At 44.8% G+C, this 51,075-nt stretch overlaps 2 protein-coding genes and 2 pseudogenes across 3 annotated transcripts; 1 reads left to right on the plus strand and 3 right to left on the minus strand.

Annotated features, from left to right (window-relative positions):
- Positions 1-19,678: 19,678 nt before the first annotated feature.
- LOC123429533 (rust resistance kinase Lr10-like) lies at positions 19,679-22,513 on the minus strand. The gene is made up of 3 exons (XM_045113594.1): positions 21,538-22,513; positions 21,035-21,058; positions 19,679-20,914 (listed from the first exon to the last, which is right to left on the minus strand). Exons 1-3 carry the CDS (start codon positions 22,358-22,360, stop codon positions 19,842-19,844), a joined length of 1,920 nt encoding a protein of 639 aa, XP_044969529.1. The 5' UTR covers positions 22,361-22,513; the 3' UTR covers positions 19,679-19,841.
- A 343-nt stretch (positions 22,514-22,856) lies between these two features.
- LOC123429360 (LEAF RUST 10 DISEASE-RESISTANCE LOCUS RECEPTOR-LIKE PROTEIN KINASE-like 2.4) lies at positions 22,857-27,265 on the plus strand. Of its 2 annotated transcripts, XM_045113497.1 has the most exons (4): positions 22,857-23,694; positions 24,083-24,264; positions 24,402-25,529; positions 27,183-27,265. In XM_045113497.1, exons 1-3 carry the CDS (start codon positions 22,937-22,939, stop codon positions 25,526-25,528), a joined length of 2,067 nt encoding a protein of 688 aa, XP_044969432.1. In that variant the 5' UTR covers positions 22,857-22,936; the 3' UTR covers position 25,529; positions 27,183-27,265. The 2 variants fall into 2 exon arrangements, with proteins under 2 accessions (XP_044969432.1, XP_044969370.1); XM_045113435.1 differs by lacking the exon at positions 27,183-27,265 and having other exon boundaries at positions 24,402-25,637.
- On the minus strand, positions 25,817-30,982 carry LOC123429252 (annotated as a pseudogene).
- Positions 30,983-35,532: 4,550 nt separating this feature from the next.
- LOC123403920 lies at positions 35,533-38,211 on the minus strand (annotated as a pseudogene).
- Between the last annotated feature and the right edge of the window lie 12,864 nt (positions 38,212-51,075).

The raw sequence follows: 51,075 nt of genomic DNA on the forward strand, positions 1-51,075 counted from the left end.
GGTATGTGGCTCCTTCGCAACCTCATGCTTGCACGCAATTTGAGACCGGTTATATGGACCGGATGGCTGAACAGGATAGGCCAAAACGTCCCTAGAAGAGGAAGGTCTATCCCGAATCTGCGGTTTGCAGAAGCACAAGACTTAAGACTGCAATTTTTTTATGATGAAAGATCAAAGGAATCTTTTGGAATAGGAGAGGTCTAGGGGACTTGGCTAAAAGAAGATTTCTTGCGGAAGTAACACTTGAGCGAAAGCTTGATTTTATTGCACTTGTGGAAACGGGTAGAGATAATTTCAGGTCATAATTTCTTAGTACTCTCTCCGGTGATACTGATTTTGATTGGCACTGTTTACCACCAAGAGGAAGGTCTGGTGGGATCTTACTTACTGTAAGGTGTGAGACCCTCGAAGTCCGAAACGCAGTGTATGGGTACTTCGACATCAAATTTAGGGTGCGCTCGAAGGAGGGTGGGTTCTAATGGGCGCTCGTCGCAGTGTACGGAGCCGCCCAGCCGGAGCTTAAGATGGACTTCTTGGCTGACGTACTACGGATTTGTAGGGCCGAGCGACTTCCCATCTTAGTTGGGGGAGACTTTAATATCATTAGGCGAAGAGATGAAAAAAGTAATGATAACTTTGACGGCAGATGGTCATTCATGTTTAATACAATTACCGAAAGCCTAGACTTGCGAGAGATTGAGCTCTCGGGCAGAAAATTTACTTGGCCAAACAGCTTGCCCAATCCAACCTTTGGGAAGTTGGACTGCATACTTACTAGTGTGGATTGGGAGCAGAAGTTCCCTCTCGTGACAGTAAGAGCGTTGCCAAGAGCAATTTCTGATCACACCCCACTAATTGTTGACTCGGGGGAAGCAACACACGCGGGTAAGAAAAGCACTTTCTCTCGAGATAGCATGGTTTGAGAGAGAAGGCTTCCTGGACCTCATAGCCAGAGAATGGGCTAGGGCCACAGGGGGAAGATCGAATATCGATAGATGGCAAAATAAAATCAGAAACCTGAGGCAGTTCCTAAGGAGTTGGGCAAAACATGAGAGTGGCAAATATAAGATGGAGAAAGAAAGACTTCTCAATCTTATAAATAACCTAGACTTAAAAGCCGAAGTATCGTTGTTAGATACAATGAGAGGGCATCTAGAGTGGAGGCAGAACAAAATCTCAAGCAGCTCCTGAGAGAGGAGGAGTTGAAATGGGCACTTCGAGCGAAAATGTGACATGTCGTACAAGGTGATGACAGCACGCAGAATTTTCATTTGATTGCGAATGGAAAACACAGAAAGAAAAAAATATTCCAACTTGAGCAAGATGAGGGTACAATTATAGGGCACGAAAACCTAAAGTTGTATATCTCCGAATACTATAAGCAATTTTGTGTCGATGGATGAGCACACGGTCGGTGATATTTCTCAGCTCGGGACATACGATAATGAGATATTAACTACACCATTCATGGAGAAAGAGGTGTTTGAGGCTATATTCACTGTTTTCAGCATCTCAAGTATCTGTTCCTATGACCATGAGATCATGCAACTCCGAGACACCGAAATAATGCCTTGTGTGTATCAAAAGTCACAACGTAACTGGGTGACTATAAAGGTGATCTACAGGTATCTCCGAGGGTGTCTGTTGGGTTGGCGTGAATCGAGACTGGGATTTATCACTCCATACGACGGAGAGGTATCTCTAGGGCCCACTCGGTAATACAACATCACAAGTAGCTTGCAAGCAATGTGACTAAGGAGTTAGTCACGATATATTGTATTACGGAACGAGTAAAGAGACTTGCCGGTAACGAGATTGAACTAGGTATATAGATACCGACGATCGAATCCCGGGCAAGTAACATACCAATAGACAAGGGGAATAATATACGTGATTGATTGAATACTTGACATCGTGGTTCGACTGATAAAGATTTTCGTAGAATATGTAGGAGCCAATATGGACATCCAGGTCCCGCTATTGGTTATTGGCCGAAGAGTGTCTCGGTCATGTCTACATAGTTGTCGAACCCGGAGCGTGTGCAGACTTAAGGTTTGGTGACGATTTGGTATTAATGAGTTATGTGTGGTAGTAACCGAAAGTTGTCCGGAGTCCCGGATGAGATATGAGACGTCACGAGAAGCTCCGGAATGGTCTGGATGTAAAGATTTATATATGGGAAGTCATATTTTGGCTACCGGAAAAGTTTCAGGTTTTTTCGATATTGTACCGGAAGATTTTAGAAGGTTCCGAAAACTTCCAGAGGAGTCCAGAAGTCCACCAAGGGTTCCACCACGTCCCAATGATTTGCTTGGGCTGAGGGGAGATGTCGTGTCCTTATTGGGCCAAGCGCACAAGTCCCTCAAGGTCCATGCAGTTGGGAAAGGTGGAAAGTCGACCTTTGTATGAAAGGGAAGGAAGGGGACTAGGATTCCATCTCCTCCCCCTTGGCTGCGCCCTAGGGCTTGGAGGGGATGTTCCCCATGCCCTTCCACCTATATATAGAGAGCAGGGGTGCCCCAAGAGGACACACGAAGCCCTTGGCGCCCCTCTCCCTCACTAGATCGATTTCTCCTCTAGTTTTTCCGGTAGTGCTAAGGCGAACCCTGCCGGGACAACACCACCACCACCACCGTCATGCCGTCGTGCTGCCGGGGAATTCATCTACCACTCCGTCCTCGCTTGCCGGATCGAGGAGGCGGAGACGTTATCGACCTGTACGTGTGCTGAACGCGGAGGTGTCGTCCGTTCGGCACTTGATCCGGAGTTCGCGGGACGGATCGTGATACGATCATGAAGACGATCGACTACATCAACCGCGTTTCTTAACGATTCCGCTAAGCAATGTACCGGTGTATGTGGATATAATCTCTCCTCTCGTAGATGTGCATCTCCTAGATTGATCTTGATGAGCGTAGTAATTTTTTGGTTTCCCATGTGACCTTCCCCAACAAAGGCGGCGGCCCCAGGCGCGGCGGACTCTAGTGAGGCCCATATCATCCTAGAGAGGTGAAGAGTGTGCTTGAGATTCATCCTAGCGGCTCTTCTGGCATGGTGCAATGTGGTGGCAGCCCTCCCTCCATGCTCCGTGATTGCGCCCTTCGGCAGTGGCCGGAGCATCAGGATACACCGCGATGTTAGTGCGACTGTGGATAATCGCCGGATCTGGACGGCTTGCTCCGGGGCTTTGAAGGTGGTTTTGCAGTGCACACGTTGTCGGTTGGATGTTCTTGGGATGGATCCAGGTGAAAACCTAGTCTTCGATCGGTGGATGGAGCCGGTATGGGGATGCCCTTGGTGTCCTTTCCTTCATGAAGGCATCATTGAGGTGAAGCTCCCAACTCCTCCCACTACCTTCGGGGGAAACCCTTGATCTTTTGATCGGATGATGACGGCGCTCTTCTGGCGTTCTCTCCTTGGGGGCGTCATTCATGGAAGTGTGTATTGCCCCGAGGGACCAGTCGACAGTTTTAGCGGTGGAGCGGCGTTTCATGTCATGCATCAATAATGTGGAGTCTCGGCGGCGTGCCGCATCAAGGTCTCGGCGACATGGTCGATGCGTGAGTACCTGCTCCGAATATGGATCAGTGGAAGACGATGGCGGCGGCCTCTAAGAGTGCGTCAGACCGGCGTGTGACCCAGACCCGACAAGAGGCTTGGTTGGGGCTCCGGCTTTAGATGTTAGGCTTTGGTACAAGATCTGTTTGGTATTCGGCTCGTACAATCGGCACCCCTTCATCAAGTAGATAGGAGTAGCGACAAATGTTGTCAAGATGGTGACTTTGGATTTATTGATGTACTTCCTCCGTTTCAGTTTATAAGTCCGGCACGTGTATCTAGGTCGTCAATTTGACTAACTTAATGAGAGGCATATATTACAAAAAATATATCATTAGAAACTTTTAGATGTTCTATTTTCTAATGATATAATTTTAATGCTAATCAATATATTTTATATAAGTCAAATTGACGACCTAGGTACACGTGCATGTCTTATAAACTATGACGGAGGGAGTAATACTTTGTAAGGTCTTTATGAATAATTAATAAAATGGTTGTATGCATTACCCAGATGTAGAGGCCAGGGGTAAAAAATCTTACATATTTTAATAATATGACTGATGTGTGCATGCGCAGATGCTGTATAACTTTCTTTTTGAAAAAAAATAGCTTCAAAGCAAGAGCATATGCACAGTAAGATTGCAAATATTTTTGCACTGTATATCCCATTATCCAAGTGAGAAGTGACGAGCACTGTTTAACACCTAAGCCACAAACTGACTCCAGATACTTTTTTATGTATAGGAAAACGGCAACTGAAACCTGAACATATATTACCTGTTCACAGCCGTGACGATTGAATTCGGAATTTCATAGACTTGTCCCTTCTCCTAAAGAACTTATTGGGTGTGCTCTTGGTTGGTACTACCTAGAAGAATCAATAATACACTGATTCATTAATCATGTACTCATTAGATAGTTTGAATCAATAATCCGTAATACTCATTTTGAGTACTTTCTCCGTGTCAGTTTATAAATCATCTTAGATTGTGTACCACTATCAAGACTGGAAGGAAAACGAAAGAAATTAATGTTAATTTGCTGATTAATATCATTGCATGTAATGAATTGATAACTTCATGTTGTGATAGTTAGTCTCAAGTCATTAAAAACATACACGTCTCACGTCTTTTATTGGTTGATTCCTTTATTCATGTCAAAAAAATAAGAAACGAGGTAAAAATTAATGCATCGTCCCTAAGTGTTTTGAGATTATTTGATTTTCGTAAGATGACTTATAAACCGAGACGGAGCGAGTAGTATTTTTTAATCAAAGGAGAATGTCTGAATACAACCTTCGATAGCACAAGAGAAGTGGCTATCTAAGTGCAGAAAACCAAATTAATGACAACATACTTGCCTTGGAACAGGTAACGTTAGATGAACTTATGTGTTTCTTGTTAAGGTTAAGGGTGGCGAACAGTTGTTTTCTTGTTGTCGAAACCAGAAAAAATAAAGAAGCTGCAGCAAGGTTGCAAACAAGTCAATGAAGCTCAATCCCTAGATAGTTGACCGTGCTTAACTTGACAACCACAGCCAAATGAAACAGGAAAAGGTCTGAGAATATTTGCATACATGCTTGCTAATGACTCTAGATTTGACCTTTAACCCGTGGTTTCTTTCATATCCCTTTGAATCCCAGTAGACTCTCAGTCTCGTTTGCTTGATAATTGGTGAAATACAGTAGATCGCTGTCTAGAGATCCAACGAAATTAACCACATCAGAGATAAAAAAAAGAAGAGAGAGGAAATTCAAATGGACTGGTGCAGAAGGGGAAATTCGGGACAGCTTAAACTAGAATGCCATCTTTCATACGGTTTTGCTACTAGCGGTGTCAGTTTATCAGAGAAATACAAGTGCACTATGAACGACTGATATAGCTACATACCCAGTTCAATTTCATGAGTATGATTCTAGCGTAAATGGTTATTTTAGGCAAAAATAATTGTGTGCTTTCGGATTAACTAATTTGGATTTGCATAAAGAAGCCTACGCTCATAACTCAGCACTTTGAAGGGTTTACCATGCGCCTTCTATCTTGCTGATGCAAAAGATACATTGAATTCATAATTTCAGTACAGCTATCGATGCGTGTGTACGTACCTTCTATTGATGGTACAGCAGATCTCGAAGCTGTTGCAATCCCCATGCGATAATGAGAAATTGTTCAATCCTTTCAGAGTTTAGACTCCAAGGTCCAAGCTCTGAACTTGAGGCTTGCATACATGGTGGTCAAGCCATGTGTAGTTCAGATGTGCTGGTTATGTCAAAGTAGCATTAATTGCTGCTTCCCCTAACAACTTATACAAACTCGTTAGTTTGAAGTTTGAACCAACATGGTGTAGATTCTAGCAAGTTGGTGTTAAAAACAAAGGCCATTTTTTAAGTCAAACAAGCTAGGTAATGGGATGCATGTTGGCGCCCTCAAACTATTGTTAAGACGTTAATAATTCTTTTTTGGCATTAAATTGATGGAGTAAAGAATTTATTACGATTGTGCATGCTTAGAAATAATTGGTCCCTGGCTACGGAATCAACATGGTGTAGACATGGTATGAGTGATCAAGGCCTATATGATTTAAATAACGCGTACCTCACCGGCGACACCAAGCTTAATGATCTGATAAATTATGTTGGTCAATGGTGCTAGCTCCTGCCTATAGAGGTGGCCTGCACGAACGAAACCAACGACTCAACATGGTCATGCGCTGCAAGAGGCTCGAGAAGGAATCTAGATTTGATGATGTTGATTTACACAAACGTATCTTCTCTTCTGTAATGGTGAACTCACTTAAAAGGGGAACTGGCTAATTTCTTACCTAATCTACTGTGCGCCGGCCACCGCGGACAAGCGTGCCAGAGAAAACCAGTGGGCTCCAGAGTCCAGCCGCCGTGTCGCCGTGGCCGACACATCCCTTTACAGCGAGAGAGTGGCATCAAATGGTCTGGCCACCCTCAGGGCCTTGCTTCACGGGCTTCAGTGTAGTGGCCACTCGTGATTAGCATATACACAGGGACATTCAAAGGACTGACACAGGCGAGCAGCCATGAATATTAGTCGTGGTTGCCGATGTAGAGATCGTCCACGGGTCCACTCGAGGGTGTTGTGCCTCGTCGTTGCATGTGTGTCATGATCGTCATCATCAAGGTGCTCTCGTAGTTCCCAAGATCTACGGCGCTGAGCAGGACTAGTTGGTCGAAGCAATGACGTCGAGAGTGTTGAAGATTCATATCAAAGCTGCGGGAATGGCCTACGCCGAGAGTGTTGAATATATAGTCATATATTCATATGGGAAAGAAGTAGGCTTGTTTGGTTCACTCCAACATCTCATCGCATTTGAATGTAGCTAATCTCTTCTAGCATCTATTATATAGTCCGGGGGTACATGCAAGGTTCTATTTGATCCTATAGTTAGATAGCTCACAATAACTATTGCTATTTGTTGCAGGAGGGAGGATAGAAGACACTTTGCCATGGACTATATATAGACTAGCCAAATGCATGCCTAGCTAGATCATCCGATAGCCATGTATTTGCATGCAGTCATGAGTATATCGCTGCCAGAAGGAAGACATGAGCGAGAGGACGCCTTGTTTGGGTGGAGACTACTTAATTATCTCCTGGTTTAGAATGCATGGCTATAGTGTTGGCCATTCTAGTAGCAGGACAAAAGGTTTGTTACAAAGCGAGAAATAAACTATGAAAATATCAGTGCATCATCTAGAAATCTAGTGTCATTACTTGCAGCATGCCTATAAGCCCTAGATACCGAGTATAACACTCTTCACAGAAGTTTTTCTTTTTTTTTATTCCTTGATTTAATTTTTTTTTCGAAAAGGAGGCATCGCCCCGGCCTCTGCATCGAGTTATGCATGCAGTCATTTATTAAGTATTGTAACAGTTTAACAGAAAGTACAAAGTAGATCGAAAAATTGCGAAAATAAATTACATGGCGATCAACGCCAAAATCGATGGTAAAAATAGGCGTAGTTGACTAAATCCCTATTCTATCAGCATGACGCCATCCAAATCGGTTGAAGATAGCCTGAGCTACCATCTTTCATCAGGCACACCCAGTAACCAAAGGCTCCCTGGTTATCACAGGAGTGAATAAGGACCACATGCGGATCAAGGCGGTAGCCCTGAAGGTGACCTGCAAAAAGTTGATACATTGTTGTTTGTTAAAAACTAGGTCATTTCTGCAATTCCATATAGCCCATAAAAGTGCAGAGGTTCCAACTCGAATTAGTTTGGCAAAAGAAACATTAACCCCGTCCAGCCATGTCCCAAATAACATGTTAATGCTAGTAGGCGGGGAAATGTTAAAAGTGATATGTATTGAGCGCCATAAGATTTTAGCCATAGGGCAGTCCAGAAAGAGGTGCTTAATTGATTCAAGCGTCCGACAGAAGCTACATCATCGATTTTCTTTCCAATTTCGCTTGGCCAAGTTATCCTTAGTTAAAACAACTCCTTTGTGAAGAAACCACAAAAAGATTTTTATCTTAAGGGGAACTTTGACCTTCCAAATATGCCTTGATTTTGGGATAAGTGAATTATCAATAAAATGGTCATACATTGATTTGACCGAGAATGTACCATTGGAGGTCAGCCTCCAAGTAATACTATCAGGATCATCAGAAAGACTAACATCCGTTAGCCTTCTGACTAGATGTAGTCTCATGTAACCCATCTATTGCCAATTAGGGATCTGCGAAACTGAATGTTGAGAGGAGTCTCACGTAACACTGCCGCAATGGACGTCTGTCTGCGCTGGGCAATATTATACAGCTGCGGATACTGAAGAGCCAGTGGTTCGTCACCTAGCCAAGTATCCTTCCAGAATCTAGTAGATTCACCATTGCCTATGATGAATTTAGTCCTGTTAAAAAAAGGTCGTTTTTGTCCTCATTAGGCCTTTCCAAAAAGGTGAATCTCCAGGTCTCACGGTGGCCTGGGCTAAGGTTTTTTTGCTGTAGATACTTGTTCTTAAGTACTTGTATCCACATACCTTCAGCTTCCACTGAGAGTCTGAATAGCCACTTGCTGAGCAGACACCTGTTCTTGACCTCTAAATTTTCAATCCCCAAACCTCCCTGATCCTTTGGCCTAAAAATAATATCCCATCTAGCCAGCCTATATTTGGTCTTGATCTCATCACACTGCTAGAAAAATCGGGATCGGTAAAAATCCAACCTTTTTCGCACCCCAATTGGTACTTCAAAAAAAGGATAGAAGAAACATTGGAATGCTTGTCAACACTGAGTTTACTAAAACCAATCGTCCTCCATAGGATAGTAGCTTGCCCTTCCAGCAGCTCAATTTTTTCTCAAACCGATCCTCGATACACTTCCATTCCTTGATAGTTAACTTTCGGTAGTGAATAGGTATCCCTAAGTACGTAAATAGTAACGTACCACCCTCACACCCAAATAGCTGGTTATAAGTGAGTTGTTCTGCTTTTGCGTCTCCAAAACAGAAGAGCTCACTTTTATGAAAGTTAATCTTCAGCCCAGATAGCTGTTCGAATAAGCATAATATTAGCTTCATGTTTCTGGCTTTTTTGAGATTGTGTTCCATGAAAAGGATTGTGTCATCCGCATATTGTAGGATGGAGACCCCCCATCAACTAGATGTGGCACTAGCCCCCCTACTAAACCTTTGTCATGAGCCCTCGTGATCATTAGCGCCAACATATCTGCTACAATGTTAAATAAAATAGGTGACATAGGATCTCCTTGCCTTAGTCCCTTAAGTGTCTGAAAGAAATGACATATATCATCATTTACTTTAATACCGACACTGCCCTTTTTTTTATAAAACAATCGATATGTTTTCGCCAAATCTCGCTAAACCCCTTCATACGTAGAGTTTGTTGCAAGAAAGACCACTTGACTTTATCGTAGGCCTTTTCAAAGTCTACCTTAAATAAGACTCCGTTAAGCTTCTTAGAGTGTAATTCGTGAAGGGTTTCATGAAGAACGACCACCCCTTCGAGTATGCTCCGACCAGGCATGAAGGCCATCTGCGAAGATTGCACCACAGAATGTGCCATCTTAGTTAGCCTATCCGTTCCCAACTTTGTGAAGATTTTGAAGCTTACATTGAGCAGACAAATGGGGCGGAATTGTTCAATTCCTGAAGCACCCTCTTTCTTTGGTAGCAACGTTATCGTACCAAAATTTAGATGAAAGAGTTGTAAGTGCCCGGAGAACAGATCGTGAAACATAGACATAAGATCCTTCTTAATAATATGCCAACATTTCTTATAGAACTCAGCTGGGAACCCATCTGGCCCCGACGCTTTACCGTTCTTCATACCCTGAATTGCTTGTAACACCTCTTTCTCTAGGAATGGAGCGGATAAACTCTCATTATCGGCCTGTCCGATCTGAGGAATATCCGCGATCTGATGCTCGTCCATAGACACAAAACTATGATCTGGAGCACCAAACAATCGTTTATAATAATTTGAGATGTACAATTTTAGATTCTCATGTCCTACTATTGTACCCTCATCTTGCTCTAGCTGTATGATCCTCTTTTTCCGATACTTGCCATTTGCAATTAAGTGGAATTTTTTTGTGTTGTCATCCCCTTGGACAATTGCCCTAACTTTGGCTCTGACAGCCCATTTCATTTCCTCTTCTCGAAGAAGGATTCGAACTCTTTGTTCAGCCTAGTTCTTTAACGACCTCTCATGTTCATCTAGCAAGTGGGTCTCTGCCTGTCGATCCAGATTATCTATAAATTGGAGCAATCTGTCTTGCTCATTCTTATAGACCCCAGAGACATTCTTAGCCCAACCTCTCAAGAATTGTCTCAGATGCCGGATCTTATTTTGCCAGATATCAACACTAGACTTCCCACCCGCATCCTTGTTCCACTCCCTAGCAATTATGTCCACAAATCCCTCACGTGTGAACCAACATGGTTCAAAAGAGAAAGCATCTTTTTTCCCTTTGTGAGTAGCCTGGCCAGAATCTACTAGGAGCGGGGTATGGTCAGATATAGCCCTCTGAAGTGCACAAACCGTGACAAGCGGGAATTTCTATTCCCAGTCAACACTAGTAAGTACCCTGTCCAATTTTTCAAAAATTTGATTATGTAGAGAATTGGCCCAAGTATATTTCCTACTCGAGAGATCAATCTCTCGTAGGTTTAGGCTCTCTATAATTGTGTTGAACATAAAAGGCCATCTGCCATCAAAGTTATTATTGTTCTTCTCATCAGCTCTCCTGATGATATTGAAATCACCACCTACCACCAGTGGTAAAGTGTCATCGCAGATTCGAACCAAATCAGCAAGAAAGGCTGGCTTTTTCTCTGTTTGGGTCGCTCCATAAACCGCAACAAGAGCCCATTGAAACCCATCTCCCTTGGTTCTAATACGAAATTTGACCGAGAACTCCCCTAGCACCACTTCTCGTACTTGAAGTGTATGACAACGGACACCAAGTAAGATCCCTCCGGACCTTCCTCTTGGAGGGAGACAATGCCAGTCAAACTCAACGCCTCCCGAAAGAGAGTTTAGAAATTGCGATGTGAAATTATCCCGCCCCGTCTCCATCAGCGCAATGAAGTCAAGACTATGCTGTAACGTTGTTTCTGCAAGGAACCGAATTTTAGCCAAGTCTCTCAGACCTGTGCTATTCCAAAACATTCCTTTCATTTTTCATCGTAGAATTTTTTAGCCGTCTTGAATCTAGCGCTCCTACGTATAGCAGATACTGTATAGACCCTCCGTTTGTAAGTTCGTTTTGGCTTTTCAGAAGCATACTCCTGGTCCATATAACCAGTCGTATCTTTGCCATCATCATTAAGTGTAACATTGGGTTGCTGGTTATGATGCAGAACCATCTGTGGCTCCTCTCTATCCTCAGGTGAGACTAAATTTTCACAAAGTAAATTTAGACCTCCCATATTAGATATTGCGTCATCATTCATTGGTTTAAATTGCAGCTAGGTTGCGAATAATATCCAAAGCCCTATCAACTTCTAAGTCCAATAAGTCATTAATAGATTTGGAAACCTCTTTGCTTGTACTACCCAAGTTGACCCCCACCGAGGTGGCATTATCTATTATATCTTGCGGAGAAAAATGTAGAATGGAATGCTCAGTATTAATAGACATACCTGTCGAGTTCCGAACATCCTTCATTTTAGCAGCCCGCATAGCTCGCCCAATCTGCAAGTCATCCGCATCTGGTTGAGACTGAACCCGTTGACTAGCCCGTCTATCCGAACCCATCGGATCTGAAACTCCTCCAAATGCTATGACTTCATCAACAGAGATCTCAACGGGCTGTGATGTAGGGACTAGCAGTGAGGTAACCTCCGAACTCGTCATAGGCCAATCCGGTTCAGGCATACCTTTGGTGCCCGTACTCGCGTCTCCCAGTTCAGCAGCGTACACAGCGGCGCCCAACTCGACGCCAATATCAGCCGGCCGCCCGCTGGCTGTAGTAGCTTGTGCACCGCCATGCAGAGATTGGTCAGCAGCCACGGTCAAAGGAGTAGCAACAACGTCGGCTGCATGAGAAGTATTTGCGCCCATACTAGACGCAGCTAGCACGCCTGGCTCTCCTCCCATGCATGTGGCGCCTCTCGTAAGTATACCATCATCCTTGGCTGGTTGAGATGCCGCTAGCGGCCCGTCCGATGCCGCCATGGTGCCAACAGAAACCGGTGCAGCAGCTAGAGCCACCATGGTTGATGCCGGATGTACCGCACCTCTCGGCGAGTTTATAGCATGAAGGTTCTCAAGCACAGGAATAGCCTCACTCCCACCAGAAGAGCGAACAGGTTCAGCCTCCAAAGCCGGATGAAAGCACCCAGGTTGGTTACTAACCAATTTTGCTTCCGCCAAATACGTCTCCAAGGAAACTGGTTGCAACTTATTAGTAGACTGCAGAATATCAATGTTGCTCCGAGGATTTTTTTTCACCATACACCTCGGCAGTCTCGCCCGTGAGTAGGTATCCTTGCACGCTGACCGACAAAAATTTGCCGGCGCAGATGCAGGCTCAAAAGAACCAAACCGCAAGGCAAGATCGAAAGGAAAGACCAATTGTTTTGTACCCGTGCCTGAGTATTGCCTAGACTGAGTGGATGGCGATTGTGCATTGTTCTGAGAAGAGAACTTAGGCCCTGAATCATTTGCAGTATCCGCATTATCCTTGGCACCATCCGCATCATCCCATCAGCTATATTGGTATCTTTATCCGTGTCCGGTGCATCAAAAAGAGCAGGGCTCTCAATTTCCAATTGGAGAGTGTAACACATCCCTTCATATGTCCAAATGATGTCATCTGGAATAAGTTGAATATCTAGCACACTCACCAGCATCCTCGCAATGCCTTTGGCTCTAGTGAACACCATATCCACCTCCTCTGTTTTGCCAATAAGCGAACCCAAACTCCATACAACTCTAAAGTCATTCATAGCCCTAGAAGGAGCTCATGCAAAGTGTACCCAAATCTGAGGTAGAGGAACACCCTTGGGCTCCTCACACTTCCAGGCATCAAATTCAAGTACGCAGCTTGTGCTAGCCACTTTGCACATACCGAACTTAAGTAGACGAGCCAAATCCTCCTTAGTAGAAAAAACAACCTTAAAGACATTATCTGATATCAAAACCGGTTCCCACCTGAAAGTCGATGATACAAGCTCCTTGAGCTGTTGCACCACCTGTTCCATAGTCAAGATCCCCCGAGTTACCGTCACCGTGCCCGTGAATCCAGCATCTGGTGTATGAAGTGTCGCCGTCGCCGCCGGCGACTCAAAGAACATCAATTCTTGACTCGAAACACCATAAATGGTCACAACCGGCATAGGTCCAATCGTAAGAGGGCACTTAGCGGAACCATGCGTAGGCTTAAGACAATACACACAGAGCTCAGCCTTGTATTCAGAAACAAAGTGTCCTCCCTCATTGCAACGGTAACACACCATTTTCTCTTTCTTACGTGCCCACTTGGAGGGTCTATCCCCTCCATCTCCTTTTGCCACCGTAAGATTCTGTTCAGCTAGTACAGGATCGGCTGCCTCATTCACTGGCTCTGGCACAGACTCCCTAGCAGCCTTAACAATCTCTGTCGTCGCCTCTTGAGCAGGCATAGGAGGCCTCGGCTTTCTACCTCCCCCTCTGCCCGCCCAATTCTGTCGAAAGCCACCTCTCTTGTGATACGAAGGTCCCGACGTCCCCGGCACAAACTTGCCCGGTGGTGCCGTAAAACCCTGGTTGCCAGCCACATTGTTCATTGGCGCATGACCTCGCCCACCACCATATGCTGACGAGCCACGGAATTGACCATCCCCATACGTGTTACCTCCATCATTGCCCCAGCGTCCTCGATGTTGAGACCTATGATCCGCCTGCTCCCCCACCTGACCGGCTGCCCCGGGCGGTCTCCCCGCCTGTGCAGCAGCATGGGGGTTTCTCACGACCTGCGCAGCAGCTATTGGTTTTGCAATTCTGTCCCATTGTCCCGGCGGTCTAGGCTGCGTTGCCAGCGGCTGCTTGGTAGCCCCCCTACCCGCCATATCCGTACCGCCAGTCGGAAGGGGCGGCACTCGAGCTGCACGACCCGTTCCCAACGGCGGGAAGCCGTGGTTGAGCCGCCGAAGAACCCTAGAGACAAGCGACCTCGTGCATGGGATGTCGTCGAGGGGAGAAGGTGCCGCGATGGGATCTACGCCGCCCAGACTAATCCTCTGCACGGTATAATCTGTCGAAGGAGCTAGGTCCTGGGCCCTATACCCAGTAGTAGCCCTGTCCAACGTAGCCGAGTCGACAACAGGTATTACCGCCTGGGCCATATACCCATCGATAGCCAGGTAATTGGAATCCAACACTGATCCCGCATCAACCGAAGCCACAGCAACCGATCCAGCATGGTTCTCGTGATGTGGTTTATTGCCAAACTTATCTAATTGAGACTCTACCTGGGCCATACACCCAAGTTCTATTGAGCCCATCTCTGGAGTACTGTCATAAGGCCCGCTTTGTCCAAATCAGGTTATTCAAACGAGCGTTACGAATTTCACGGATCGTCAGCACCTCGACGGCGGCCGGCGGCTGCACCGTACCTGCTCTGCCCTTCTTGTTCTTCTTAGGCAAAACGGTAGTCCAGGACTCCGAGGGGATGAAATCTAAAATCCTCAATGGTTCCAGAGATATCTTGGGCAATGGACCTTTCCAAGGCTTAATCATACCTGACTTCTTCTGTTGATCGACCCGTACTCTCATCATAGCAGGTTTGACAGATAGTTTAGGACCTTCATGTGGCAGCCATCGGTCCTGCAAGTCAGTGGTTCCTCATGCGATGATGGCTGCTCTTCCTCCTCGTTGTCGTCCTCTCCTGCAAGTACCCAAAACCTCCCCCAACCCTAGGTGGGTTTTGTCTCGGTTTGTATCTCTCTTCCTCATCCGAGGACACATCAATTGGTTGCAGATCTTCTTGATTTATCGGCACACCCTGCAAGATGCGAGAAACACAAATGACAGAATAAACGTCCACTAGAAAATGTGCACCTTCACTGATCAGATCTCCCTCTTGAAGATGACGGCCAGCGAGAATGTCGTCCTCCTCGTCCCTGAGTGTCATCCATCTTGACTCCGAGTGAAAAACTATCGTACCTTCCTTCAAATCTGTTTTGCCAACCTCTGAAAATGAAGCCTTCCATTTTATGCGGTTGTTGGCCTCCACCGTCGGCGAGATCTGAAACCGCTGCTCTATCCCCGCAGAAGATAGTTCACTCGCAGGGATCCCCAGATCGGACGTTGATCTGGTTCGCCTGCCATCTCCCTCTCCGATGATGTCTCCGGCGTCTCCTGAATCGCCCGGGTCGCCCCGGTCGCTAGGCATCGCCGAGACTTGCGGTAACTAGTTTTACCGGCGCATTAGACTAATCTCTTTGATTTAATATGGTTTGAAAATGTAATAAGCTTGAAATGGATATGGTTCTTCTATCAGACTCTTCCGAGAGAAATATATATTCAGTGGAAGCCGTGCACATTAATGCCTGCGACTAGTCATAATTTGCCATTGCAATGTGTGATATATTTGTCTAATTAAACTACTAGATAGTACTACAAGTTATGTTCATAGAAATAGAGATTGACTTGGTTCCTAGAGATAGATTGAGTTGCGTTAAGTTTCTATCATGTCTTCTGTACCGACCTTGTAATTCTCACGAGTGTTCTCTTGATCATCGATATGAACCTGCTTGCTTTCCTCCGGAGGGCTGAGACGCTTCAATCTATTTTCACATAGACCAAGTCCTATGTTAACTGAAAACTGAATGTGACGGTAGCCCAGGCCATGTATGAGTTTGTTGCACCATTGTCAACGGATGGATTCGATTATTCGAATGGCATGCCATTCTCCCTTCATTGCAGGATCAACTCTTTCACACTGCTCGCATCGGAAAACACCTAGCTTGCTTGTTTCACTTCAATATCTCATTGCAGTTAATTGTACATACGGGTAGTTACCAATCAATCGAGGGATGATTCTGAGACAAGTGATAGCTACTGAAGACATGAAATTGATCATTTTCGTCCGTAAAAACAATGTAAGTAGACACATTAGGTTTAAATTGGACAGCCAATCGTTTCAAAGAACTCATCTAGACTTTGGATGGCAAAAAGGGCACATAACATATTTACCTCAAGAGATATTTATGTTATATAAGTAGCACATAACATAAACCAAGGGTGCAGTGTTCTTGAACATAACATACATGACGAGCTTGAGGAGTGACGGGCACCCGTCGCGGCACCGGGAGCTTGAGACGCCATCGGATGCGCCAGAGGATTGTAGCCACTGGTGCCTACCGGGTGTGCCAGACGCGTGGAACCATATGATGTACGGGCACCTCGTGTCCATGGGATTCGACATGAGGTTGATTAGAAGATAGGTAGAAGCATGTATATATGTGGTTGTGTGTGCATGTATATTGTTTGGAAGGCAAGATCGGACCAGTCCTAGTGCATGTATAATTATGCACATATTAGACGCCCATCAAAATTTAGTGAGTTTGGTTGGATGATGGGTACTGAATTTAGTGACCATATTTGTGTTGGATTGTGTGTAAAGAGAATATCCAACATAAAAGACGGTAGTTCCTACCAGAATTCAACAAGTTTGGGAGCTTAGATGTACTCATATTTTTACAAATTTGACCATGATAACCTTTTATACAGAGAGCCAAAGATGGACTCCAAACGGTATTTGACGCCCACAGAGTGACCAACTTGGACTGAGGCGCATTTTTTGTTCTCCATCCATGTACCTGATTTTCGGTTTCTGTTTGTTTTTTTGTTTAATCCTGCTAGTATTATCGGTGTTTTCTTATTACATTCCCCGGGTTTTTCATTTTCTTTTTTCTTTTCCCTCTTTTCTTCCCTTTTCCATTTTATTTCTCTATATATTTTTTGCATAAAAGAAATATACACATTTATAGAGAAATGCATGAATATTTTTAAAAATACATGAACAAAGATTTAAATTACATGAATGTTTTGAAGGACATGAACACTTTGTAAAATTATAAGAACATCCTTTTCAAACAGGTCAACTTTTGTTATCTACATGCATGACGTGTTAACACATTTTCAAAGTAATTTTTTATTTTCTAGAAAAGGCATGAACAAATTGAAAATTGCATTGATAATTTCTAATGTATATGAACATTGTTTCAATTGCATAAAGTTATATTTAAAAGATGATCTACTCCCTCTATTTTTGTATATAAGGACACAAACCCATGTTACAGATATCAAGACAAAATTTAATGTCTTCTAAGTCAATGTTGCAAGACAGTTTGTCTCCTTGTTTGTCGTGTAAATTAATGTGTATTTTTTTCCTTTCATGCATATCAAGCCAATGATCTCACTTCCGCATGCATGCAAGAAATGATTAATGTCCTCCATTATTAGTACTACGAGGCGAACATCATTAAAATTGTATCGGTTAGTGTTAGAGCAAGTACAATAAGGTACAGTCAACAGGCTGTAAGAATTAAAATACTATATTTTGCTGAGTTGGATGAGAGAGAAGAGGAGAGAGAAGGAAAGTGGACTCTTCGTGAAGAGCCAGCTCTAACACGTGTTCCTAGGTGCTTTGTGAGAATGAAAGATGGGCCATATATGATAAAAGTAATGCTCTTTTATAGCTAACTATTGTACAAGTTAGCTATAAAATGGACTATAAGACAGCTTATAGCTAGCAGTTGGCTATAGTATTAACCATGCTCTTAGTGGTCTTGTATTTCTGCAAATTATAATTTTAAATAGTGGCCTTGTATATAAAATGAAGGGAGTATCTTTTATGTTTCAATAATTTTTATAATAAACGGATATTTTTACTCTTTTTTATAAAAAACGAATGTTTTAACACGATTCCAAGAAAGCAAAAAAGAAATACGTACCTATGTTAATGGGACGCAATGTGTTGTGACAACCCGAGACCGACGTTTCAGAAGATTCCCCTTCTATTCCGTTTCCGTCGTGTGATTATTTTTATTTGTCGTATCATCATCGCATCATGCGCATCATCCGCATTGCATCGGCATCCCGTTGCCGTCAGTTTTCAAACTTGCATCCGTTAGTAGTTACCGGTTCTCGTCGTTGTCCATTCTGAGCCCGATCACACGCGCACGCGCCCGCAGCATCGTCAAAAACCTGTTTTTAAAAGTGTGTGTAAAATATTCTCTGATTGAGTCTAAACTTGGCGTGCGGTCTTAATTAGTTGTAGCTAGGCCGCCTGTCAAATTTCGTCGCAATCGGAGTCCGTCTGGTACCCGAACGATCGACCGTAACGGCACCGTATTCGGTCTATCGTCGGACGTTTTATCGGTGTTTTAACACTCGTTGCCGGGTCGCCCATTTCCCTCTCTTCCCCGGCTAACCTACTCTACATAGTCACTTACCCATCCCCGCATGCGAGAACGTTTGATTCCGATCGCGTGATTGGAACCGAAACGAAAAACTGCTAAACCTAGCCCCCCATTGTTATAAATAGACCCCCAGATCAATTTAGACAGCCTCACTCTCTCTCTCCCTCAAAATCCGCGCCGCCCCCAAACCCTAGCGCAGCCTCCCACCTCCCTGTCTCCCTCCTCCCAGCCGCCAGGCCCGCCCGAGCCCGTGCGTGGCCCGCCAAGCCCATCTGGCGCCGCCGTCGGCCCGCATGAGGCCTCCAACAGCGGCGGGACCTCGCCGCCGCCTCAAGGCCCCATCGACCAGATCCGGTCCGGGCCCTCCTCCCCTCGCCTCCGTCTTGCGCCCTAGGCCGGCCGCCGCCCCTGCTCTGCCGCCCAGGCCCCGCCAGTGCGCCGCCACCATGGCCAGACCTCGTGCCTCGGGCACGGGAGGAGACGAGCAGGAGCGCTCGAACCACCCGTGTTGACCGGCCTCGCCGGGGTAGGGGGGAGGCGTGCGCGCGCCCACGACTATTTGACACAAGAAGCTAAAAAGAAGCATTTTAAGAGAAGTGGGCAAAGTTGTAGCTCGTACGGAAAGCATTGGTCGTGGGCCGGCGAATGTGATGGGCTCTGTCTAGCAGGCCTTGTTGTTATAAGGTGGGCTGCGCACACTGATCCTATCCATTTTCATCCGTCCCAGTCCCAGCCGCCGACGATGATTCCGGCCGCCGCCCACCACTTCCGCTCCCAACGTCAGCAAGCATGTGTCGGTCACCCCAACAAACCAGCAGCAGCAGAAGCAACCGCAGCGGACAGGGAGCTGAACTCCGGCCGTCGCCCTCCACATCGCAGCGGGCAGAGGTACATCACTCCTCTCCCTCCCACAGTCTCTGATTTACTAGTTTGTTATCATACTCAAATAATCGAAGCTCGAATTGATGTGGAATTTCGATTCATTGGTGGCATTTTATCTGTGAATGTGCAGATGAGGCAAGTGAAAATGTGTGAATGTGGATCACGTTCACTTTGTGCTCCGTCAGATATCCTCAGATTCACGAACTGTCGGATGTGGACGGACTGCAATGCAGAGAAAATACGGGAGTGGAGACCCAATATTTAATTAAGGTAATCAACAGAGTATTGGATTTTACATGAGCCATTCACAGCTTATGTAGAGATAAACATGGGAGTAGCTGTTAATAATACACAAGTCCAACTACAAATCGTTTATCTTGCAAATTGTACCGTATTATTATTACATCTCGAGACCTAGTATGGAACACAGTGTTGGTAGAGTATGCCAGTCCATGAATGTTGACAGAGTATTGTAGTCCCTCTTCTGATTTATTACGACACAGGTTCGTTTTCGTATGAGACGAAAGGCTTTGGTGGCATCTGCAGGCTCTGCAGCCTCCCTGTTAGCATGTTAACAACCTTTGTCATCGACGGCCGGTTTCTCGGGTTCCACTGGATGCACCACAGTGCCACCATCGCCAGCTGCCTCACCTTCTCTTTCTCTTCTTGAGTCGCTTCCAGAGTAAGCGCCAACTCCTCCCCGTTGATCACTTTCTCGTAGATCCACTCCGGGAGGTAAACATCGTTCTGGCTCTCAATACTCGGGTCTGAGTTCCTCCTTCCGCTCACCATTTCTAGCACCAGCATTCCGAAACTGTACACGTCTGACTTGTACGATACTCCCCCAAAGTTCCGAGAGTATAGCTCTGGTGCAATGTAGCCCATTGTGCCTCTTGCTGCAGTTAAGGTGACGATGCTTTGGTCCCTTGCGCACAGCTTTGCAAGGCCAAAGTCTGAGATCTTTGGGTTGAAGTTGTAGTCGAGCAGGATATTGTGAGGCTTGATGTCAAAGTGGAGGATGCGCTGGTTGCACCCTTGATGCAAGTACTCCATTCCTCTGGCGATGCCTAAAGCAATATCTACCAGCTTGTCTGGTACTAGAAGGTTCTGAAAAATGTTAGGGTCATCAGAGAATATGTATTTCTCCAGTGACTCGTTAGGCATGAATTCGTAAATAAGAGCCCGTCTCATTCCTTCAGAGCAGAATCCTAGGAGACGGACAATATTGGCATGGTGGATTAGTCCGATGGTTGCAACTTCGTTGATGAATACTTCTCCCTCTCCTCTAGAGTTCTCTAGCATCTTGACTGCCACGGGCACTCCATTTGGCAGCTCGCCTTTGTAGACACTTCCAAATCCTCCCTGCCCTACTTTTTCCTTAAACCGTCTTGCCATCTTCTTAACTTCAAAGAAAGTGTACCTTGTGGGTTTTGATGTTCCATATGTCTTGAGAAACATTTCGACCTTCAAATGTATCTCCGCGTTATATCTTGTTTTGAGTGAAAGATAAAGCACAGTGGCCACCGTTAACAAAAGAACAACAAATGCGGCCACCGATGATGTAGCTGAATAAACAAACAATGTGACATCAGCATATTCCATTAAATTTTGTAATTAGACGTGCAACTATAGGGATTTGCATAATATAAATTTTGTAATGAAAATGACTGCAGTCAGAGTAATACCTGCGATGACTTTGATACGGGAACCTGCAAATACCAAAAAAGAGAATTAGACTCCGATGATGGTTTAGTTAACATAAATGAATTATACTTGTTGATTTGTTTTTGTAGAACTGTCAAATTGCTTTCGGTGTTGTCCACTGGTTCTGCCATACATTTCCGTAGCGCGGATACAATAGAGCTTTTAATGTTTGAGAAACAAATAAGCAGATGAATAAATTTTATAAGGCCAGTGTATATTAGATAAACAAAACATATTTCTTTCCTGTCGACAATTTTTCAGAATTTTTATGAGTTCAGGTGCTTAGGTCAATGTGATTGCTCAAGAAGGCTACTAAAAGCATTTGTGGTGCTATTTTGAAAGAAAAATAATTGAAAGAAAGACTCGTGGAGATTCAAACACCTGAAATTATGAAGTGAAATTTTAATATACTTTAAAACTTCATTACAAATAAAATAGGATGATGCAATTAAACATGGTTCTAGAGAGTTAGAGTTGATCATACCGCCAGGCATACAGAATGCTAGATTCCGTTCTGAGCTGAACGCGCAGCGTCCCCCAATGAGCTCACATTTTCTGCATTCAGAACCAAGCCAACATACTGTGGTCTCAGCAGAACTGAGGAATGTTTCTGCACCCTCCTTGAAGGACCCTGAGCTGTATAGGCTGCAACTCCAATACATAGGTATCAGACTGCCACTGACACCATGTGAGAGTGGGGCGGCCTTGCAGTCCAACGGAAGAATAGACATGTCTGCAAAGCTAGCCACGAAATAGAAGAAGTGGGTTGCGTTGCTAAGGCAGGATACTGGGCCAACAATTCTATCGTCAGCACCAGGTGAGAACTCTCTTGAACAGCGTACTACGGCTGCAGATGAAGGCCAAAAGAAATCTTGGTCAAACTTTGTCTTATAATCGTTGATAACATCAATCTGTAGAGATGATGAGTTTCTGGAGATGATGAGATTCTGGTTTAGCATCAAACAGGGGTCTACAAGCGGGATGACCTTCATGGAAGAATGCCTGTAATCTATGGCGCTGACACTGTATGGGCCAAGAAATGGGTGAACTAGGATGGTGTCTTGACCAGAGCATGCCAACTTCCTGATTGATCTGCCGTCACATCCACATGATGATGATGATGATGACGACGACGATTTATTGCTGGATTCAAGGCAGAAAGGGAACCTGATCTCTGGGCCATGTTGGCTGCACTGGGACGGTGGGCAGTATTTGAAGAAATCTTTATCATCCCATGCTTTCGCCAAGTAGATTCCATGGTTGATAAGATGCAGCAGCAGGAGGCCTATGGCAAGAAATTTACTCATCTTTCTTTACTACTCCACCAAGATGGTGAGCAAGAGGAAGAAGAAGTGGAGTAGCAAGTGCAAAAAAAGCACTTATTCCCTGTTGTCTATAGGTAAGCAGTCACAGTCATGCTATACTGATAGTTAGGCCTGATGATGAGGATAGTGTTTAAATTGATAGTCCATGCCATGCTCTTGTGGACTTTGTATGATTGCAGACTTGGTTCAGCCTACTGTCCAGTCTATTGGCAGCTGTCATAGTGTGGAAAATCTAGTCCACATTATGAAAAATCTCTGGAAAAATTGATAGGACAGAAGACCCAAGGCTTGGGTCGTCTTCTAGTCCTAGCTGTGGAAAATCTCTGGAAAATCCAGTCCACAGTGTGGAAATCTGGAAAAAATCGAGAGAATATCTTCCTCTTTTGTTCGTCGTGTATATACCAGTGAAATCATAATCAATAACCCAACCACACTATTAATTGGTATACACAGCTGGATATCATCAACTAGTTGATGTCGATCCCTTGCCCCCCTCAGTACTCTTAACAGAACTAAACTAGGATATCAAGTCCCTAGTGCATCTGTGAGAAAGCTTTCATGGGGAACCCTGGTGCATTTCATCATTCTATTACCCTGCAATCCTTAACTGTCTTCTCCCTAGTTGCAGTTCTTGCAGCAGATCATGTCCAGGGACGAGACGATGGGTGCGCACCTTTCTCCTGTGGGCATCTGCAAGATATACGGCCTCCTTTCCGTCGGCAAGGTGATCCTCTTGAGTGTGGTGTTGAAGCATACGAGCTGGGTTGTACCAGTAGCAAGGCTACCATTCACATCAGCACAGGAACATACTATGTGACTGCCATCAACTACACTGGTTCCTACTTCTGGGTCATCGACACCAACTTCGATACCATCAGCAGCTGCCCTCTTCCACTGTGGAATCACGTTCCTTACGGTCGATACTTGGACGGAATTAATTCAGTTTCACCACCTGGCTTTCTGTATTTGGTCTCTCAAAGCTACGACATAGCTTGTTTTGCTAATTGTTCGCAAGCAGTGACGGATAGTAGTTCATACAAGCCCGTTTCTTGCCTGAGTGCCAACAATTCACATGTTTATGTCTGGGTGTCTCACTACAGTTGTGTGGTTGAAGATTTTGAACCTTATTGTGGATATCTGGCCAAGATTCCATTTGGTAAGGATTATACTCCTTATTGGCAGAATGCAAGTTATGCAGATATCACACAATTCATAGGTAAGGGGTTTACTGTCCAATTTCCTGTGGACATCATGGGGCCTTCTGCCTCTGTGAAGTTAAGAAAGAACATCAATATATGCCTCAACAATTCAATTAGGTGATACCCTCTGGTTCAGTTTCCTCCCTAATTTAGTTTCTCTGTTCTCTACTTTTCTCAAGAATTAATGTGGGGCTGTTAAGCCCATCTTTACTAGAGCACATCCACACTCGTCATTAATTCATCTTGTACTTACACACTTAATGCTAATTGGTAGCAAAGGTTTGTTAATCAATTGCACTACTCCATCCATGTCGGGCACGGATCAGATTATGTCAAATTTAAAAGCAAGAGTCCAAAATACAACACATAGCGAATTACATGGTGGCGAAGTCAAACACTGTTGTTTTGCGCAAATGGGATTGAATTAGTGTACAAATGGAATTTACCCTGTCTAAGAACCGTGGTCCCTTCTAAATCCATTTCTTTAAAATGGTATGATTTGCAGCTACTTCAAGGAGCAATCATGTGGTGCGAGCATTGTGAATTGGGCTCATGCTTTTTTCTGGAGTGAAGTGCACTTCTTAGAATGCGTGACTCAAAGCTCTGAAGATCACTACTACACAACACAGTTTGTTTTGGTTGTTGTGACCATATTTTCGGCGATTGCCATCCCCAAGTTCTTTTTCGGTACGTGAGAATTATATGCCTTATACTTACGAAATTGAATTTTCATATTTTTAATCATCATGGCCACATTCTTGGACATAAGCATATGCCTACACGGTTATCTAACTTACATCCATATCTGCCGACTTGTTGGGCAGTACTATGCAGGCTGTTGTTGGCACCCCTGGCTGTATGGATATTCCTAGCCTACAAGTACATGAAAACAAGGATCATAATTGATGCAGTTGAGAAGTTCCTCAGGATTCAACAAATGATTGGCCCGATGAGGTACTCGTACACAGATATAGTTGCAGTCACAAGCCATTTCAGAGATAAATTGGGCCAAGGGGGCTACGGCACTGTGTACAAGGGCATCCTACTCCCAGGCGGTGTCCATGTTGCTGTGAAGATGTTGGAGGGCAACTCCAACTGCAATGGAGAAGATTTCATCAGCGAGGTCTCCACCATCGGCAGGATCCACCACGTCAACGTGGTGCGTTTAGTGGGCTTCTGCTCAGAGGAAATGAGAAGGGCCTTAGTCTACGAGTACATGCCCCACGGTTCTCTCGACAAGTACATCTTCTCTGCTGAGAAGAGCTTTTCTTGGGACAAGCTCAACGAGATTGCTTTGGGCATTGCGAGGGGGATCAACTACTTACACCAGGGGTGCGACATGCAGATTTTACACTTTGACATCAAGCCGCACAACATCCTTCTCGATAGCAATTTCGTCCCAAAGGTCGCAGATTTCGGGCTTGCCAAGCTGTACCCAAGGGGCGACAGTTTTGTTCCTTTGAGCGCCATGCGGGGAACCGTCGGCTACATAGCCCCCGAGATGATATCCCGGAGCTTCGGCGTCATATCCAGCAAGTCCGACGTGTACAGCTTCGGGATGTTGCTGCTAGAGATGGCCGGCGGGAGAAGGAACGCTGATCCAAACATGGGGTCCTCAAGCCAGGCATACTACCCTTCATGGGTGTACGACCGGCTGACTCAGGAAGAAGCAGGCGAGATATCTGCTGTTGCTGCTGACATGCATGAGCTGGAGAAGAAGCTATGCGTTGTCGGATTATGGTGCATTCAAATGAGGTCTCGTGATCGGCCAACCATGGGCGAGGTCATTGAGATCCTGCAGTCTGGGGTTGATGGCCTAGAGATGCCTTCGAGGCCGTTTTTCTGTGACGAAGGGCACATCCATGTGGAGGACTCTTACCATTTCACTTCTGAGCTGACGACAGTCTCAGAGGAGGAACTGTCTGCGGTGTCCGAGGAAGACGATATGTGAGGTATTAATTTATTATGTATGTATGTATATGTGTATCATGGGGTGATGCACTTTATATGTAACAGTACCATCCACTATAAATGCCTTCTACAAGCTGTCTTGCTTGCAATGCAGAACAACTTGAAATAAGTATGAAATCTTACATCCATCTATTTGTTTGTTCATTACTCTTGATAAATTCTGATGGGAAATATTACTCTTGAAGAGTAAATTATTGATACAAATAGGTTTGAGAAACATTTTCTGAGAATTTCTTTTATTTCATTGCTTTTTTTTAGAAGGAGGAAACGAGTCCCCGGCCTCTGCATCAATCGATGCATGCAGCCATATTATTAAAAATCCAAAGTAACAACATAGTTCGAGATAAGTCTGAAAGCTGAAAATAAAATGAATCTGAAAATAAACCAACTCTTAAGAACTTGCCACATCCGGCGTAACTAATAGCAGACTACGATGCCTATACACCTAGTCTATTACTAGCATGTCATCCAAACCGGTTGAAGATAACCCGTGCAGCCATCTTCCATCAGTTGCACCCAGTAACCATAAGTTCCCTGTTGTCCGCAGGACTTAGTAATGACCACGTACGGATCCAGGACGTTGCTCGGAATATGACCTGCAAAAAATTGTTGAATTTCTTACCATTAAATATTATGTCGTTCCTGGTATTCCATATAGCCCACAAAACAGCACATATCCCAATTCTAATAAGTTTAGATACTTTAACATCCACTCCATTGAGCCACGTTGTAAAAATTGAATTGATACACATAGGTGGGATCACATTAAAAGCTATATGAATAGTGCACCAAAGTAATTTTGCGAGAGGGCATTCCAAGAACAAGTGTCTAATTGTTTCATGTTGATCACAATAACAACAATTAGATCTACCTCTCCAACTACGCTTAATTAAATTATCTTTGGTTAATACCACACCTTTGTGTAAAAACCACATAATTTTTTTAATCTTTAACGGCACTTTAATATTCCAAATATGCAACGATCTAGCTAAAGGTCCTAAATTAATCATATCTGTGTACATGGACTTTACTGAAAATACCCCATTGACAGTTAAAATCCATCGAACGCTGTCTGAATGATCTGATAGTTGTACCTGCATAAGTCTTCTTACCAGATGCATCCATGGCTCCCAACGTGCTCGCCTGAAGTGCATATTGATAGGTATCGATTGTAAGAGTGTGGAGACATAGTCCTGCTTACGTTGTGTAATATTATAAAGCATGGGATATTGTAAAGCAAGTGGTGTGTCCCCAAGCCAAGTATCTTCCCAAAATCTTGTTGAGGTACCATCCCCTACAATAAATTTCACCCTTTGGAAGAAATTAATCTTTGTCCTCATTAACCCTTTCCAGAAAGGTGAGTCATTGGGTCTAATTGTAGCTTGAGCTAGAGTTCTTGAGTTTAGATACTTATTTCTTAAAATTTGAATCCACATACCCTCTGTCTCTGTGGATATTCTAGCAGTAACATAGATTTTATGGATGAACATTGTCACTGAGAAGCTAGCTTACATACGTTTTTTCTTTTGCATTTGAATTTGTCTCCGATTTCATTGTGACTTTGTTGAAACAAAGTTTTAGTTTACAGTAACATCATTCCAGGTTGAGTTTCTCATATTCCAGCATTGTTGCAGAGTCACTGGATAATTGGCATTGTTGCAGAGTCCCTCATATTCTCCCCTTCAGGATTGCGCACCCCCAAGTGCACAAAGATATACTTCCTCCGTTTTTAAATATAAGACCTTTTAGAGATTCCACTATGAACTACATACGGATGTATATAGACACATTTTAGAGTATAGATTCACTCATTTTGTTCCGTATGTAGTCCATAGTGAAATGTCTAAAAGGTCTTATATTTAGGAACGGAGGGAGTAGATAGGTAGTTCTTTTTCCTCTTTGCCGCTAAAAAATCGTCGTGGTCATGGAATCAAATAATGCATTCAAGAACAGAGCCACTGCTGATCTTCTTACACGTTGTCTTCGATCGTGTGCAGGAAAAATAATAATCCCAACTCTGATTTAACGGAACTCCCTCCCGTGTTGTAGTGGATGCATAGACTTGGCGCAATCCAGTCATGTCAAACGGTACTTGTGTGTGTGTGTGTGTGTCAGTGTGTGCGACAAGGGGTGCCTTCGCAGTGTGGAAATTCTAGTAACAGTGACAGTTGCAATGTCTGAAGAAGATGGGGCAGAAAAAATCTTGTGTTCCAGCTCCAGCAATGCTGAATATGGAATCATCACAGTCATAGAGATACACACCTGCCTTTGATACAAGACAGGAGAAACTCATAGAGCTTACATTGCAGTGCAGAATCTGGTAATAATTGCAAATTGAGTCAGTCTGTCCAGGGAGTGAAGGAATCTCTTTCCGGTCAAATAAAAAAGATGAAGGAACATGTATCTTCTCAAAAGCTAATTAATAGAGTAGTCTACTTGTTTCCATGATCGACCCTATCTGTCCTGTTCTATGGAGTCAGGTGAACATGCAGAAAGATCATGTTAGATTTACTTTGACACAGTCGTAATAAATTCACACTAGTACGAGCTACTACCTCTGTTCCTAAATACTTGTTGTTTAGATTAGTTCTCCCCAACAACAAATATTATGATATAGAGGGAGTACAAAACAGCGAATGCTGACCTTGGGAGTGGTGACGATCACCTAATCCTTTCGACAAGTCCTTTATGGCTCAGTACAACTGTAACATTTCTTATGTGGTTAATCTTCATTACATCTTGGCTGCATTCATCTGAATCTCTCTTCTGCCGGAGCTTCTCTATCAGCTCTTCTGACGTGTCTTGCAGAACTAATTTCTCAAGGGCTGCAAGGTGTTCGATGCCATCAGGAAGAAACTTCAGCTCGGGACAGTCTCTGAACAAGAGCTCGACGAGGTTTTGCATTGCGCCCTCCTCTATTCCAACTTGGTTGAGCTGTGATGCATATCCTATCAGTAGATGCCTAAGTTTCGGAAATGACCCTGCATAAAAATCCAACCTCTTCCCTTCGAAAGCCTTCAGTAGGTACAGAAAGCGTAGACCACGTAACACAAACAGACAGGAAAGGGTTTGCTCATCAATATTGGAGAATTCTAGGTGCAACCGAGTGAGGCTATTAAGGTGTGACCAAGAAGAGAAAAGTTGAGGCATCTTTGTTTTCTCTAGCTGCCCTCCTAAAGTAAGCATAGAAAGGGTTGGAGGTAAATTTAAACCTTCCAGCCGCAACAACTCATCCTCAGCAACAGCAATGCCGAGATGAACAAGATGACTCATTTTGGTGATAGCATTGCTCAAGTCAGCAGAGTGTTCTCTTCTCACGTCGCAAACATCGAATGTCCTTAGCTCTGTCAAAGCTGCAACTTCACGCAGAAACTCTGGAGTGGCTTTAATGGATTGAAGAGCCCGCAATCCTGCCAAGTGCTGCATCCCATTAGGCACCTTGACTCCGCCTATAGTTACAGTTTCTGATGTGGCGGGAGTGCACACATATAGGTACCTCAACTTCCGAAGCTTTACAATACTCTTTGGCAAGTACATCAGTTTAGACTCAAGAGCATCCAAGACTTCCAAATTTTGTAACCTCCCACTGCTTCAGGTAGGATTTCCACCTCGGTATTTCTAAGGCCCAAATAACGCAAATTAAACAAGTTGAATACTTCATTGGGCAGCATTTTGATATTAGTACCTTGCAGATCCAACGTCGACAACAGATTTGAAGATGTTAGGATAGGCTTCAGTAAATCAACATTGATATACCTCTCAAATACATGGAGCGCACGGAGATGTCTTGCACAAGATCGGCTCAGTTGTTCCAGATTTCCGCACTGGACCGATATGCGCCGTGCACCCTCTACAGAAAATGCCCCAGTACCACCGGAGCCATTATAACCTTTACCAAAGCATTCCTCCTTGGCTTTGTTGAGGGCAAGAAGGCGTATGACATCATGCATCTGACGACATTTCAGTCTTCCTGTATGATTCCTCTCCACTACCCGTAACAAGCTTCGGTTCACAAGCTCAACCAAGTATCCCTCCGCCACTTCCTCCAATGTTTTGCTCTCATCTTTTTCTGTGATAAACCCTGCAGTGATCCACTGCCTCATTGTCCTCCTCCTCTTTAATTCATAATCTTCTGGGGACAATGCATAGTGTAGGAAACAATTCTTCAAATCAAACGGAAGGTCCTCCAAGCTGACCTTTAGGATCAAATGAGCATCAGGGATCACATCTTTCGCAAATTGCGAATCCAAACACCTGTATACATCCTCCCATTCAACGGAATTTTGGGGTTTGCAGGAGAGTAGGCGTCCAATACATGCAATAGCAATAGGCAAGCCTTGACATTTTGCTATGAACTTCCAAGCCAATTCCTCCAGGTCCAACGGGCACTTTTTTTCATCAGTAGTCCAAAATGCCCCTTTGCAGAACAACACCCAGGAGTAATGTGCTTGTAGTGGTTCCAAGTGAATTGCATATGAAGACTCCCTAGTTGCTAACACCGTCTGCTTTCTTGATGTGATAATGACTCGGCCGGTAGAGTTAGATGTTGGGAAGACATTTCTTATCTCCGGCCACAAACGCTCAGCCCAAACATCATCCAGGACCATGATGTACTTTTTACCTTGAAGGTAGTTGTGGATGGACTTTGCTAGGCCTCTCATCTCATTGTTGGTGACGTCGACTGCAATGCCGAACTGGGCGGCAATCTTCTTCAGCGGATCTTCAATACAATAACTTTCTGACACAGTTACCCATGCTGCAGCGTCAAAATCCAGTTTCACGGTGTTGTACACATGATCAACAAGAGTGGTTTTACCAACACCAGGCATCCCCCAAACCAGGGTGACTCTGCTACTCTGCTCCACACCATCACCACCGTCAGCCAGCCACCGTATCAACCTCTCCTTGTTCTCCTCGATCCCCACAAGGTCCTCATCCCTGGTGAAGTGCAAAGCCTGACCTTGATTCCTCAGTCTGGCAGGAGAGGCAGACCTGTTGGTGATGGCGTAATCCCTCCTCCTCCTGTTGGCATCCTGCAGCTGGGCTTCAATTTCTTTGAGCTTGGCTGCCAGACGCTGCCAGGTCTTGATATGGTTGAGCCGCTTCTTCATCTTGCCGGCAAACCCTCCGTGCTTGGAGTCCTCCAGCTTGTATGTGAACTCGTCAACGACGTCCTCGATCTGGAAGGCGAGGCCCCTGATCTCGCCGACATAGATGGCGGTGGTCTTGTCGATGTCCTTGAACCGCTCTGCCTCCCGCAGGTAGACTTGCATGCTCTCCAACTCCGCCTTGAAACGGCGGATCTTGCCGAAGAGCCCCCTCTGGGCGGCGGCTTCCTTGCACATCAGCGCCCCACTGTAGGTCGCTGCCTCTTTGGCCAGCGCCCTGCCGAGCGTCACCAGCAGCTGCCCTACAACAGCCTCTGCCATGGTTGTTGATGATGAAGAAAGAAGCTGTAAAATCAGTTGAAACAAACAAGAGCATCAGGGACAACAGCTATGAGCATCGAAACAGGTAGAGCAGCGGCATCGATCTATCCTCGTTATATTTCTCCCTCTCTCTCACTTACACGCATTCCTTACCCTCTAGTCAGCAGCAGCAGCCAAATCTCAACTCACAGCCTCACACTGAAATTTCACATCTCTCCTTGGTAACCCACAACACAAGAAAACAAAGGAGTCTCTCTCAGACTAGCTCTGAGTAACTCAGCAGCTAGCACGAGCGGGCCAGCTAGTCCCCTCGTCTCCTCGGCCACCGGCGGGGCCGGGCTTGCGACTTCCACCCTCTTTCAGATCGGTGCAGGCAGAGAAACGCGACGGCGGCTCATGCTCGCCGTCCCATCTCACGGCGACGACCTGGACCCGGAGCAGCACGGCGACGCGAGCCAGGAAGAAGGGAAGGGGAGAAGAGAACCAACCTTCCGTCGTTCGTCGACCACGTGCTTGGTCTGACCCGGAGCAGCCCCCTCCGATGAACAAAGCGCCGCCGGGGAAGACTAGAATAGTACACGCCAAGGTTTTAAATTGCCGGCTATTGAATTTAGCGCCTGGCATTTTCAATGAGCTATTTGGGGCTATAGTTGGGCAATTTAAGGCTATAGCGGGCTATAGCGGCAAGATTTTGAAGGAAAGCAAAATAGCTGGACACCGCATAAACAACAATAGCGGCAGCTATAGCTGATAATAGCCGGCAATTTAGAACCATGGTACACGCAGCTCCTTCTCACCAGCTCCCGCTCCCGCAGGTCAACTTGAAGCTGCGTGTCTGGAGCCTCTTACATTATCTATTAAGCTATTTATTAAATGTCCATGATTGCCACCAGACAACTACATTATGATAGATATTGTAGGTACTCCCCCTCTGTCCAAAAAATAAACGTCTCGGCTTTTATACTAACATTAGTATGAAGTTATACTAAACTCAAGCTAGTTATTTTGAAACGGAGGGAGTATTCGATAAATTCCATAGTGTATAAAGTAGTTAGTTTAGGCTACCAATTTCAATGCTTCGTTCCGGCGACCATGCCACCAAGAGCCGACGAAGGAGGGCAGGAGCAGCAGCCCGTTTCGAGAGTAGAAGCGCCAACGCCGGTCAAATCAATGTTCAAATATAGGATCAGCGAAAGAAGCACATGCAGGTGGTGAAGTCATTTCTACCGTAGCTAGCGGTGGTCTTTTCATGCTCAAATATATTAAATTGTGGGACCATATACATGTGTATATAACGTATTTAGTGCAAGGCAGTTCTTGTATTCTTTATTTTTAGTCAAATCAATGTTAGCAGAGTATGGTACCTTCATTTTTTTTCTTTGATAAAGGACATTTCATTGAATAGATATATCGAGGTGATACAATCGCATCGAAAAGAAAGCCCGGCCTCTGCATAGCTTGATGCACATAGCCAAAAAGTCCAAACTACCCAAAAATAAAATTTGCTTTACAGCTAGGAAAATAAATCAAGTCCAGCCTAAGGTGTGGCAGATCCTATCCGGAGATCACACCGCCATCCACGAGGGTAGAAAACCTCACTGGCCGTATGCTCCAGCCGTGTAGACGCCATCATAAAAAGGCCCCTGTCCTCCGGCTCTGCAGGATAGACCAAGTACAGAGCCATTGTGTACATACAATAACTTGCATTGGAGATGAGATACATTTATTATTAAAAATTACATCATTCCTGGTAAGCCACAGTGTCCAACATAAGTCAGCCGCCCCCACAAGAATATGTGCAGAAAATTGTTTACCAATACCCCGCAACCAGTTGGCGAACATGTTACGTGCACTACGTGGTGGGTATAAATTTGAAGCTACTTGAACTATGGCCCAAACTGCCCGAGCGAAGTTACACTACAAAAATAAGTGTTTAATAGACTCGTCATGTTGGTAGAAGACACATGTCTTGTTACCATGCCGGTTCCGTCGTGCCAGATTATCTCTAGTTAAGATGACTCCTCTATTTAGAAACCACAGGAATATCTTCACTCTTAGAGGAATTTTGAGCTTCCATAATTTCCTGTTATCTACCGAAACATCACAATGAACCATTGCATCATACATGGATTTGATTGAAAATTTTCCATTCTGATGCAAATTCCATCAAAAAATGTCTGGTTCACCTGACAGCTGAATATCCTCCAGGCAAATGAGTAATTCATTCCATGCTGCCAGGCGAGGACCTAAAAGATCCCTACGGAAAGAAATATCAGGGTTTTCTTGTCCCAAAACTTGTTTGATCGTGACAAATGTATGTCTGACAATCCTATACAAGCTCGGGTATTGCACCATGAGTGGGTTGGTCCCGAGCCAGGTGTCTTCCCAGAATCAAACCTGAGAACCGTCCCTAACCGAGAAGGTTTCAAATTGGAAAAAGAATTCCTTGGCCTTCATCATGCCACACCAAAAATGTGAATCCCCGGGTTTCCAATGAACTTGAGAAATGGATTTGGATCACACATACTTGTTACGAATGATTTCCTGCCACACCCCATTCTCAATGAGTAGTTTGTAAACCCATTTGCTGAGAAGAGCAATGTTTTTTAATCTCAAGGTCTTGAATTCCCAGTCCCCCTTGACTTTTAGGTCTATATAATACACTCCATCTAGCCGGTCGATATTTCTTGGATTCATTCACACTGCCAAAAAAATCTGGATCTAAAATAATCGAGGTGTCGAAGAATCCCTTTCGGGAGGTGGAAGAATGACAACATGTATAAAACCATGTTGCTAAGAACGGAATTGATCAAGATCAATCGCCCCCGTAAGACAATAGTTCGGCCTTCCAGCTGGCTAGTCGTTTCTCAAGTCTCTCTTCCACATGCTTCCACTTAGCGATAGTTAAACGCCGATAGTGTATGGGAATACCCAGATATCGAATCGGGAACTGCCCGAGCTGGCATCCAAAAATCTCAGCATACTCAGGTGCTGATTTTGCAGCATCGCCAAAGCAAAAAAGTTCGCTCTTATGAAAATTAATTTTGAGACCATAAAGTTCCTCAAAAGCACATAAAAGCAACTTGAGATTTCTTGCTTTATCTAGATCATGATCGATGAAAAGTATAGTGTTATCCGCATATTGTAGAATAGTTAGACCATCTTCTACCAAATGTGGAATGCCACCGTTAACTTGACCGGTCAGCTTAGCCCGCTCAACAAGGGCAGCTAGCATGTCGGCCACAATGTTAAACAAAATAGGGGATGCGGGGTCCCCTTGGCGAAGCCCCTTCCTTGTCTGAAAATAGTTGCCAACATCATCGTTAACTTTGATGGCCACACTACCTCCAGAAACAAAGCTCTCGACCCAGTGACACCATTTTGGCGGAAACCCCTTCATGCGTAAAGTTTGCAACAGAAAGGGCCACTTAACTTTATCATAGGCTTTTTCAAAATCTATTTTGAAGATGACTCCATTCAACTTTTTACGGTGAAGCTCATGTACAGTTTCATGCAGCACGACAATTCCATATAATATGTTACGGCCCTGCATAAATGCTGTTTGAGTGGGTTTGTCGACATGGTCAGCCACCCCGTTCAACCGTCAATAAAGAGAGAAGAGAGGCACGGCACGTGTCTTTGACAAAAGTTGTTGTGTGCGTGTTTGTCGTGATTTGATGTGATCGATCTTGTGGACGGAATTCCAACATACACAGCCCTTACCGTCAGCAACAATCTGCTACTTGTAATGATGTATGTAGTGCACAAATTTTAGATGAAAGAGTATAGTACAATATTTGAACTGGAATCCAATATGTGAGTCATGGGCTCATGGCACATATAATCTGGTACGATTTCAACGGTCCCAGATATATACCAACAAAAGACGACAATGAAAATGAATGTGGTCCGAGCATTATGAAATTACAAACCATAGAGGTATGTACGTCATCAAATGTTTTCAATTATTTTACACTCATTACAACTGAAATATATGCGAAAATGTCACATTACGGAGATCCCAAACACACACCAAACAGCAAGAGGGAATTGAACGGAGCAATGCGAAATTAAGGTCTGAGAAATATCAAACCACAACCTAACAGCAGTCTTGATGACAATAAGTGCCATGTTGTTACAAAGCCATATTGTAAAACACACTTCGCAAGCGGTACGCCAGTAGCGCAGTAGTAATACTAGTTCTTAGCTGTAATTTTCCCAACGGAGTAGCAGGACGGTGGAACATGAGATGCAGGTACCAGTAGTCGTCAAATCTTTGACATGAGCTGGTTGCAGGAGTCTTCAAACTTAAGATGAAACATTTTGATTGCTTGCTTCACTCCAGAGGCCTGAATTAAATAGCAAACAACTCAGCGCCAACACATGTTAAGCTAGTAATTAAAATGCACGAGGGAATGAGAGGCACTAGTGCATGCAAATAATCCTTGGCATGTAGGTGAATGACTTACATCACATTTTGTGGATCAGAAAACATCAGTCGAGCTTGCAGAGAATACCGAAACGGGTGGATATCGCCAGTTGTAAGAAATTGCCGCAGTAACTTTAAAAATTCTGCTCTAATTTCCAGAAAGTATAGATGCTGGAGGGTCACAAGGAACTGAATACCAGATGGGACGTGCTTCATGCTGTTGAGGTTGGCTAGGAGTAATTTTTCGAGAGTCACCATAGCACCTTGCTCTATGTCTAGCCGCTTTCGACTAGGAAGGTTTCGTAACTGAAGAGTCTTCAGGTTGGGTAACCAGCCATCGCGAAATACCAGCCGCCCTCCGTTGTATGCATTGGTAAAAAACAATTCCGTCAAATTTGTCAACCGAGAAATGAATGGCAGGGAGTCTTCCATCAACGCCGACCAATTTAGACCCAATACATGCAAGTTTTGACCTCCAGCTTGGAAGAGAGGAGACGCTTTTAAACTCTCTACATCCAATGGACCTCTTAAACAAAGCTTTTGCAGTTTTGCCGGGAGGGCATTCAACATGAGACGCTCATTCTCATCACTTACATTCACATGTAGTGTGGACAAAAATTGCATCTGAGCTAGAGCCTCACAGACACGCCCACAGTAGATTTCCTTCACATTAACTAACCTCAGGCTTCTCAGCTGTGTCAGCTCCCCCAGTTGTTTGACAGACTCATCCTCTAGTACCAACGCTTGTAGTGTCTCCAAGTTTGCTAGTTCACCAAGACCCTTGAGGATGCTTACACCACTTGACCACTGGAAAACTCTACCAGATGGATCATTGAATTTCTGAGCGAATAAGTGCCTGAGCTTCTTCAGTTTCACAACCCCACCAGGCAACTTTTGTATGTCAGAATTATGAAGGTCCAGCGTCATCAAATTTGAAAGCATATCAATAGACTCTGGCAGCATCTTCACTTTTGAATTACGCAAACCCAAATGACAGAGATTGAAAAGATCCCCGATAGCATCTGGAATCTTCTCAATAGGCAGACCACTTAATTCTAGCACTGTCATGTACCTTGACATCTTAGATAGCACAGATAGTAGAGTTAACGAGGGCATACTATTGTCTACTACAGCGATGGATCGAAGGTGGTGTATTCTTGAAATTGCCTGTTCAATATCCTTCTTTAGTTTGTGTACTACCAATCGACGCCCAACCTTCTCAAGATAGCCGCCACATTTGTCTTCGTCATATGCAACACCAAAATACACATTTTGACACAAATCAACTGCCAATTCACGTATAATATCATGCATTCTGAATTTCTTGATCCTGCCAAATGAATTCCTTTCAACAAGCTGTAGCATGTTTCTGTGGACTAACTCCTTCATATATTCTTCTGCCACTTCTTCTAATGTGCTTGCACCTCTCCCCTCGATGAATCCCTCTGCTATCCATAACCGTGCAAGTTGTTTTCTTTGGAAAATATAGTCTTCTGGAAATAAACTGCAATACAAGAAACAACTTTTCAAGTGTGCTGGAAGGTAGATGTAGCTCAGATGCAAAATATTCCTTATATCATGGAGCCTTGGGTTATTAATTAGCTCCCAACTCAATTGATCATTTATTTTTCTCCATTCTTCCACAGATTTCTCACGCACATGCAACAGGCTACCAACAGATACTCTGCAGGACATTTATGATTTGTGTGTCTTGGAAAAGCTTTCTTACAAAAGAGATCCAATGCCTTATCTTCTGGTAATGCCGTCAGTGCTAAGATACGTTTTGGAGAGGCAAGTGCACAAACTTTGCCTTGCCTTGTTGTTATTACCAGTCTACTCTGCATGTTATTATGAACAAGCGCCCCAAACAAGTCGCCAAATGCTTCTGGACTCCAAACATCATCCAATATGATCAAATACTTCTTGTCATTTAGGAAGGCGCTCACTGCATGTTGAAGGTCATTAATGCCCATGTTGCTGGTATGTCTTGTCTGTCTCTGTAAAGTTCAGTAATCAGACATTTAAGTACATCTTTTGTGGAATAAGTTTGAGAGATGGAGACCCAGGCATGACAATCAAATTTTTCTCTCTCCTTCCTGTAGACATTTGCAGCCAGAACTGTTTTACCAAGCCCTCCCATTCCATACAGCACTATCACTACATAGTGTAACAAATCCATAGGCAGCAACCACTGCTCAAGTTGTCCTCGGTTTTCATCAACCCCGACAAGTTCTTCTTCACCGAGGGAGCGAGAAATGCTTGCAAGATGTTGGGACCTCTCAATAATGCCACTTGAGTTACAAGAATTACCACCATCTACAAGTGAAACCCAACGGCTTCTAGCCTGGAACAGGTGCACAAGATTCACCTCTTCTTCCTTAACCATTGAAGCTATCCTGTTCAGAGAAATCGATAAATTTGTTTTCTTGCATCCTTTCCTAAGATAGGCACCCCATCCAATATCATGTTTATGACCAACAATATCATGTTTATGATCAATCCTGTGAGCAAGCATTCTCAACTCCTCAACCCAGATTCCATAGTTTCGATTCTTAAGATTCTGTATGTCCACTTGGCCAAGAAATACATGCATTAGCCTTAGTTCAACTCTGATGCGACCCATCCTGCCTTGAAGATCTGTTAGTTGTGTATTGAAATTCTGGAATCGCAAGCTAGCCTGCTTTAGTGTTTCATTGCCTAGAGCAACCCCAATCTTTATCACAACTGAAAGAATCACTGCCTCAGCCATTTGCATCGGCAGGTATAGGTTGCGCAGTAGGTGGCCTTCAGAGATTCTGTATAGCCTAGTCTACAAACGAAGGTACACTGCAGTAAGAAAATTACGAAATATTAAAAACAAAATCCCAAAACTGTACAATGTACGCTATAGGTTATTGACCCTTAGGGTAAAATTTTGAAATATATTCACATTTATCTTTCTAGTTATGTGTCAACAATTCTTAAAAGTATAATGATGCAAGGAACTTTTCCGATGAATCTAGTGGGTACCCGAATCTAGTAGCATTATTTTCATGTGACAAAACTGCAGACAATTTTTACCGCTATCACCTCCTGTCACCCCGGGGGCATTTGGGGTGACGTCGCCGTCCGCGAGGCCCTCGTCGGAGGAGGCCTCGCCGAGGATGATCGTGAGCATTGCACCACAGTCCAGTGACCAGTGTCAGGTGCGACGTTCGACCTCACCCACGACGGTGGCATCCAGGCAGTGTGGGTCGAGTAGAGTGACTACTAAACCTCATGGTGGCTCTGGGGCTTCGGATGCGGCTGGGATGCTGGCAGGTGGCCATACCCCAACTGTTTCGGTGACGCGGCGCCCTGCTGGTGCGTGGTAGGAGACCACTGCCCAGCTAGGGGCGTGTCTGTTGGGTGCGGAGCAGATAGGCAAGATTGCCTCGCCAGCCATGCGATGGGCGATCACGCGTCTGCTGGCCTTACGCAGGCTAGTCCCGTCGGACAGGACGCAAGAGGCGATGGCCTGACAGGACCCAACAGATGGAAACAGGTAACACTTGAGCGAAAGCTTGATTTTATTGCACTTATGGAAACGGGTAGAGATAATTTCACGTCATAATTTCTTAGTACTCTCTCCGATGATACTGATTTTGATTGGCACTGTTTACCACCAAGAGGAAGGTCTGGTGGGATCTTACTTACTGTAAGGTGTGAGACCCTCGAAGTCCGAAACGCAGTGTATGGGTACTTCGACATCAAATTTAGGGTGCGCTCGAAGGAGGGTGGGTTCTAATGGGCGCTCGTCGTAGTGTACGGAGCCGCCCAGCCGGAGCTTAAGATGGACTTCTTGGCTGACGTACTACGGATTTGTAGGGCCGAGCGACTTCCCATCTTAGTTGGGGGAGACTTTAATATCATTAGGCGAAGAGATGAAAAAAGTAATGATAACTTTGACGGCAGATGGTCATTCATGTTTAATACAATTATCGAAAGCCTAGACTTGCGAGAGATTGAGCTCTCGGGCAGAAAATTTACTTGGCCAAACAGCTTGCCTAATCCAACCTTTGAGAAGTTGGACTGCATACTTACTAGTGTGGACTGGGAGCAGAAGTTCCCTCTCGTGACAGTAAGAGCGTTGCCAAGAGCAATTTCTGATCACACCCCACTAATTGTTGATTCGGGGGAAGCAACACACGCGGGTAAGAAAAGCACTTTCTCTCGAGATAGCATGGTTTGAGAGAGAAGGCTTCGTGGACCTCATAGCCAGAGAATAGGCTAGGGCCACAGGGGGAAGATCGAATATCGATAGATGGCAAAATAAAATCAGAAACCTGAGGCAGTTCCTAAGGAGCTGGGCAAAACATGAGAGTGGCAAATATAAGATGGAGAAAGAAAGACTTCTCAATCTTATAAATAACCTAGACTTAAAAGCCGAAGTATCGTTGTTAGATACAATGAGAGGGCATCTAGAGTGGAGGCAGAACAAAATCTCAAGCAGCTCCTGAGAGAGGAGGAGTTGAAATGGGCACTTCAAGCGAAAATGCGACATGTCGTACAAGGTGATGACAGCACGCAGAATTTTCATTTGATTGCGAGTGGAAAACACAGAAAGAAAAAATATTCCAACTTGAGCAAGATGAGGGTACAATTATAGGGCACGAAAACCTAAAGTTGTATATCTCTGAATACTATAAGCAATTGTTCGGGGCTTCGGATGACAATTTTGTGTCGATGGATGAGCACACGGTCGGTTATATTTCTCAGCTCGGGACAGACGAGAATGAGATATTAACTACACCATTCATGGAGAAAGAGGTGTTTGAGGCTATATTCACTGTTTTCAGCATCTCAAGTATCTGTTCCTATGACCATGAGATCATGCAACTCCGAGACACCAAAATAATGCCTTGTGTGTATCAAAAGTCACAACGTAACTGGGTGACTATAAAGTTGCTCTACAGGTATCTCCGAGGGTGTCTGTTGGGTTGGCGTGAATCGAGACTGGGATTTATCACTCCATACGACGGAGAGGTATCTCTAGGGCCCACTCGGTAATACAACATCACGAGTAGCTTGCAAGCAATGTGACTAAGGAGTTAGTCACGAGATCTTGTATTACGGAACGAGTAAAGAGACTTGCCGGTAACGAGATTGAACTAGGTATAGAGATACCGACGATCGAATCCCGGGCAAGTAACATACAAATAGACAAGGGGAATAGTATACGTGATTGATTGAATACTTGACATCGTGGTTCGACTGACAAAGATTTTCGTAGAATATGTAGGAGCCAATATGGACAACCAGGTCCCGCTATTGGTTATTGGCCGAAGAGTGTCTCGGTCATGTCTACATAGTTGTTGAACCCAGAGCGTGTGCACACTTAAGGTTTGGTGACGATTTGGTATTAATGAGTTATGTGTGGTAGTAACCGAAAGTTGTCTGGAGTCCCGGATGAGATATGAGACGTCACGAGAAGCTCCGGAATGGTCTGGATGTTAAGATTTATATATGGGAAGTCATATTTTGGCTATCGGAAAAGTTTCAGGTTTTTTCGATATTGTACCGGAAGATTTTAGAAGGTTCCGGAAACTTCCAGAGGAGTCCAGAAGTCCACCAAGGGTTCCACCACGTCCCAATGATTTGCATGGGCTAGGGGAGATGTCGTGTCCTTATTGGGCCAAGCGCACAAGTCCCTCAAGGTCCATGCAGTTGGGAAAGGTGGAAAGTGGACCTTTGTATGGAAGGGAAGGAAGGGGACTAGGATTTCATCTCCTCCCCCTTGGCTGCGCCCTAGGGCTTGGAGGGGATGTTCCCCATGCCCTTCCACCTATATATAGAGAGCAGGGGTGCCCCAAGAGGACACACGAAGCCCTTGGCGCTCCTCTCTCTCCCTAGATCGATTTCTCCTCTAGTTTTTCCGGTAGTGCTAAGGCGAACCCTGCCGGGACAACACCACCACCACCACCGTCACGCCGTCGTGCTGCCGGGGAATTCATCTACCACTCCGTCCTCGCTTGCTGGATCGAGGAGGCGGAGACGTTATCGACCTGTACGTGTGTTGAACGCGGAGGTGTTGTCCGTTCGGCACTTGATCGGGAGTTCGCGGGACGGATCGTGATACGATCATGAAGACGATCGACTACATCAACCGCGTTTCTTAACGATTCCGCTAAGCGATGTACCGGTGTATGTGGATATAATCTCTCCTCTCGTAGATGTGCATCTCCTAGATTGATCTTGATGAGCGTAGTAATTTTTTGGTTTCCCATGTGACGTTCCCCAACAAAGGCCTCTGAGATTCATCCTAGCGGCTCTTCCGGCATGGTGCAATGTGGTGGCAGCCCTCCCTCCATGCTCCAGTGATTGCGCCCTTCGGCAGTGGCCGGAGCATCAGGATACACCGCGATGTTAGTGCGACTATGGATAATCGCCGGATCTGGACGGCTTGCTCCGGGGCTTTGAAGGTGGTTTTGCAGTGCACACGTTGTCGGTTGGATGTTCTTGGGATGGATCTGGGTGAAAACCTAGTCTTCGGTCGGAGGATGGAGCCGGTATGGGGATGCCCTTGGTGTCCTTTCCTTCATGAAGGCATCATTGAGGTGAAGCTCCCAACTCCTCCCGCTACCTTCGGGGGAAACCCTTGATCTTTTGATCGGATGATGACGGCGCTCTTCTGGCGTTCTCTCCTTGGGGGCGTCATTCATGGAAGTGTGTATTGCCCCGAGGGACCAGTCGACAGTTTTAGCGGTGGAGCGGCGTTTCATGTCATGCATCAATGATGTGGAGTCTCGGCGGCTTGCCGCATCACGGTCTCGGCGACATGGTCGATGCGTGAGTACCTGCTCCGAATATGGATCAGTGGAAGACGATGGCGGCGGCCTCTGAGAGTGCGTCAGACCGGCGTGTGACCCAGACCCGGCAAGAGGCTTGGTTGGGGCTCCGGCTTTAGATGTTAGGCTTTGGTGCAAGATCTGTTTGGTATTCGGCTCGTACAATCGGCACCCCTTCATCAAGTAGATAGGAGTAGCGACAAATGTTGTCAAGATGGTGACTTTGGATTTATTGATGTGCTTCCTCCGTTTCAGTTTATAAGTCCGGCACGTGTATCTAGGTCGTCAATTTGACCAACTTAATGAGAGGCATATATTACAAAAAAATATATCATTAGAAACTTTAGATGTTCTATTTTCTAATGATATAATTTTAATGCTAGACAATATATTTTATATAAGTCAAATTAACGACCTAGGTACACGTGCATGTCTTATAAACTATGACGGAGGGAGTAATACTTTGTAAGATCTTTATGAATAATTAATAAAATGGTTGTATGCATTACCCAGATGTAGAGGCCAGGGGTAAAAAATCTTACATATTTTAATAATATGACTGATGTGTGCATGCACAGATGCTGTATAACTTTCTTTAAAAAAAAAAGCTTCAAAGCAAGAGCATATGCACAGTAAGATTACAAATATTTTTGCACTGTATATCCCATTATCCAAGTGACGAGCACTGTTTAACACCTAAGCCACAAACTGACTCCAGATACTTTTTTATGTATAGGAAAACGGCAACTGAAACCTGAACATATATTACCTGTTCACAGCCGTGACGATTGAATTCGGAATTTCATAGACTTGTCCCTTCTCCTGAAGAAATTATTGGGTGTGCTCTTGGTTGGTACTACCTAGAAGAATCAATAATACACTGATTCATTAATCATATACTCATTAGATAGTTTGAATCAATAATCCGTAATACTCATTTTGAGTACCTCCTCTGTGTCAGTTTATAAGTCATCTTAGATTGTGTACCGCTATCAAGACTGGAAGGAAAACGAAAGAAATTAATGTTAATTTGCTGATTAATATCATTGCATGTAATGAATTGATCACTGCATGATGTGATAGTTAGTCTCAAGTCATTAAAAACATACACGTCTCACGTCTTTTATTTGTTGATTCCTTTATTCATGTCAAAAAAATAAGAAACGAGGTGAAAATTAATGCACCGTCCCTAAGTGTTTTGGGATTATTTGATTTTCGTAAGATAACTTATAAACCGAGACGGAGCGAGTAGTATTTTTTAATTAAAGGAGAATGTCTGAATACAACCTTCGATAGCACAAGAGAAGTGGCTATCTAAGTGCAGAAAACCAAATTAATGACAACATACTTGCCTTGGAACAGGTAACGTTAGATGAACTTATGTGTTTCTTGTTAAGGTTAAGGGTGGCGAACAGTTGTTTTCTTGTTGTCGAAACCAGAAAAAATAAAGAAGCTGCAGCAAGGTTGCAAACAAGTCAATGAAGCTCAATCCCTAGATAGTTGACCGTGCTTAACTTGACAACCACAGCCAAATGAAACAGGAAAAGGTCTGAGAATATTTGCATACATGCTTGCTAATGACTCTAGATTTGACCTTTAACCCGTGGTTTCTTTCATATCCCTTTGAATCCCAGTAGACTCTCAGTCTCGTTTGCTTGATAATTGGTGAAATGCAGTAGACAGCTGTCTAGAGATCCAACGAAATTAACCACATCAGAGATCAAAAAAAGAAGAGAGAGGAAATTCAAATGGACCGGTGCAGAAGGGAAAATTCGGGCCAGCTTAAACTAGAATGCCATCTTTCATACGGTTTTGCTACTAGCGGTGTCAGTTTATCAGAGAAAAACAAGTGCACTATGAACGACTGATATAGCTACATACCCAGTTCAATTTCATGAGTATGATTCTGGCGTAAATGGTTATTTTAGGCAAAAACAATTGTGTGCTTTCGGATTAACTAATTTGGATTTGCATAAAGAAGCCTATGCTCATAACTCAGCACTTTGAAGGATTTACCATGCGCCTTCTATCTTGCTGATGCAAAAGATACATTGAATTCATAATTTTAGTACAGCTATCGATGCGTGTGTACGTACCTTCTATTGATGATACAGCAGATCTCGAAGCTGTTGCAATCCCCATGCGATAATGAGAAATTGTTCAATCCTTTCAGAGTTTAGACTCCAAGGTCCAAGCTCTGAACTTCAGGCTTGCATACATGGTGGTCAAGCCATGTGTAGTTCAGATGTGCTGGTTATGTCAAAGTAGCATTAATTGCTGCTTCCCCTAACAACTTATACAAACTCGTTAGTTTGAAGTTTAAACCAACGTAGTGTAGATTCTAGCAAGTTGGTGTTAAAAACAAAGGCCATTTTTTAAGTCAAACAAGCTAGGTAATGGGATGCATGTTGGCGCCCTCAAACTATTGTTAAGACGTTAATAATTCTTTTTTGGCATTAAATTGATGGATTAAAGAATTTATTACGATTGTGCATACTTAGAAATAATTGGTCCCTGGCTACGGAATCAACATGGTGTAGACATGGTATGAGTGATCAAGGCCTATATGATTTAAATAACGCGTACCTCACCGGCGACACCAAGCTTAATGATCTGATAAATTATGTTGGTCAATGGTGCTAGCTCCTGCCTATAGAGGTGGCCTGCACGAACGAAACCAACGACTCAACATGGTCATGCGCTGCAAGAGGCTCGAGAAGGAATCTAGATTTGATGATGTTGATTTACACAAACGTATCTTCTCTTCTGTAATGGTGAACTCACTTAAAAGGGGAACTGGCTAATTTCTTACCTAATCTACTGTGCGCCGGCCACCGCGGACAAGCGTGCCAGAGAAAACCAGTGGGCTCCAGAGTCCAGCCGCCGCGTCGCCGTGGCCGACACATCCCTTTACAGCGAGAGAGTGGCATCAAATGGTCTGGCCACCCTCAGGGCCTTGCTTCACGGGCTTCAGTGTAGTGGCCATACCGTGCATCTCAGCGATTTCCTTTTTGATGTGCTCGTTACACCAAAAGGCTACCACGAACACGGAATCAATTCACCCTTATGAGCCTATAGATGTAAAGGCGACAGTGTAAAACACTTAATTAATAGCAAATCACATTGCTTGGGAGCACAATACCAAATTGATCCCGTGATTACAACATTATAATTATTGGCCTCAGCTTACTAAATTTCACAGCTGCATGTCAGCTTACTAAATTTCCTCGAGCAGGACAGGGCTGCTGCCGTTGCCGTCCCATCCGTGCCATGCATAACTAGAACATTCTTACCTAAGAAAAAAATTAGAACCATAAATTTTAAAAGAAGTGTTGTTTAAACTAATTGACAGATATTACATGTCATTCTGTGTTGGCTTCCATGTGGATGAAATAAATTATTTTAATAAATACATTTATACCTACTATTTATCATCCCAAATTATAATTTATATGTAAAGTCTGGGACCAGGGGTTAGTAAATATATAGAGGATATTAGTCAATATTGTTATTTCCTTTAATTATATAGCAAGAGTCTAAATATTGTGTGCTCCTAATAGTAGTTGTCTAGGAACCTGATTTTTAACTATACCTATTTGTTTGGGTACTAATTGCATCAAATACCCTAGTTGCTGCTACAAGACGTACATGGGCTTCAGAATCGCTTACGGGAAAGAGAGTCGTTCCCTACAATGTTGTTACCCTGAAAGAATATACATGTAGCGGTTGATTCTAGCCACTGATGCTTGCCAGGCAGCAACATAGTGGGTGTTTCGTCGTGGCTGCAGGCCACGCCGACCTTCCTAGACTCAACACATGCATCAAGACCCAGTGCAGCATGTAGAGAAGGGGGGGGGAGAGAGAGGACGAACCCAAGGGAGGGTATGCACTCACCGGATGACACGAGGACGGCATAGCCACCGGAGCCGAAATCGACGCCCGAAACCCTAGCCATGAGGGGTGGGCCATGGTGGGCTCTGGATGCCGCAAACACTAGATCTAGCAGGATGGGAGGGCGCCGCAGAGCAAGGGGAGCTCGGGCTGTGCTTCGCGGTGGCGGGATTCGCCGGGCATCGCCTGAATCAGCCGCCAAAGGTAGCGCGACGAGGAGCCGCGTGAGGAGAGCGGGATGTGATGCGAGAGGGACGGTTGGGTGGGGATGTGGCGGATCCGGTAGCATCCAGAGTTGCCAGGTTGGAGGAGGAGAGGGGGAGGGTCGGCGGCAAGGGAGACGAGGCGGGTCGGAGGAGGGAGACGAGGCACTGGTGGCGGCGATTTGGGAGGACGAGGGGAGTCGTGTGTTCTGTTTCTCCTTTTCTCTATGGATGGATGGAGGGATGTGGGGGTGGAGAGCTAGATGGGTAGATGGATGGATATGCGCCACGATCATCGATCCGTGGAACAAATGTTTCCACCAATAGGAATCAAGCTCATGCAATTGTGTTCTTTTTTTTTTCTTCTAATTTTTTCTACCCTCTTGACCGACGAAGGAGGACAAGTACTAACTGCATCCACATCGGTGAAGGATCCGGCAGCCTCTGGCCTCGTCTCCATCGAAGAAGTACTGAGGTGAAGGCCACCGAAACCCTAGCCACAAGGTAGGTGTGTGGGTGGACGGTAGGAGTGGATCCTGATGGATGGATGGAAGTGGCAGCGTGAGGTGCGGTGAATCCGGCCGCCGACGATCTATGAGGGGAGAAAAGGGCGGCGACAAGGAGATGATGATGTGAGGTGGGGAAATGGATCGGGGAAGGTTGTCGGGGACATTCGTCTAGGACCACGTGAACCCGCCCGACTGCTACCACACATGAATATCAGATGGATGTGCAGCATGTCATCGATCTAAGGCATAAATATTTCCACAAATGAGAAGTAACCTATTGTGTGGCTGTTTCCACCCTCAAGTGAAGACGACGGTGCCGTTCATGAAGGGGTCACACTCCGCAGCCACGTGGCGAGCATCTAAAACTATTTTTGCCATTTAAAGAGTTTTCTGCCGAATCAGAAGGAAATCAGATGGAATCGGAAGGAAATCGGTCAAACAATTTTGCACAAGGGTGCATCTTGGAATGGCAAACAACGTTGCTAAAGGGAGTTTTCATTTTCTTTGGACGTAAAATTCATTTTCCATTTGTGGCCTTGTCGACACCTATACAAGACACATAGGCGAAATTGTTGAGTTTTCTGCCGAGTCACCTCTATTTAAGCCTATGATCTTCTTAATTTTGTCATGGAGGACCTACAATGCGGGCATAAATAGAGCTACACATGCCAATGACCATTTTGGGCAATGGGATTATGACCATCTTGATAGAGATGGTCAAAATTTTCTATGATTTGGACTCTCTTAGACACCTCATGACCTTTTTATAGATTTTAGTCATAGATCTATGACCAATAAAACCGCCGTCAATATTTTTTGTCATAAACGAACTTGTTTCTTGTAGTGTATGTTGCTGCTGTTGTTATCCGTAGTGTATTGTTCGTTTTGGTAGGTGTCATATGTGGTGCACAAATCTACATGATACTCCGATAGACTATAGTAGTACTGTCTACCACACTACATATACAGAGCGCCGTAGGAAGTTGATTCATACGTAAGGTTTTATAAGATGGCCGCCCACAATGCCGACTCGTGGCCCTCGCCGCCGATGCACATCGTGCTCTTTTTGTTACTTTTTGCTGTACGGTTGTTGGCTTTTTGCAAATAAAAAATTGTGCGGGGGCTTTTGTAAAAATGCATCACAGTCGTTGTCTTTTCTGATGAAAAAAATACAAGGATGGTTTGTGCAAAAGTAACATCGGCCAGGCACCATTACTCATTGATGAGTGAGGTCATACACATGAATACGTCCACATATATGCATTTTGTGACAGTATCTGCATGTTTGAGTCAAGTTAAGTGATTGAAAACCCATATTTTTAAAGCTTTAGCACCAAATTAAACATGGAGCACAACTTCTATAACTTTCCATAATATTACCTCCAAATTTTTTTTTCCGATGCTACCGCTACCACGGCGCGAGTCTGCCTACGTAAAGGCCAGCCAATTGTTAAAGTTAACCTTGTTATTTAGTGTTCATTATATTTTGGTTCCTGCATGTAGTGTCTACATGGAGAGATGTGAACAGATGTACACATGCATGGGGAGAGAGAGAGGACGAACCCAAGGGAGGGTATGCACTCACCGGATGACACGAGGACGGCATAGCCACCGGAGCCGAAATCGACGCCCGAAACCCTAGCCATGAGGGGTGGGCCATGGTGGGCTCTGGATGCCGCAAACACTAGATCTAGCAGGATGGGAGGGCGCCGCAGAGCAAGAGGAGCTCGGGCTGTGCTTCGCGGTGGCGGGATTCGCCGGGCATCGCCTGAATCAGCCGCCAAAGGTAGCGCGACGAGGAGCCGCGTGAGGAGAGCGGGATGTGATGCGAGAGGGACGGTTGGGTGGGGATGTGGCGGATCCGGTAGCATCCAGAGTTGCCAGGTTGGAGGAGGAGAGGGGGAGGGTCGGCGGCAAGGGAGACGAGGCGGGTCGGAGGAGGGAGACGAGGCACTGGTGGCGGCGATTTGGGAGGACGAGGGGAGTCGTGTGTTCTGTTTCTCCTTTTCTCTATGGATGGATGGAGGGATGTGGGGGTGGAGAGCTAGATGGGTAGATGGATGGATATGCGCCACGTCATCGATCCGTGGAACAAATGTTTCCACCAATAGGAATCAAGCTCATGCAATTGTGTTCTTTTTTTTTCTTCTAATTTTTTCTACCCTCTTGACCGACGAAGGAGGGCAAGTACTAACTGCATCCACATCGGTGAAGGATCCGGCAGCCTCTGGCCTCGTCTCCATCGAAGAAGTACTGAGGTGAAGGCCACCGAAACCCTAGCCACAAGGTAGGTGTGTGGGTGGACGGTAGGAGTGGATCCTGATGGATGGATGGAAGTGGCAGCGTGAGGTGCGGTGAATCCGGCCGCCGACGATCTATGAGGGGAGAAAAGGGCGGCGACAAGGAGATGATGATGTGAGGTGGGGAAATGGATCGGGGAAGGTTGTCGGGGACATTCGTCTAGGACCACGTGAACCCGCCCGACTGCTACCACACATGAATATCAGATGGATGTGCAGCATGTCATCGATCTAAGGCATAAATATTTCCACAAATGAGAAGTAACCTATTGTGTGGCTGTTTCCACCCTCAAGTGAAGACGACGGTGCCGTTCATGAAGGGGTCACACTCCGGAGCCACGTGGCGGGCATCTAAAACTATTTTTGCCATTTAAAGAGTTTTCTGCCGAATCAGAAGGAAATCAGATGGAATCGGAAGGAAATAGGTCAAACAATTTTGCACAAGGGTGCATCTTGGAATGGCAAACAACGTTGCTAAAGGGAGTTTTCATTTTCTTTGGACGTAAAATTCATTTTCCATTTGTGGCCTTGTCGACACCTATACAAGACACATAGGCGAAATTGTTGAGTTTTCTGCCGAGTCACCTCTATTTAAGCCTATGATCTTCTTAATTTTGTCATGGAGGACCTACAATGCGGGCATAAATAGAGCTACACATGCCAATGACCATTTTGGGCAATGGGATTATGACCATCTTGATAGAGATGGTCAAAATTTTCTATGATTTGGACTCTCTTAGACACCTCATGACCTTTTTATAGATTTTAGTCATAGATCTATGACCAATAAAACCGCCGTCAATATTTTTTGTCATAAACGAACTTGTTTCTTGTAGTGTATGTTGCTGCTGTTGTTATCCGTAGTGTATTGTTCGTTTTGGTAGGTGTCATATGTGGTGCACAAATCTACATGATACTCCGATAGACTATAGTAGTACTGTCTACCACACTACATATACAGAGCGCCGTAGGAAGTTGATTCATACGTAAGGTTTTATAAGATGGCCGCCCACAATGCCGACTCGTGGCCCTCGCCGCCGATGCACATCGTGCTCTTTTTGTTACTTTTTGCTGTACGGTTGTTGGCTTTTTGCAAATAAAAAATTGTGCGGGGGCTTTTGTAAAAATGCATCACAGTCGTTGTCTTTTCTGATGAAAAAAATACAAGGATGGTTTGTGCAAAAGTAACATCGGCCAGGCACCATTACTCATTGATGAGTGAGGTCATACACATGAATACGTCCACATATATGCATTTTGTGACAGTATCTGCATGTTTGAGTCAAGTTAAGTGATTGAAAACCCATATTTTTAAAGCTTTAGCACCAAATTAAACATGGAGCACAACTTCTATAACTTTCCATAATATTACCTCCAAATTTTTTTTTCCGATGCTACCGCTACCACGGCGCGAGTCTGCCTACGTAAAGGCCAGCCAATTGTTAAAGTTAACCTTGTTATTTAGTGTTCATTATATTTTGGTTCCTGCATGTAGTGTCTACATGGAGAGATGTGAACAGATGTACACATGCATGGGGAGAGAGAGAGGACGAACCCAAGGGAGGGTATGCACTCACCGGATGACACGAGGACGGCATAGCCACCGGAGCCGAAATCGACGCCCGAAACCCTAGCCATGAGGGGTGGGCCATGGTGGGCTCTGGATGCCGCAAACACTAGATCTAGCAGGATGGGAGGGCGCCGCAGAGCAAGAGGAGCTCGGGCTGTGCTTCGCGGTGGCGGGATTCGCCGGGCATCGCCTGAATCAGCCGCCAAAGGTAGCGCGACGAGGAGCCGCGTGAGGAGAGCGGGATGTGATGCGAGAGGGACGGTTGGGTGGGGATGTGGCGGATCCGGTAGCATCCAGAGTTGCCAGGTTGGAGGAGGAGAGGGGGAGGGTCGGCGGCAAGGGAGACGAGGCGGGTCGGAGGAGGGAGACGAGGCACTGGTGGCGGCGATT

This window comes from Hordeum vulgare, chromosome 1H, assembly GCF_904849725.1.
Source record: "Hordeum vulgare subsp. vulgare chromosome 1H, MorexV3_pseudomolecules_assembly, whole genome shotgun sequence".
Lineage (NCBI taxonomy): Eukaryota > Viridiplantae > Streptophyta > Magnoliopsida > Poales > Poaceae > Hordeum > Hordeum vulgare.

What these genes read in the sequence shown, in the direction of transcription:
- LOC123429360 (XM_045113497.1), top strand. Translation starts at nt 22,937, where the DNA reads ATGGGGAACCCTGGTGCATTTCATCATTCTATTACCCTGCAATCCTTA. An exon ending in TGCCTCAACAATTCAATTAG is followed by an intron (nt 23,695 to 24,082) that starts GTGATACCCTCT and finishes TATGATTTGCAG; the next exon opens with CTACTTCAAGGAGCAATCAT. An exon ending in CATCCCCAAGTTCTTTTTCG is followed by an intron (nt 24,265 to 24,401) that starts GTACGTGAGAAT and finishes CTTGTTGGGCAG; the next exon opens with TACTATGCAGGCTGTTGTTG.
- LOC123429533 (XM_045113594.1), bottom strand. Translation starts at nt 22,360, where the DNA reads ATGAGTAAATTTCTTGCCATAGGCCTCCTGCTGCTGCATCTTATCAAC. An exon ending in AGCATTCTGTATGCCTGGCG is followed by an intron (nt 21,059 to 21,537) that starts GTATGATCAACT and finishes TGGTATTTGCAG; the next exon opens with GTTCCCGTATCAAAGTCATC. An exon ending in CCGTATCAAAGTCATCGCAG is followed by an intron (nt 20,915 to 21,034) that starts GTATTACTCTGA and finishes TTGTTTATTCAG; the next exon opens with CTACATCATCGGTGGCCGCA.